We start from the raw sequence: 72,089 nt of genomic DNA, 5'->3' as shown, positions 1-72,089 counted from the left end.
CTCCTTGTTTCATAAATGTCTTAAAAACTTTTTCTCTTTTATTGTATTTGCTTTTAAAACATGAAAATATATACATACATATATATATATATATATATATGTATATATGACACATCGAAGGACTTTAAAACTCAAAGGCCCCCCGCCCAGAAGCTTGACTCGGGCCCGAAAATTACGGGGTTGGCCCTGCAAGTAATCAAGTGTTTAGATATTTTGATATTATTGAAAAATATGTTATGATTTTCAATTGTAATTATAATTTTTTAATATTGAATTATTTTGACATTTTTTATGGAATGCAAAACTGGGAAGGAGCAGTTCAGTTCAAACGATTTGTGCTGTTTGGCGTGTAGACTGCGGACTGGAACAGTTGAGGTTTTGTTGACGTGACAAGGCAACTGCTGATGGATTAATGCAATTAATGGATACAAAGAGATAATGGTGAATTTTTAAGAGGAGTAAGATTCTCTATCTCTTATTTTTATCATCTTCGCTCCTCTCCTCTCATGTATTATTTTTTTATCTTATTGTTTTTATAAAAAAATTAATATAAAATATTGATGTAACTTAACCATAACCGTTTAAATAGAAGAGAAAAAAAAAATTAAGAGAGGAAAAAATGAAACTGGTGATGGGAATTTGTCAGGATGCTTTTTGGGATAAATAGTAAAAAATGAGATGATGGCTTGGCAATTAGCAAGAGGTGCCGTAAGCCTTAAGCCAACATAGGCTTCGGTTTATTTGAAATGTCACGGACAGCCAGAACGTTCATTACTCACACTTTCATGAGTTTGAATTGCCCAACAGATCCTCTCCTGATTTTATTTGTGAGGATTTTAAAAATTTGTAAATTGTATTCGTTTATTGTATATTATGCATTCAGTTTTCGTCAAATACTGTTTGTGTTCAATTTTAAATAATTTTTTTAAATGATATTTGACCACACGATGCACGATGAACGAACACAATTCAAGAACCACTACGATCCTTACAAAAAGAATCCGGATTCTTGAATTGCAATGGATTCTGCAACGAATATCAGGCAGCAAGCAAATCCTTCTATTACGGGAGGCTCTGCAATCGAAGACGACCTTCAACAAATTTACCCTGGGCAATTTTTCAACTCAACACACAAAGTCAGTATAAAAATGTTGTCTGCAACACAAAGTTATTCATCTATTAGCGTTCCATGTTACGTTTTTTGTTGTCTTAAGAACACATTACAGTTAAGTAATAAAGTTATAATGCGCCTCTTTGGGGAAACAAAAACGGAGGAGGAATTAATCACTTGAAGCACATCTCTAATGCTGTCGTGCTCAAGTCTGCTGAAACGAGAATGGAAATTGTTTTTGCTTATGTTCATCAGGCCTACTTGAGATGTCGTTAGATTAAATATGAGGGAGTCTTCTACGTTCTTGCGTTCCTTATGCCATATTTTCTGTTTCTCTTGAGAACTGCAGCTTATTTGTATATTGAGATTAAACTTGAGAGAATTTCTCACTTCATGTCTTGAAAATTCCTAGTTTCTTAGATGAGCTTACATTGATCTATCTACTTGCTGAAGTCAGTTGTGCTCATAAAAAATCTTCCATATCTATATTCTAGATATACCCCATGTACTATTTGATGCATCCCACTATTTAAGACCGTTGAGCAGAACCCTTAACTTTTTGTAATGCATGTTCGGGGCTCATCTCATTTCTTATCATTCTTTCGACTTAGAAGTGCACTTTGATATCTTATTTTTCGTGTCACTATTGCAGTTGTCGTTTTCAACAGCGCTGGGCGGGAATTTCGACCTTACAAACCGGATCCAGCTCCACTACTGCATATATGTTCAGCTCATCCAGTTACCACCGATAACTCATAAGACTTAGAAATTACTTTGGGCGAGATTGATCAAATGCCCACCCAGTTTGTTGTGGTTAAGCCAATATGCCTAAAATTTTTATCCGCATGATTCAGGAAGTGCATACCAAGTCTGAGCCTTGGATGACCGGGGAAATATAGACACTGGGAAAGGAATTATGGGAGTCCGCCCGAGTAAAGGGAGCCATCCGTGAGAGGGCCTTAGAGGAGAATCGAAATAATGTGACCCCTCTAAATTGCAAGCAATTGTGGATTGGCCAATACACACTACTGTGAAGGGTCTGAGAGGGTTTTTGACTCTTTGGGTATTACAGGAAGTTTATTCTTGGATATGGCAAGATATGTTAGCCATTTTATCAACTCACAAAGAAAGAAGGGTTTCTTTGGTCACCTAGTGCCCAAGATGCTTTTAGTCAATTGAAACAAGTGATGAGATCTCCACAGGCCCCAGTCATGCCAAATAAGGTAAACCTATTGCCTTCTCCAGCCAATCATTAGGTCCTAGAAACGAAGCATTATCCACTTATGAGAGAGAGTTTATTGCAAATGTGCAGGCGGTGAAAAATGGTAGAATTATTTGCAACGGAAACATTTTGTGAAAAGAATAGACCACCACAACCTTATGTACTTTCTCAGTAATAGGGCTTATACTCCATTGACCCCCATAACAAAAAGGAGAGAGAAAGAACAAGAAAATTGAAATAAAAAACACCAAGATTTTAACCACAAAAATGCATATACATATATTTATATATATACACAAATGGATATGTATATGAATTAGAGTTTGCAAAAGCTATAGCAAAAGAAGCTGACACCCAAATTAATTTCCCTTTTACGCCTGGGGAGAGGGAGAGGGAGAAGAGTGGCAAAGCAAAAAAGCGAAAAAATTGAAAAAAAAAAGAAGAATGATGACTCAGACGTTGCTTAAACCTGTTTTATCCCACGTTGGAGTGTGAGAGTCTGTAATACCAAGCAACAACTCTTGATAGCAGTTACATAACTGAGGGGGAAATTAGAACATTTGAATTTGGATATGGGAAATGAGTAGAAACGGAAAATTTTACAAACTGGGAAGTTAGCGCTTGTAGTGGGCGAATTACACTCATTTTTGAAAACTCACGACAACCTCTACTCCTTTCTTTCTCCCACGTTGATTTCGTATGTATCTATATATAAATATATAATTTTGTGAGTTATTATTAAATTCTTTTTATCTCATTTTTAAATTTCTTAGATATTTTTTTAATATAATTTTGTTAGATTAATATTTTCTCCGAAAATGAAAGAGGAGTGGAGTTGGTCACGTCTCTTTCTTCTTTCTTTTTTTTTTTCCTTTTTTCTTTTTTTTTTTCATTTTTCAATAAAACAAATTTTAAGTTTCTGTTTTTTTAACAATATTTCTATGACATATTAGTAGGGGTGGTTCGGTATGGGATACCATACCGAAACTAGTATCCCGAATCCCAAACCAAAATTTTTCGGGACGGGAATTTGAAGACCAATCCCAAACCAAATTTTCGGGAATCCCAAATTTCAGGAATCCCGAAATATTTTCGGGATTTTGGGACAAATCGGGAATCCCAAATTGAAATATGAAATTATGAATTGTTCTTCAAATATATAATTCAAGAATACATTCATGAACTAGGAATTTCATTTCATTCACACTACCATTTAATTGAACACTGGCATGCCTGACTGTTTTTATCATAGTCAAAATTCAAATTAATTAAACCCTTTTTGCAATATGTTGAGAGACAAAAGAATCAAGCCTTCTAAAATCATCAGCCATGGCAGCAGCAATAATAAAATCCACATGAATATCAAACAAAACATGAAAAATATGCAAGGTGTAGGGCACTCCAGGTTGCAGAGCATGAATTAGAAACTACTAGCATCAATTATAAAAGAATAATATATATATAATAATTAATATTATATATTTTCGGTTCGGTATGGGATTCCCGAAATATCGAGAAGCCAATCCCGAATCCCATACCGAAATTTTGGGATCGGTTCGGGATAGCATCCCGAAAATTTTGGGAATTTCGGTTTGGGAAATTTTTGGTTTGGGATCGGGATTTTTTCGGTTCGGTTCGGGATTTTTGGGAATTTTTTCCACCCCTACATATTAGTCCCTTTCTCTCTTCGAAAATGGAGGAGTGGTGTTGGTCACGTCTTTTTTTTTTTTTTTCTTTTTTTTTTCAATAAAAACAATTTTAAGTTTGGTTTTTTGTTACAATACTATGGCTGTGTTTTATTTTGAATTTTCTTATTTTTATTTTTGTGAGATATTAAACACTCAGGCTCTTCTAAAATGGAGGAGTGGTGTGGGTTGGTTGGGTTAAATTCATTTTATCTCCTTTTTTTATAAGAAAATAAATCAGGGATTTCAACACGTCCCTTTTTTATCTCATTTTTAAATTTCTTAGATATTTTTTAAAAAAATATAATTTTGTTACAGTGGGAGACTACTACGGCAACTGCTTCAAATACAGTTTCTTTCTTTCTGCACGTCGTATTTTCTTTCCTCCACTTTCTCTCCTTGCCACGTTTTTATCATCATGTCCTTACTTTTTTACTTTTTATTATTTTTACAACCTGTAATAAAAGGGGCAATTTTGAGATATTAAATGTTTCACCGGTTCCAGCACTTCTTCCCCTTTTTATTTGTTTTCCTTTTTTTTTCTTCCAATAAAAAGAATTTTAGATTTATGTTTTTTTTACAAAATTGCCCTTGTTTTCATGTATCAAATTCAGTTTTAGTTTTAGAGTTTTTTTGTTTGAGGGGCTTTATAGTCCAATTATTTTTTGTGAAGCCTTGAGACACCAAACTCTCTTTCTGGCCTTCTAATATTAAAAATGAACTGTATTGTTGTTGACTAAAATAACTCGTAGGAAACTAAGTCTGTTTGATAGATTTGTGCTTGGTTAACTAACGAATCTATACTTAGTTGACTAATGAATTTGACTAGTCAATCCAGCCTACTTTAATTCATAATTGCTTTGTCATCGTTGTTTGCATAATGAACAGATATGTGAATGCGTTCCATTTTGTGATTTTTTGTTGTTAGACAGATCTAGGTAGACTCTAACTAGTTAGACGTATTAGTCAATTAAGTTTAGTTCTTGCAACTGTACTTTCTGTCACTGAAGAACTTGTAACTAATTAGCTAGCTCATTTAACTAGTTTACTGGGCAGCCTCGTGATTTTCATCTTGGAGTATACAATTTAGAAACTGAGTTTTGTAAATTAAGTCACTATAAATCTCGACTGGTTTCCAACACAAGTAAAAATTCAGCCCCGACTTGGACTGTTCCCAATCCACAGTGATTTTTTTTTCTTTATTTTCATCTTATAAATATGTTATTTTTTTTTCTTCTACAGCTAGTTTGGAATAGTTATAAGAAATGTATGAATGAATATTTGAAACATTTTTTTTACCACAAAACAGAAATGTTGTGACGCTTCCAATGAGAGAAATTAATTAAACCATTAATTTAAGAGATATGGATTAGTTATTTGCTTGATGGTCAGGTGAACATGGATTTGCTTTCCATTTTTGATAGTTTAGTTTCATCACCCGCAGAGGATTTGAATGAACTCACAAAGAAAACCCAATATTTAAACAATAATGAGGGCCAAACAAAACAAAACCCTTATAAATTCAAAAACATTTTCGAAATTCGAAGAAAACTCAATTTACTTCACACTGAATATTGTCGTAGGTTTCGTATGGAATCATCCCTTGATGGTTACGATGGTATACAAGTTTACAACTTAAAAAATAAACTTGTTAAGTCATGTTATAAAAACCAAGTCGTTTCTTGTACAAATGATGATACAACTAGATGATAAGTGTAATACTACTCGAATCTCATTAACATATATAATTTTGTGTATTGTATTTTCCATATAAGAATTTTCTGTATTATATTTGTGTTCAGGTTCTTTTCACTTTACTCTTGATCATGGAGGGAGAAACATCGTGGTTAGCCATTCCTTTAATGACATGGCAAGGCGGACTACAGTATAATTCATTCTCAGAGCTCAGTGAATTAACTTTGTTTCTTTCTGTTTTAGTTAACGTTTATTGCGACTCTTTTCCTTTAATTGGTTCAATACTTTTCTTTGACTGTGAGGCACGTTAAGCCTGTGATAATGCTGATTGAGTAATGCTCTGGTGGTGGTAATACCATCACTTTGTTTCTGATTATTCAATCTTAAGTTACAGGTTACGTTTAGCATGCACCAGTTTTTACCAAGGAGTTTGGGGCTGCACTAATAAGTTTAGTGAGAGAAACTCTACCTCTAGAATTCCTTAGGAAAACTGAGATATGAATCCAACCATTTAAGCTTCAATGTATTCATGCTTCTGGATCATTTGCTTTGTAAGCCAAGGTTGATCATCACCTTCATTGCTGATTGCATGCTGATTATCTGTGTGGTCTATTTTGGGGGATTTCCATCATTGAGTGACTTTGATTTCTATTATTTTCATTAAGGACTGAAAGTGGAGCTGCGTGCATTGGCTAAAAGGCAGAGATGAGAGTATATGATGCTTTCATTTCTTGTTCATGATCTCTAATCCTTTAAACTTGCTTAGTTCAATTTTCTTTGTATAAAAATTGAGAGATTATATAGTTGTAAATGATTGATTGGTGATATGACATTGGAGATTTGGAGTAAATTTTGTGATTTTGGATGAATTAGTGTTGCCGAAGTGATAAGTGGTTGTATAACGATTAGCATTTGGGAGGCGGCATAAAGCTGGTTCCAATTGGTAGTAAAAAAAAGCAAAGATAAAATGGTGTCTTAAAAACCTATCACGCAGCTACTATAGGACGAAGAATAAGCACCCTATATCGCTTATTCATCAAAAAGCTATAACCACGCATGTAAAAACAAATATAGGTGACCAAACACTAAAACATATGTACCCTTGCCACCTCCAGGTTCCATGCATTGCAACAATCAACATGCATTCACCACTTCAAGCCTCCACGTTGCAGCATTCTTCACCAATACAATTGACACCTAAAACTCTAAAATTTATTATATTATATATACTAAAGCCCTACGGCAAAAAACATTGTTCATAAGAACAATGTAAAGATGGAATTGCCCCTGTTTTACTGTTCGAATTGCCCCTTTTTTACTGTTCGAATTGCTCTTTGTTTTTCTCATGTGCACAGTAAAATTGCGAAATTGCCCCACGTTAACACGTGTCCTTATGCATGAGCTGTCGTTCCTCCTTCCTTTCTTCTTTCCCTCTCCCTCCTCGCCTCATCTGGCAAACCTTCATCCCTCTCCATCTCCTGTCGCTCACCGCTTCACCATTGAAAAACTTAAACCATATCCTTTCAAGTTTCAATCACCGCTGCCACCAGTTCATTTAGACCTCATCTCTCTCATTCTATTTTGTAAGAACCGTCTACCCTGTACATACACCAGATACTCCTGACAGTTCAAATAAACTAAACTTTCCCATACACTGATATTTAGGTTTCTTATTGGTATGTGTAATGCTACCGGTGAGTTCTATAACTTTACTAATATTTATTTGCAGTGCAAGTTAAATTGTTGGTTTTCTGTTTGACAATGCGTTTGCTTTTCTACTCTATACCTTGCATTAGAGGTTGCCAAGTCAAGTGAGTTCAAGTTCTGCTTAATACACAAGGGTTGTTTTTAAGCTTAGTCTCTAATTTGTATGCTCTTCATCATGTTTTTTATTTTGGTGGCAGTTAGGTGTCATTAATATATAGTGTGAACTGGTTGACCCAGATTGTCTACTAAAGCAGCTAAGGGTATTGAAATCAGTTAATGTAGATGGCTTTTATGGTTGATTGCTGGTGGGGAATAGTAGAGGGACATGCTCCACAGTAGAATAATTGGAATGGATACAAGAGGCTCTTTCAGATGGTGTGTGAGCTTAAGCTAAAGGGACATGTCTGTTATATACAAATAGGTTTTTTCAAATGCAGAAGCTTAATTTTGCCTCTGAGTGGGCATATAAACAACATATGTGGTTAATTGTTTTGCCATCTTTGTGGTCATTTTTATTCTTTTCATGTATGTTTTTGGTAGCAATTTAACAACTGATTGTAGAAACTTTTGTCTTTGTATGTTGATGCTTCTTAATAGTGGTGGTGCCGTACATGTTCTTGGTTAAATTAATAGAGTACATCCGTAATTTGGAATGGTTCTTTTCTAAATTGTCAGGAATTTTTTCAGTCGAGGAGATTGTTGGATACTTTGCTAATTGGATGATTTGAATCAATGGAAACGATAGCTAGTGATTAGGTTGGTAGGATTACAAGGACTTTGTTGCGGATGAGATTCAAATTGAACCTTTCAACTTGAACGGAGAGGGAAGAAGGTTATTTTGATGCAGATGGAAAGTTTATTGAATATGCAATAAAAAATGAAGTCAAGGTAAACATGTTTATCAGTTGGCGATGAGATTTAAATTGATGGGGTTTCGAAATTACTAATTTTGCTATAATAGGATTAATACAAATTAACTAAAAATGTGTCAACGTAATTTTGACCTCCAGGTCAAACGGTGCTAGAGCATATTATCGGTGCCTTAAGGAATGCATCGTGGGCGAACTAAGGTTGGGGATTCCAAATCTTTGTTTGCTTTTTACTATACAAGCCCCTTGGGGTAGATAATTACAGTACTTAGCAACAGTTGAAACAATTGCACTAGTTTGCTTCTTAAAAAATAAATTAAAAACTTTACGCAAGGGTGTAACTGGTGAGGCCAACAAAAGTTGAATAGATCAAGTGTTTGTGCTTTGCAAACAAATGTGAATAGACACATGATTTAAGTGGTCCACCCTTCAAAATTGGATTACATCCACTGAGTTTCTTTTATAAATTGAGAATCAGGTTACAAATAACGCTCGGCTAGAATAGTACAATTTTTATCTCAATTCGTCCGGCCCATTATAAAGAGTACTTGTCCTTCTCATATAAGCCTTCCCGGGAAACCTTTAGGTTCAAATGTCTCACTTCCTTTGCATTTAATGTGCCAAATCTACAAATTAGACCTGCTAGTTGTCCCTCCATTCTTTGGCCAACATGTGGCAATAAGGGGACATTGGAGCAAGTCCACTTGTGTCCTTTTTTGGGATAATGTGGTTGAACGGCTTGCTTAGCTTGGAGTTAGTGGGAACTTATACCCGAGTGTTCTACCTGTCAGCCTTTATGTCCATTCGTAGGCCTCTATTCTAGCTACCATGTTGTTTAAGGTTGACGTTTAACTAGGCTTACCCCTTTTATTCTTGGGACCTCATACCTTAAAGCTGTCAATGGTCAACTTGCCTTTTGGTGCTCGAAAGGCTCTTTACGAAGAAGCGCTCGACTTGATTGTTGACAAGACACTCAGAGACCAATCCATGGGCCCCCGTCAAGTACTCGGCTTCGCCTTTCTATACTCATTGGGCCTTAACTTTAGTGTTCCTTTAGGCATGTGTTCTTTCACCTTGACAGGGTCGGAAAAGGCCCTACATTAATAGAGGGGAAATATGAGGGTTTGAACACAAGACACAGTAAGTTGAAAATGAATTCCCAAACCACCAGGGGCAATCCACCATTGGATATTTCTTAAGAAAAACTAATGAAATGAGCTTGAAAACTTTGAGTTTTAATCAAAATGACAAAAAGGTGCTGTAAGTGAATAGTACTAGGAGTATTTCATTAAAACCTTAAGACTAAATAGAATATCATTATAAAGAGATTTTATCGTAATAGTAACTTGCTACAACTACCAAGGTATGCAAAAGTGATTCGTAAATGACATCTTTCAAGCAGTCTTGCAAATCTCTTTCATGTGTTTTTATAATCATTATATGGTGTATTTTTAATCTCTCGAATACCTAGTTTTGCAAATCTCTTTGAATGAAGGAAATAGTTTTGGACTTAGCAATCAAAAGATCCCTTCGCGTCAACCTACATATGATCGTAATCCTCCAGAGTAGGTGTCCTCTTGTCGCCATCAGTTAACCTGGTACTGGGCAGCATGTCCAATGAGACAATATCCTGTCTTCCATATCAAAGGCCTTGTCCTCTACCTCATCTGACCCCTGCAGCTGTCTTTTGCGTTTGGTTACTTTGTTTCTCCCTAAACCTAGATTTTTACCCATGAGAGGCAGGATAATATTAAACAAGGCCGGAATACTTAATCGAAAACATTGAATTCAATAGTAAGATTTGATATTGGACTAGATTAAGGAGGACACATTGGATCTCAAAGATGGAAAAACGTTCATAAACTAAAATTATAATATTGAGTAGCAGAGTAATAAACAATTTTGATCAATGTGATCGTTTGGGTTGGCTTTAAAGAGCATTGGCGTATTGAGTGGCTTGAAAAATCACTTGGAGTTTGAATCGTAGAGATTAAACTTTTGATGAAGGTCCTGAGCATAAATAGCAATTCTATTTATAGATGAAGGTAAATCGACCTATTGACTACGGCATTTCGTGGTCGGTTTTACCATGATGGTCTTGAACGAACATTTAATTAGATTTTTTTTTTTATACATAAAACCGAAAGAAAGAAAAAAAAAAGAATCACATACAATGTGCTTAGAGAAAGGATCTCTAACCGCCTACCAAGTAATTTATATAGCGCTAGTAAGTTGAGCAGAGAAAAGTGTTAAGATAGTGAGAGAAAAAAAAAAGAAACACAAAAACAAAGTTGATAGAAAGAATAAAGACAGATTAAAAATCTAGTAGTCATCATTCATCAAAATATTTCTTCTCACATGTTCTAACTCCTTTGCAAAACAAATTGACAACATTGTCTCACCCAGATTTTAAAGATTTTCCACCTTTTATCTACATGAGCAAGAAAAAATTAGCTCATAAAATAAAGAGTTAACTGTGCATGCAAGCTCAAGGCTGCAGATCTTCTCAGGTTCATTCGTTCTTTTCTCTGGTTGTTTATGTCTATCAGGTGTTTGATTAAATGCCTAAGTGAGAAGATTTATGGGTTTCACATATATTTTCTTGATGTATTAAAGGCCGATGCCATATGTGAGTAGATAAAGATCGAAAGAATATAAGGCCGAAGCCATTCTTTTTGTATCAAAGCTTGAAGATTGATTTTCTGCATTTCAAAGGCTGAAGTTGAAAGGAACATTTGTTGATCTTTCTACATTTCATAAGACCGAAGTCGAAGTGTAATGTCGTTCCGAAGTTTGTTTGAAGGAATTGTTGAGAAATTTCTTGATGTGTAAAACATTTTCTTGGTGTTTAATAATGTCTGAGTGAGAGTTCTAAACTATGGATATCGATCCCGGTTTCCTTTTGGCTTTGATTGCGTTCTTTTTCGCTATGACAATTGATCCAAAACATTTTGGTAGGAAGATCAATTCGTCAGATGACTCCTACGTGATAGAACTCGTGTCCTTCGTGTTGAAGTCAATAGGAGTAGAGTCTATGTTTTTCATGTTGCTCGTATTTGCGGTTCAAATGTAGTATTCACTCTTACTTGGTTTGACATTGTTCGTGGGCAAAGCCATGTACTGGGTGTCTCAATACAAGACATTACCCAAGTATCTATATTACATCGTGTTTGGCATTCTGCACTTCCTACTGTTTAGTTCTTTGGCTTTGAAAATAATCTTTGATTTTGGATAGGAGAACGTCGATGAGCAAGGTCGACATTCCCCCATCCAAAATCAAAGGTTATTTTCAAACCCAAAGAACCAAACAATAGGAAGATCAGAATGACAAACACGATTTAGTATTGATACTTGGGTAATGTCTCGTACTGAGACACCCAGTACATGGCTTTGCCCACGAACAATGCCAAACCAAGCAGGAGTGGATACTCCATCTGAACCGCAAATACGAGCAACATGAAGAACATAGACTCTACTCCTATTGGCTTCAGCAAGGACACAAGTTCTATCATGTAGAAGTCATCTGACGAATTGATCTTCCTACCAAAATGTTTTGGATCAATTGCCATAGAGAAAAAGAACGCAATCAAAGCCAAAAGGAAACCAGAATCGATATCCATAGTTTAGAACTCTCACTCAGACATTGTTAAACACCAAGAAAATATTTTACACAACAAGAAATTTCTCAACAATTCCTTCAAACAAACTTCGGAACGACACTACACTTCGACTTTGGTCTTATGAAATGTAGAAAAACCCAGAAAGATCAACAAATGTTCCTTGCAACTTCAACTTCGGCCTTTGAAATGCAGAAAATCAATCTTCAAGCTTTGATACAAAAAGAATGGCTTCGGCCTTATATTATTTCGATCTTTATCTACTCACATATGGCATCGGCCTTTAATACATTAAGAAAATATATGTGAAACCCATAAATCTTCTCACTTAGGCATTTAATCAAACACCTGATAGACATAAACAACCAGAGAAAAGAACGAATGAACCTGAGAAGATCTGCAGCCTTGAGCTTGCATGCACAGTTAACTCTTTATTTTATTTTATGAGCTAATTTTTTCTTGCTCATGTAGATAAAAGGTGGAAAATCTTTAAAACCTGGGTGAGACAATGTTTTGACTTTGTTGTCAATCTGTTCTGACTTGTTTTGCAAAGGAGTTAGAAGATGCGAGAAGAAATATTTTGATGAATGATGACTACTAGATTTTTAATCTGTCTTTATTCTTTCTATCAACTTTGTTTTTGTGTTTCTTTTTTCTCTCTCCATCTTAACACTTTTCTCTGCTTAACTTATTAGCGCTATATAAATTATTTGGCAGGCGGTTAGAGATCCTTTCTCTAAGCACGCTGTATGTGATTCTTTTTTTTCTTTTTTTTTCTTTCGATTTTATGTATAAAAAAAATTTAATTAAATATTCGTTCAAGACCATCATGGTAAGACCGACCACGAAACGTCGTAGTCAATAGGTCAATTTAACTTCATCTATAAATAGAATTGCCATTTATGCTCAGGACCTTCATCAAAAGTTTATCTCTACGATTCAAACTCCAAGTGATTTTTCAAGCCACTCAATACGCCAATGCTCTTCAAAGCCAACCCAAACAATCACATTGATCAAAATTGTTTATTACTCTGATACTCAATATTATGATTTTAGTTTATGAACATTTCTACCAAGTTTTTCCGTCTCTGAGATCCAATGTGTCCTCCTTAATCCAGTCCAATATCAAATCTTACTACTGAATCCAATGTTTTCGATTAAGTATTCCGGCCTTGTTTAATATTATCCTGCCTCTCATGGGTAAGAATCTAGGTTTAGGGAGAAACAAAGTAACCAAACGCACAAACGCAAAAGACAACTGTGCTGCAGGGGTTAGATGAGGTAGAGGACAAGGCCTCTGATATGGAAGACAAGATATTGTCCCATTGGACATGCTGCCCAGTACCAGGTTAACTGATGGCGACAAGAGGACACCTACTCTGGAGGATTACGGTCATATGTAGGTTGACGCGAAGGGATCTTTTGATTGCTAAGTCCAAAACTATTTCCCTCATTCAAAGAGATTTGCAAAACTAGGTATTCAAGAGATTAAAAATACACCATATAAGTTTTATAAAAACACATGAAAGAGATTTGCAAGACTGCTTGAAAGATGTCATTTACGAATCACTCTTGCATACCTTGATAGTTATAGCAAATTAATATTACGGTAAAATCTCTTTATAATGATATTCTATTTAGTCTTAAGGTTTTAATAAAATACTCCTAGTACTATTCACTTACGACACCTTTTTGTCATTTTGATTCAAACTCAAAGTTTTCAAGCTCCTTTCATTAGTTTTTCTTAAGAAAAATCCAATGGTGGATTTTGCCCCTGGTGGTTTGGGAATTCATTTTCAATCTTATGTTACAGGTTACGTTTAGCATGCACCAGTTTTTACTAAGGAGTTTGGGGCTGCACTAATAAGTTTAATGAGAGAAACTCTACCTCTAGAATTCCTTAGGAAAACTGAGATATGAATCCAACCATTTAAGCTTCAATGTATTCATGCTTCTGGATCATTTGCTTTGTAAGCCAAGGTTGATCATCACCTTCATTGCTGATTGCATGCTGATTATTTGTGTGGTCTATTTTGGGGGATTTCCATCATTGAGTGACTTTGATTTCTATTATTTTCATTAAGGACTGAAAGTGGAGCTGCGTGCATTGGTTAAAAGGCAAAGATGAGAGTATATGATGCTTTCATTTCTTGCTCATGATCTCTAATCCTTTAAAGTTGCTTAGTTCAATTTTCTTTGTATAAAAATTGAGAGATTATATAGTTGTAAATGATTGATTGGTGATATGACATTGGAGATTTGGAGTAAATTTTGTGATTTTGGATGAATTAGTGTTGCCGAAGTGATATGTGGTTGTATAACGATTAGCATTTGGGAGGCGGCATAAAGCTGGTTCCAATTGGCAGTAAAAAAAAAGCAAAGATGAAATGGTGTCTTTAAAACCTATCACGCAGCTACTATAGGACGAAGAATAAGCACCCTATATTGCTTATACATCAAAGCTATAACCACGCATGTAAAATTAATTTCATGGAATGGTTCACCTTTGAATCAAGAACTCCCTTGTTTTATGTATGGTACTGATAATCAACTCATAATATTGGATCTCAATTTATTTCAAACTTTTATGCATTTTTTACTATTCTAGGATCCATTTAGGCAATCTCTTAGACCATTAGTTTGTTCCATTTGACTAAAATTAAAAACAGCACATCCGCTTGCTGCTTAGTGACTTGATAAGCCAGTCACAACGATAACATGTAGAATGCAAATATGGATCAGGAAAAAACAACAGCTATAGAATTGATTATATAGAAGAAAAATACATACTTATTGTGAGGTTATCCTAGCTATCCACTATGACCCAATATATATAGCAAGTAAAAACTATGGCAGCAAAGATCTCACGTATATAAATCTTACATAAACTTTGTTTTTGTACAGTGTCTTCTCCCTTCAATGACAGTTTGTTTCTTATCCAGAAAGATAAAATGAGCAGGTTAATGATACTCACATGTGCAACAAAATGCTAATCCTATGGTCTAAAGCTAACTGAGTTTTTTAGTGTAAAATCCCTAATTTCACTGCATTTCAATTGATCACAGTTCGTGACTTGTTAAACTTGATATATCCTTAGACATTTTGGGAACTTGACAGCTTAAATTTTCTTTAGTCACAGATGTGCTCATAAAAGAAAATTACAGCGACCCAATCTATACTAAAAACTTGGAGAAGGGACTCAATTAGTCAACGAATAGGTGCCTCACCTTTCATGTTAAAGACCAAAGAGAGAAAACCAAGCTGAACTCTTCAAAATTCATTGGCACACATGCATCATCGGCTCAATTGAATGTATAATGCATACTTAGATACAACCATTCAAACAATTGTTATAGATTGAAATAAGCCTCCAAACTTCAAAAAAATTGAAACCTTAAAAAAGCAAAACCTTTTTTCCTTCATATTTGAACTGTTTCGATTAGCTTATCTCTCTATCACTTGATTCATTATTTCTAAAGGAAGTTATAATCACTACCAAAACAGCTTAATAACAGTTGATTATCTCTATAAAAAAAAAAGAGGGATACTAACTGTACTCAAAATCCCAAATGCGTAACACATGGTTCTAATCTAAACCCTGATTCTAAAATTTAGAATTGGACACAAAAATGAAAATTGGAATGATTAGCATGGAAATGAGAGAGGGAGAAGGTCTTCCTTACCTACGACGATGAAATCCAACTATTATTTCAAGCTCCCTCAATCACAACCTGTAGGAAAATATCAAGCCCAAACATAAGTTCACTAAAATCCGAATTCAATATAATCAAACACAAACAAAATACCAAAATTATAAATAAATAAATAAAAAACTAAACTAAACTATAAATTAAAACTTTCAACTAAATACCCCAAAATTTAAATTACTTACCAGTAACAGATTTCTGAGTAATCAACTTATCGATTATGGTCATCGAACACAACATTCTCCAAAACTGCAAAACACTTGCAACCATATTTGATAAGAATTTGAAATATCACTCCAATCATGACACAGAACATAAACATTTCGCGCTAACTGTCATTTTTAAAGTAGAATGTTCAATTAAATCATGATGTTAAGTACCAGTCCCAAATTTGATAGCATTCCAAATATCTGGTTCCCAGTTCTTTGACAAATCAATGCACTTGGCATAGCAACCACCTTCAATGTTTGACACACCATTGTTGCTCCAGCAGTGCTCATCAAATCCAATTAGATACCGATTATGATCCGTAGACAGAGTCGTCTTCCCAGTGCCTGCAACAAACATCCTAGGATCAGTTACACAAACACAAAAGAAACTGAAACACAAAAGATTGATGTATCATCGCCAATTGATCATTGCACACATAAAATTATCATGATTCATACCTCTGCGTCGATATGGAATTTTATAAACTGGACAAATGGAACCCGATTTCATTGACTTCACGATGCAAATGCTGTAAAAAATAAGCAAACACTGGCAATATGATCAAGCACATTCCAAGTATTAATACATCTAAATAAAACCTAACATTCATATGCGAATAATAATGAAGGTAGAGATTACTTGCAAAATAGATGATGGCAATTGAGTGAATCCGCAGAACTCAGTAGACTCAAACTGCAAAACAGATGGGGAAAAATCAAACCCATTAACAGAGTGAAGAGAAATTTTAAATCTTTAAATGAATTCTAGACAAAATCATGTAAAGGGTCTGTTTTGGCTACCGAGAAACTTAGTATACATTTGAATATTATAACATTTTAATACAAAAATTTAGCTTTATTCAGATGGGAGAGATCAAAGGTTGCATCATTTAGCTTCACACATGGCTACAACACAATTTCAAAAACTCTGTCATCTCAAAGTCACATTCTTTATCAAACTCCCAATCCGGAATCGAACAGAGGTTGATAACGGACAAAAAGAAATACAAAGTACGAAATATAATCAATATCATGAGTCGAAACTTGGTGCAAAGGGTGAGGGATCAACCATCTGACTTTTTTCCCCCTTAACCTCTGCTTGCATGGACAAACAACGGAAGAATTCATACCCAAATAACACAATAACATAAAATGCACAGTTGAAGATTTGATAAGCAGTGTACAATACATAACCAAACCTGATAATATATGCCTTTAACAGATACAAAGACTTTACGTAATTTATGAGTCCAAGATATGTAAGCTTGTCATTCATGACTCAACCTGGTACGAAAGCAACACCAATATTAAGGGAAGATTCCACGAAACGATTAACTCCTAGAAGTAACTAAGCATCATTTCATACTTCAGAACTCCTTTTTTTAGAAAAATTTAAATATACCTTTCGACAGTTATGAATGCGTTTGACATCAATTCTGTCCTCAATAGCTGAGGCAGTCGTCTATATCTCTAAGTGCTTCAACGAATTTTGGATATCTGCAATTCCAAACATACCAAACAACAACTGTCAGAGGCCCTACATACAATAACAGACATGCAACTAATTTTTTAACAGTAAGAAAAACCCAACAAACCTCTGCAAAATAATTCTATCTAATTTGTAAGTGGGTCTTCTTTCTTTTAGGAGAGCAGCTCGTTCCTTGTTCTTCTTCGCATCGGCTCTCTTTACTTTTCTTTCGTATGCTTTTATCTCTCTCAACTACTCGAGTAGCGGTTCATGCTGAATGAAAGAAACATCATTCAAGTAATAATAGGTATGGTGATTTCCTTTCACCTTTTTCTTCAGCTCCCAAGGGAACACGCCCTTTAGAATACACAATTTTCTATAATTTCCAACAACATGCACATATATTAAGCAATCATACAATAATTCAACCGATAAATCCGAATAATGCACAAACCCTAAACCCTAGATTAACATAAATTACATAAATCATGTGAAAATACAGAAATTACAACTTGAATACCAAAGACAGACCTGAAGAGGGGAAGACTGACTTGAAGCTGCTTGACAGCTTGTGACCTGGTGACGTACCTCGCGGCATTTCCTTCCTTCTTCTTTCCCTGCAAATTCGAGGGACAATCAACTGGAAGTGTGAGAAAATGGTGAAATTAAATATTGGAAATTGTTCTTTTAATACTTATGTATATAGGAGAGCTTATCGGAGACGGAGGAGGTGACCTAGAATTTACTGCAGGCCTGTAATGCTTATGCTTCACCGGGGCCTCGATTTGCAGATAGAGGCTTGGCCCAATTGAAACGAAGCACAGCCTCTCTCCCCCTTGAAATCTGAAATCCCCACCCAAAAAACCACGCACGGGCCTTCCTGACATGAACGGTGGAGTAAGACGACATAGGCGAGAGAAGAGATCGGCGAGGGATCTGAGGGAAATTACAGAGTGAGAAAATTTTTCTTGGGATTTTTATTGTGTCATTTGAGGACTACAACAGTCAAATATAGTGAAAGAATAATTAAGGGAAGCTGATTGTATGATTAAAGAAATCTCATACCTTCCATAAAAAAAATCAAAGTGAAAACCAGTAAGAGATTGATACCTTACCAAACGTTGGGGGTAGCCCAAGTTGACCGAAATCGACGAAACCTTGCTCGACCTCTCTCTCTGTCCACATGAGAAAACAACATCACCCAAAAGGTCAGAGATTTCCAAAACCAAAAGGAAATTAAGAGAGAGAAACGGAGGAGAGTGAGAGAGAGAGAGAGAGAGATCAGAGTACCGTTAGTTAAATCGTGGACGGCGTCGGTTCTCCGATCACTGTAATCCCTGAAGATCTTTTCGGCCGTTCGCCGACTCGAGCCCATCTCCCTGCTCCTCTCCTTCATCTCACCGAAGCTCTCGAGCTACAGAAATGAAGGCCAGACCCTGCCATTCGTCCCTGAGGCATCCCCTCATCACCGACTCTGTTCGTAACCTGTCAACCCTAAAGAATACACACACCCATGCTTTCCGCTCTGTATCTCTCTCCATGTCCATCTCTCTCTAAAATGGGAGAAAATCCCATAGATCCTGGCAGAGGAGCTAGCAAAATCTTTCTCTCACTCAGTCCAAATCCGTAGCTCCCATCCGTCTCCAATCTGTCAGGCCCTGTGTCTCCCTCCTCTGTAGTCTCTCTGTCCCCCTCTCTCCGCTCGCCACAGCGACACCCAGCTGTCTCCGAGTCAAAAATGGGAGCCATTATCTCTCTCAAATTCGTCAGCCATGATCTCCCCTTCCCCTCTCTCTCCCCAAGTCAAAGCTGAAATGCAGGCCCTGTGTCTCCCTGCTCTGTAGTCGCTCTGTCCCCCTCTCTCTGCTCGACACAGCGACACCCAGCTGTCTCCGAGTCAAAAATGGGAGTCATCGTCTCTCTCCAATCTGTCAGCCGTGATATCCCCCTCCCCTCTCTCCCCGAGTCAAAAGCTAAAATGCAGCGAACGGTTGAAAATCAGTTCTTAAGCCTGAGTGGCAATTTTGTAAATAAAACGAAAGTATGTTAAAAGCAACCGAGTGGCAATTCTGTAAATAAACTGAAATGTGGTCCAAAACACTGTTAATTTCTACAGTGCAATTTCGCCTCTTTCTTTAGACTAAAGTAATTTCTATTGCTCACTAGGGTTTGCTAGTGGGTTTGTGTTGTACTAAAGTAGTACATTAGCAGCAGGTTGTGATGAAGGCTAGGGGAGGGCTATGTGCAGCTACAGTCCTAGAGTTTGGGTATATTCTGTGGGAAATGAAGCATCGTGGGAAAAGAAATTGCATCAAAAACCGCATTTTTAGAAAGAAAAACATGATCAGTTAGGGATCGGGACAGCGATACCCAAGTTGAATAAGAGAGTAACCTAAAATTTGGATTAAAAAACGAAAAGTAACCTAAAAAAAATACATTTGCAAGAATGAAATTACAATTTATTAAATCATCTTCAACTTTTAGAATAAAATTTAAATTTTTTAACATAAAACGTTTAGGCTTTAATTCACGAACAGTTTTTCTGCTCTAACATTTCTGAGTTAAATTTTTTAGTTCAAAATTATTAAAAAAATAAATGTAGTTTCTTTTTTAAGTTTTTTTTTTTTTATATGTAGATTATCCTAATTTATTTTTATGAACACTTTTAACTTAAAAATATTTGAATTCCGATAATCATTAAAAAAATCACTAAATTAGGTGAATATTAAATTTAAATTTGAGCCGTTAAATTTTTTTTATACCCTTTGATTTGATCATAGAGATATCAACGATTGAATTTAATCCAAGGTTGTTAAGCTCGAGGATCCTTGCCGGATCCTCTTTGTGAGGATCCCGGGAATCCTCTCATCACAACCGTTCATCGTGCATCGTTCGGTCAGTTTTTGTCAGGTACTGTTTATATTCAATTTTAAACAAAAAAATTACAATGATTTCTGACTGCACGATTCACGATGAACGGTTATGGTGGGAGGATCCCCAGGATCCTCACAAAGAGGATCCACCAATCCGGCGAGGATCCTCTTCCGTTAAGCTCGTTAGTCTGGCTGACATGCCCACATGGGCGTGTTCCATCATCCATATGAGAATAGTAACGATAGAGATGACAAACCCTAACCCGGAATGTCCACTTGGACTCCGAATCGAATTGTGCTGACCGATACCTAGAGGGTGACGAAGCCATAAAGTGTAGTGTAGTGGAAAAATACGAATAAAGTTAAAACCTAAAAGTGCGTAATCAAAAGAGTGCGCGGGTGAGCGGGATTGAACTCATTTCACATGTTATGGCAGAGCATAAGAACAGTACAATAATTAGGGTGAAGGTTATACCACTAAAGATAACCATCTACTGAGGTCTTACTAGAGTCCTCGTTTACACGAAATCCCAGCTACTAAACCTGGAGGGGTGAAAAAAAAAGTTGAGTGGGTTAGAAAATAATGCTTTGTAAAAGATCTTTTTAAAACATTATAACCTCTCGCCGTAAAATCAAGTATAGTTTCCAAAATATATACGTACTATATATATAAGAAAATACTTACCGTAGCCTGCAAAGTCTCAAGAAATCAATAAGGCATATCTATCGCAAATAAGCTCAAGGGGACCAATTTCACATAACCTCGTAATAAGTAAACATAACATAACATAACAAATGCTCATCGACACATGCTAACACACGAGTTGGAGTTGCCTAATCCAACCTATACGACAAGACTGGGTGTAATAAATGCGCTCTAGTATTACAATCACGTGAAGTATGGTGCCGAAGCATGGTCATATACGAGCCGGAATTGCCTAATACAATATGTACAACAAGACTGGCACCTAACTTGGATCCAATGCGAGTGAACGGTGCGGATGTGAACATACACATGAAAGGATGGCTCTGACCTTGGGCGAATTACTAACATCGGGGTGCAGCAATGATGAGCAAATGACATAAGTAAAATCGTGCCACAAAGATTCGATAACTCTAATCAACATAGTAATTATCACAGCTGTAAATATAATATCATGGTATCTCGTGCATACCTGGGAACCTATAGGACGTAGAATAATTCTCTAGGTTCAGTCATTTCACTACTTCATGTAATTTTAGTCTAAGCAAGGCATACGTAGTAAATTCTTTTCAAGGTATAACTAGAAACTAGAGTGTATGCATATACTTGTAAAAAGAAATGACTAGCTCACAGTTATGCAGTCAAAATGAAGCCTCCGAGCCTTGCTTGACCCCGTACATCCTTGGGATACGTTTCCCCTATATGTGAAATTACTAATTAACTTAGTTTAATGACACATAAATGGAAACTTAAATAAAACCTCCATAGATTGCTCAAACATAGGGTTTGAATATAAGAAATCGATCTACTTGACGTCACAGACCTACACAAATTGACAGAAAGCTAATTGGAGGCCGGATGAGCCAACTAGGGCATGGCCATACACGCCACCATGCGCAGGCCAAACCTTGACGTTCATTAGGAATATTCCATTAGTCTGACGGAATATTCCGTTAAATAACTAATGGAAGTTAACGGTGTTACCTGACGCCATTAGAATATTGCATCAACTTTGACAGAATATTCCGTCGTCTTCTCCGACGAGTCTCGCTGGTTGCCGTCGTCTTGTTTCGCCTAAATTTGGAAATTTTTGCTGGTTTATGGGTAAAATTTCAAAGCTTCATAACTTACTCATTTCTCTACCATTTTTTATGAACACACCCCGACCTGAAATGTCCACTTGGACTTCGAATTGAGTTGTGTTGGCTGACACCTGGAGGGTGACGAAGCCATAAAGTGTAGTGTAGTGGAAAAAGAATGTGAATAAATTAAAACCTAAAAGTGTGCCTAATCATAAAAGTGTGCGGGTGAGCGGGATTTAACCCAATTCACACGTGATGTCAAAGCATAATAACAGTACAGTAAAGTAGGGTGAAGGTTATACCATTGAAGATAACCATCTACAACGATTTTTCCAAAGTCCTCGCTTACATGTAAGCATAGCTACTAAACCTGGAGGGGCGAAAAACAAAACTAAGTGGGTCAAAAAATAGTGTTTTGTAAAAACCTTTTCAAAAACGATATAACCCTTCGCCGTAAAATCAAGTATAGTTTCCAAAATATTCATACTACGTATAATAAGAAAATACTTACCGTAACCTGCAAAATCTCAAGAAAATCAATAAAATACAGCTATCGTAAGTAAGCACAAGGTGACCATAATCACATAATCTCGCAATATGTAAACATAACATAAAGAATGCTTAACAATCTACTAGCACACAAGTCGGAGTTGCCTAATGTTATTTGTACAATTGAACTGATTGCTCATCAATCTATGCTAGCACACGAGTCGGAGTTGCCTAATGCGACTTGTATGACAGAACTGGGTGTAATCAATACGCTCTAGTACTACGATCACGTGAAGGTTGACGCTGAAACACGGTCACATACAAGTCAAAATTTCCTAGTGCAATTTGTACGACAGGACTAGCACCTACTTGGATCCAAGGCGAGCGAATGGTGCGGATGTGAACATACACGTGAAGGATTGGCCCTGGCCTAGGGTGAGTATTAACACAGGGGTGCAACAATGATGAGCAGATAACATAAATATAATCATGCCACAAAGATTCGATAACTCTATCAACATAGTAATAATCACAGCTGTAAATATAATAGGGTAAAGTACAAAAAACTACCTCAACTATTGGTGTCACGACACTTTCATACCTCATCTTTTAAAATTGACAATGTCATACCTCATCTTTAGAATTTGGTCCAATGTTATACCTTCCGTTACTTGGCCATTTACTTTTCAGTTAAATGCTGACGTGGCCGTTTACTTTTCAGTTAAATGCTGACGTGGCTTGATTCAGGGTCTACTTTCTATTAAAAAAAACATTAAAATATTATTAAAAACTAAAAAAAAATAATTAATATTATTTAAATATTAAAATAATAATAAAAGGTAAAAAAAAAAACATCAGTTCATCCCTCCCCTGCCCCTCCCCCTCCTCTCTCTTCTCCTCATCTTCATTTTCTTCCCCCCACCTGCAAACCCAAAAAAAAAAAAAAAAAAAAAAATTAAAACCCAACAACCCCCCCCCTCGCGGAAAAACAAGAAGGAGAAGGAGGAGGAGGAGGAGGAAGAAGAAGAAGAGGAAAAAAAGGAGGAAGGAAAAAAAAAAATCCCCCCACGTTAGCACTTAACAGAAAAACTAATAGAAAAATTGACAGAGGTATGACATTGTCACAAATTCGTAAGATGCGGTATAACATTGTCAATTTTAAAAGATGAGGTATGAAACTGTAGTGACCCCAATAGTTGAGGTAGTTTTTTGTACTTTACCCAATATAATATCATGGTATCTCGTGCATACCTGTGAACCTATAGGGCGCAGAATAATACCCTAAGTTCAGTCAGTTCACTACTTCATGTAATTTTAGTATAAGCAGGCCATACGTAGTAAATTCTTTTTAAAGTATAACTGGAAACTAGCAAGTATGCGTATACTTATAAAAAGAAATGACCCACTCATAGTTACGCAGTCGAAACGAAGCCTCTGAGCCTTGCTTGACCCCGTATGTCCTCAGGATACGTTTCCCCTATATGTGAAATTACTAATTAACTTAGTTTAATAACACTTAAACAGAAACTTAAATAAAACCTCTGTAGTTTGCTCAAACATAGGGTTTAACGGAATATTCCATCAGTTTCACATAATATTCCGTTAAATAATTAACAGAGTTTAATGGCGTTACCAGACATCGTTAGAATATTCTGTCAACTTTGACAGAATATTCTGTTGTCTTCTCTAGCGAGCATCGCTGGTTGCCGTCAGGTTATGCTAGAATATGGAATTTTTCACCAATTTCTGGGTAAAATTTCAAAGCTTCATAACTTGTTCATTTCTCAACCATTTTTTATGAAATTTATATGGAAATGATGCTTATGAAGAATAGAACAAGATTGTACCTCTTGGAAGTCCAAAAAATGGATGGGAAGTGGCCTGAAAATGCCTCAAAAGGTTTTGCCAAAAACTCGACTCCTTGAAACCGGGTTGTTTCAAGTCAACTCTTCCTTAAACCTTGACCAGGACCCTTAGGGAATTGAGTAGGAGCTTTCTTGAGTCGTCAAACTTCATGACTCGGTCTGAAAATTGTCAACCCAAAACTCACCTAATCCACACTTCCGAGTTAGTGAGTCAAAACTCAACCATTCTTGAAACTGGTTGCATGGTTGTGTTCGTGGGGTTGAGATGAGTTCAATGGTATGATTTTTAGGTCACGCTCATAGGGTTTGGTGTTTGTTTGAGAAAGTTACAGAGTGAGAGAGTGAGAGAGTGCGTTCGGGGAGAATGAGATAAGAGAGAGGGTGTTAGTTTGATTTTTCTGAAATTTGATTGGGTGGGAAGTGTGAAAGTGAAGTCTGATTGGTTGGTTCCAAAAGGAAGGAAAGTAATTGATTGGGTGGTGAGGTGGAATTCAAGCAGATGATTGGTTGTTTGTGTGAGGGAGAGGGGACACGGATCCACCAATCAAGGGAAGAATTTGATTTCAAATTTTGTACAATTTTTAATGTACAAAATCTGCTTCCTTACAATGTTTCTAACATTGTTAATTTGTACACGTGTGTACAAAAGTTCTCGTGATCATGTACTTTAACAGAGCGTAACTTCTTCGTTACAGATCTGATTCAGGTCTAATTCGTGCTCACGTGTTCATAACGACGAGTACTACTTCAGTGAGAAACCAGGAAAAAGAATTAATAGTTGAAAACAACGTTCGCGTCAGATTCCACTTTTATCCAAAAAGGGTAAAATCGTCAAAACACACTAGTGGAAAAAGAATTCCAGTGAAAAGTAGGGACGGGTCGTCACAATCTACCCCTCTTTAGAAAATTTCGTACCCGAAATTTAAAATCATTTGTTACAAAAAATTCAAAGATAGGAATAATAAAATATATATGTACGTGACGAAGAAATCAAGTCAGATTGGTTGTACAAAAAGGGAAAATGCTGCTCCGTCGTGATCGGAGCGCATTAATTCCTTTTTCATGCCTCCAACTCATACTTTCCTTCTTCTTCAATACAATACTATAATATAATAGTTTTCGCAAAAACAAAATGTCAAAAATATTTATATGTACTAACGTCCCGTCGAAAATACATATATATAACAACATAAGGTTAAAGTAGTTGTACTGATAATAAAACTGAACATAGGATTTTTTTTAACTACACACTTGAGTGTTGCGTACTCCAAAGTAAGTATATAGTAACCTTGGGTAGGGCCCAAGTAATTTAATAGGTAAACGTGAAGGCTGGCGTCAAAGCGCAGTCACATATGAGTCGGAATTGCCTGATGCAATTTGTACGATAGGACTAGCACCTACTTAGATCCAAGGCAAGCGAACGTTGTGGATGTGAACATACACGTGACGGATTGGCCCTGGCCCTGGGGCGAGTACTATCACGGGGGTGCAGCAATGATGAGTAGATAACATAAATATAATCATACCATAACAACTCAATAATTCTAGTCAACAAAGTAACTTACCTTCGCATCCCGTAGGATTATTTTAGCATTTCACAATAGCACAACAATTCTCGTAACATTAATTAATCAAGGCTGTAAGTATAATCATGGTAACTCACGCATACCTGTGAACCTATAAAGTTCAAAATAATTTCCTAAATTTCGTCATTTCACTACTTCACGTAACTTTAGTCATTGATTGACTTAATAAGTTAATTCGCATTCCGTTGGTCCAAATGGACAACATTTTACACCTCTTGGTAAAATTGCTCAGTCTTGAAACCTATTGGGTCTTCTGACATTTTGATCAATACCTACTCTAACGGTAATCCCATTGTTACCTCTCTGTACTAAAAGGCATTCCAGTCAACCTTGGGTACGTGTCTACCCTACTGCATTTCGTATTGCCTTGAAAATGATGCATTGTCTAAGAGCACTGTTGACAATGGAAGTGCAGTCGTGACCATTAATTTCTCAATCACCTAACAAATACTTAATTGAATGAATCTTCCGTGGTGATTGAATATCTCGAAAACTATTGTTGTAGTTTGATGTTATGCATCCAATCCAGTTATCTAGTACTTTAGATTTGATGGACTTGTTTTGATCCTCAAATTCTCGAGCATTCTTCAAGCCTTCTCGACGTAGTTACTTTCTCACTAAGTTCGAGAAAGCTTTACTATGAAGTTGCTTACTAAGGAGTTGCGGACTACATGGTTTGTTTACGTGGCAGGTACGTCACTGTGGTATCTCATTGTGATGAGTGTTTTAATTCCAAGTTTTGGAGAAGTCTTCTTGAAGGCCACGTGTAGTAAGTTTCATCATCAACTACATTTCTCCCTCAGACTAACGGCCACTCTGAACGATTTACCTGGACCTTCGTGGCATATTGCGTTTATCTGCTCTTTAGTGGTAGCATTATCGTATTAGACACTTATTTCTGTTAGAACTGCTTGTAACTACGGCTACTATTTTTGGTCTTGGTTGTGACACTGTTGAGACGTAGTATGGAGATTCTTTACTTAACACTTGTTTGACATAGGAGTTTTACGAACAAGTGTTCAATTGTGAGAGTTCATAATATAGAATTGTTTTATTGCTGTTGTTGCCTAAGGGGGTAGTGCGTGAGCACGGTAGAGACTTGACCAGAAGTTGTTTGTGTAATTCCCAATGGGAGCATGATGGTAATATTGCTCCCTCGGGAGTTATTTACTTGCTTATCATGACAACAGTGAGTTGTCGATATTGCGGGTTGCAGACCGTAATATCAATGACTTATTCGTTGGATTAGTTAAGCAAGTAAATAGGTAGATTCTTTTACGTTAGTACTTATTTATGTATTTGTTGTATTTACCTATTAAATTACTTGGGCCCGACCCAAGGTTACTGTATACTTACTTCGTAATACGCAACACTCGAGTGCGTAGTTGAAAAATCCTGTGTTCAGTTTTAAAATCAGTATAACTACTTTAACCTTTTGTTGTTGTATATATATATTTTCGAAGGGACGTTAGTACATATAAATATTTTCGATGTTTTGTTTTGTGAAAACTATTATATTATAGTACTGTACTAAAGAAGAAGGAAAGAATGAATTAGAAGCATGAAAAAAGAATTAATGCACTCCGATCGTTACGGAGCGGCATTTTCCCTTTTTGTACAACCACTCTGACTTAATTTCTTTGTCACGTACATATATTTTATCCTCCCTATTTTCGAATTTTGTGTAACAAATGATTTTAAATTTTGGGGACGAAATTTTCTTAAAGGGGTAGGCTGTGACGACTCGTCCCTACTTTTCACTGGAATTTTTTTTTTCCGTTGGTGTGTTTTTACAATTTTACCATTTTTGGACAAAAGTGGAATTTGAAGTGGACGTTGTTTTCGACCGTTATTTCTTTTTCCTGGTTTCGTGTTTAAGTAGTACTCGTTGTTACGAACACATAAACACAAGTTAGACCCGAATCCGATCTGTAACGAAAAAGTTACACTCCGTTAAGAGCAGTTCCAGCCCTCACCATTTGGACCGGCACCAAGTGAAGAAAACAGCCCGGCACCCTGTTCATCACCTCCAGCTCGCAAAACAGCCTGGCACCCAGCCCAAGCCAGGCAGCAGCCCAGCCTATTTCGGACAGACCCAGAAGCCGGTCCAAAAGCATGGCGCGTGCACAACACTCGCGACTGGGCGCGAGTAGCCGACAGCCATTGCAGGCGGTGGAGCCCGCTTCTCAGGCCACTTGCATATACCCGGCTGAGGGCTACGTGGCCCTCCTCAGAGTCGTTGGATTTCCAACGGTAAAAAAAATTTTAAATTTGACTTTTAAATTGGACTGTCCGATCACAGATCAACGATCCACGTTTTTTTCACCAAAAAAAAAAAAAAAAAAAAAGGCCCAACGGTCATAAATTTGACTGTTGGCCACGCGGCAGCTGGTTGGTTGTTGGATTTGATTATTTTTCAAATCCAACGGTCCAGATTAATTACAACATTAAAATTTATTAAAAATTAATTAAAATTTGTGAAATTTTTTTAAAAAATACAGAAAAATTTTAAAAAATTAATTAATTTTTTCTATAAATACCTAACCCTCATCTTCCATCTTACACCACATTTCAATATTTTCTACACTTTCTACATTTGAATATTTTGTACACTTTGAGAGAAAGAAATGACTTCGTGGAAGCTCAGTAAAGATGTTACGTTGTGTGAATGTTGGGTTCGCACTACTCATGACCCGATTACGGGTAATGAGATGGATAAGCGATAAATGTGGAGTAAAATTACGAAATCGTTTTGCGATGTACATGGAAAAGATGCTAGATCTAGTCAAGGTCTTCAAGGTCGTTCGAAAAAAACTCAACGCATCCTTTACTTGTTGGAACAACGCCATCTCTCATGCTTCTGGTAATCTGCGTAGTGGGACAAGTTTAGCGGATGAGGTAACAATATTTTTATTTATTTATATGCATTCCACCCACATCAATATTTTAATTTATTTAATTTCTTATGTAATTTCTATGTAATATGCATTCCACGTCCATCAATATTTTAATTTATTTAATTTCTTATGTAATTTATATGCATTCCACGTCCATCAATATTTTTATTTATTTATTTGTGTTACACCCGTATTTTTTAATACTATCTTATCCCACATTTTTATAGACACTACAAGCATAAGCATTCTACAATGCAAAGAACCATAACAAATCATTCAACAAATGGGAATGTTCGCAAATTGTCAAAGATTGCCCTAGATACAAAATTGTGGCAACCGGTCCAGAAGTTGTCATGCACGGTATGGGTCTACACAGTTCGCCAGAAGCAAACACAGCCGAACAAGAAGCCAACACAGTTGAAGACACGGAAGGGACAATGCCACGTGGCACTACGTGATTGGTTGAAAATCTTATCGAAATCTTGGCTAAATTATTGTAAATAGGAAGTGACACGTGGCGTGTCGGGATTGGTTGAAAATCTTATCAGAAATCTATCTACAAAATAGTACGTTCGGATAATAACACGTGGCGTGACAAGATTGGTTAAAAATCTTATCGAAATCTTGCCTAAATTATTGTAAACAGGAAGTGACACATGGGTTGTCGGGATTGGTTGAAAATCTTAGCGGAAATCTATTCAAAAAATAGTACGTTCGGATAATGACACGTGGCGTGACGAGATTGGTTAAAAATCCTATCCGAAATTAAAACTATTTTTTTATTTATTATTTTATAAAAAAAATTATTTAATATTTTAAATGGACTGGGTGCCAGCGCATTTTGTAGGGGTGAAGATCGTTTGTGCCAGCGCATTTTTAGACTGGGTGCCAGCACATTTTTTTTGGGGTGGAGATGCTTTGGCCTATTACTGTTCATTGGGTCTATTACTGTTCATTGAAGTGGATAAATGGGCTGGGTGCTGGCGCAAAGTCTTTAGGGGTGGAGTTGCTCTAAAGTACATGACCACGAGTACTTTTGTACACGCACGTACAAATTAACAGTGTCAAAAACAATGTAAGGAAAAATATTTTGTAAATTAAAATTTGTACAAAATCTAAAATCAAATTCTTCCATGTCCCCTCTCCCTCACACAAATAACCAATCATCTCCTTGATTTCATTCTCACCACCCAATCAATTGCTTTCCGTCCTTTGAAAACAAACAATCAGATTTCATCACCATCATTTGCACCAACCAATCAAAAAACTCAACACTCTCTCTCTTTTTTCTCTCTCCCCGAAGGCACTTTCTCATTGTGCAACTCTCTCAAACAAACACCAAACACCAAACCCTACAAACGTGATCTAAAAACCATACCATTGAACTTATCTAGACCCCACAAACATAACCATGCAACCAGTTTCAAGAATGGTTAAGTTTTGACTCACCAACTTGGAAGCTCCAACTCGGTGAGTTTTGGGTTGACGATTTTCAGACCGAGTCACGGCGTTTTAGGACTCGGGGAAGCTCCTACTCAACTCCCTAAGGGTCCTAGTCAAGGTTTGAGGAAGAGTTGACGTGAAACAACCCGGTTTCAAGGAGTCAAGCTTTTGGCCGAACCTTTCGAGGCATTTTCAGGCCACTTCCCGTCCATTTTTTGGACTTCCAAGAGCTACAATCTTGTTCTACTCTTCATAAGCTTCATAACTTACTCATTTCTCAACCATTTTTATGAAATTTATATGGAACTCATTTCTCAACCATTTTTTATGAAATTTATATGAAAATGAAGCTTATGAAGAGTAGAACAAGATTGTACCTCTTGGAAGTCCAAAAATGGATGGGAAGTGGCCTAAAAATTCCTCGAAAGGTTCGGCAAAAAACTTGACTCCTTGAAACCGAGTTGTTTCATGCCAACTCTTCCTCAAATCTTGACTAGGACCCTTAGGGAGTTGAGTATGAGCCTTCCCGAGTCCTAAAACACCGTGACTTGATCTGAAAATCGTCGACTCAAAACTTACCGAGTTGGAGCTTTCGAGTTAGTGAGTCAAAACTCAACCATTCTTGAAATTGGTTGCATGGTTGTGCTCGTGGGGTCGGGATGAGTTCAATGGTATGGTTTTCAGGTTACGTTTGTAGGGTTTAATGTTCGTTTGAGAGAGTTGCAGAGTGAGAGGGTGAGAAAGTGCTTCAGGGAGAGAGAAAAGAGAGAGAATGCTGAGAGTTCTGATTGGTTGGTGCAAATGATGGTAATAAAGTCTGATTGGTTGCTTTCAAATAAGGGAAAGCAACTGATTGGGTGGTGAGGAGGAAATCAAGGAGATGATTGGTTGTTTGTGTGGGGGAGAGGGGACACAGATCCACTAATTAAAGGAAGAATTTGATTTCAGATTTTGTACAATTTTTAATGTACAAAATCTACTTCCTTACAGTGTTTCTGACACTGTTAATTTGTACGCGCGTGTACAAAAGTACTCGTGGTCATGTACTTTAACAAAGTGTAGCTTTTTTGCTACAAATCCGATTTGGGTCTAACTCATGCTCATGCATTCGTAACGACGAATACTACTTAAGTACGAAACCAGGAAAAAGAAATAACAGTCGAAAACAATGTCCACGTCAGATTCCACTTTTGTCCAAAAAGGGTAAAATTGTCAAAACACACCAACGGAAAAAGAAATTCCAGTGAAAAGTAGGGATAGGTCGTCACAAGAGAGATTAAATTTGTAAACTAAATTATAGACTAAATATGTCACCAATAGGAAATGAGCACATTCATCAATGTTTAAGTAATAATTCAATCATCAACTTCCATATTATTTAGTTTACAAAATTTAGTCTACAAATTTAATCTCTCTAGCATTAATATTTTGGTGTACCTGGTACCATAGCTAGTGTTCCCAACATATGAACACCTAACATGTAGCTTATATTAGACACCTAGCCTCTGTTTTGACACGTTGCAAACAATCTTCCCATTTAATTCTAATTTTTAGAAAATAAATTTGAACAAAAAGTTAATTAAATAAACTGACTCAAATTCCCATCAAAGTCTCTGACCTCCGCCCCATGCCCACCCATCTCTCCCTTCCCCTCTCGTTTTTCTTTCTCTCTCCTTCTACCTTCCTATTTTTCGTTCTAACCTCCCTTACATGAGAGAAAGGCACTATAAATTGTCATCGGCCACCCCTTCATTTTGATCAGAGGTTGTAATTATGGCCATCAATGGAGGGGTAGTTGTCTTGCCATGAGTTCGTGGCGGCTGGGTGATTGGTTGCTGTCAGTTCTTGGTGGGGGATGGTTTTTTCCAAATTCTCTTTCACTTTTAGGGAAAATTATGAATTGCCTTGATAAAATAAGTTAGCTTGCATTTTTTTGTTATGTTTCATGCATTTATTTGCCGGGAACACCAGCTCAACTAGTGTACTGGCCTGTAAACGGAATTATTTATTAGGGTAAAGTACAAAAAACTACCTCAACTATTGGGGTCACGACAGTTTCATACCTCATCTTTTAAAATTGACAATGTCATACCGCATCTTACGAATTTGTGACAATGTCATACCTCTATCAATTTTTCTGTTAAATGCTGACGTGGCAAGAGATGGGGACCACTTTCTATTAAAAAATTAATAAAATATTATTAAAAACTAAAAAAATATTTAATATTTTTTAAATATTAAAATAATAAATAAAAGTAAAATTTAAAAAAAAAAAGGGTAAAGTACAAAAAACTACCTCAACTATTGGGGTCACGATAGTTTCATACCTCATCTTTTAAAATTGACAATGTCATACCGCATCTTACGAATTTGTGACAATGTCATATCTCCATCAATTTTTCTGTTAAGTGCTGACGTGGCTTGATTTGAGACCTACTTTCTATTAAAAAATTATTAAAAACTAAAAAATAATTATTTAATATTTTTTAAATATTAAAATAATAATAAAAAGCAGAAGAAAAAAAAACCCCCTCATTTCGTCCCTCCCCTCCCCCCTTCTCCTTCCTCTCCCCATCTTCATCTTCTTCCCCCACCTGCAAATCCCAACAAAAAAAAAACCCCAGATCCCATCGGCGGGAAGATGGGTGAGCAAAGAAGATGGAGGATGGGTGCGGAAGAGGATGTGGAGAATGGATGAAAGTGGTGGATTTGGGGTTTGATGGGTTTTCAAATTTTTTTTTTTCCTTCTTCTTCTTCTTCTTCTTCTTCTTCTTCTTCTGCAGGGGAGTTGATGGTTTAAAAAAAAAAAAAAAAAAATTCCTTCCTCCTTTTTTACCTCTTCTCCTTCTTCTTCCTCCTTCTCCTTCTCCTTCTCCTTCTTCTTCTTCCGCAGGGGGTGTTGATGGGTTTTCAAATTTTTTATTTATTTTTTCTTCCTCTTCTTCTTCTTCCTCCTTCTCCTTCTCCCTTCTTCTTCTCCCGCGCCGATAGGGGGAATTTTTTTTTTCCTTCCTCCTTTTTTTTCCTCTTCTTCTTCTTCTTCTTCCTCCTCCTCCTCCTTCTCCTTCTTGTTCTTCCGCAGGGGGTTGTTGGGTTTTCAAATTTTTTTTATTTTTTTTATTTTTTTGGGTTTGCAAGTGGAGGGAAGAAAATGAAGATGGGGAGAAGAGAGAGGAGGGGGAGGGGGAGGGGAGGGACGAACTGATGGTTTTTTTTTTTCTCTGCTTTTTATTATTATTTTAATATTTTAAAAATATTAGATAATTGTTTTTTAGTTTTTAATAATTTTTTAATAGAAAGTATGTCCCGAATCAAGCCACGTCAGCACTTAACAGAAAAACTAATAGAAAAATTGACGGAAGTATGACATTGTCACAAATTTGTAAGATATGGTATGACATTGTCAATTTTAAAAGATGAGGTATGAAACTGTCGTGACCCCAATAGTTGAGGTAGTTTTTTGTACTTTACCTTTTTTTTTTTAATTTTACTTTTATTTATTATTAATATTTTTTTAGTTTTTAATATTTTTTTAATAGAAAGTGGTCCCCATCTCTTGCCACATCAGCATTTAACAGAAAAATTGACGGAGGTATGACATTGTCACAAATTTGTAAGATGCGGTATGTCATTGTCAATTTTTAAAGATGAGGTATGAAACTGTCGTGACCCCAATAGTTGAGGTAGTTTTTTGTACTTTACCCTATTTATTAGGTTTGGATCAGATTTCACTGTAAGAATCCTATGTGGACTCAACTAGTATATAAAGGAGAAGTAATATGTTGGTAATGCAAATCATTAGAGTTTGAATACGTGTACAACCAACATCCTATAATTGAGGAAATACATCCAACGTGTTTTGAATACAAACCGTTCCTCCACTACTCAATAACTTCCAGGTTGTGATGATATGAGACGATAACCAACTCACCCATGATAAGATGGAAGTTGGATGCTAGTCATCAATAAATAAAAGGGATTCCCTACTCACAAAGCATCGGTTCTAAGTCTAGGGTTCTCTCACCATAAGAGCATAAAGGGCTTGAGTGAGTAGAAGAGTTCTTTTGACAACCACGATGGCTTAGATGGGTAAGTCTTCTTGTTCTATATATCATATTGTGATTTAGGGTTAAAATCTTAATTCTTAGGTTATTTCCAACATTCACTCGACTCGTTAAGCTAACGAGTCACCTTAATCCTAACCGTTAAGTTAACAAGTCACTCAAATTCAACACATTAAGTTAGTGAGTTACCCGTTTCACCACTTAGTAACACTTTTTTTTTCTTTTTTTGGGCTTTTGCATTCCAATACAAATTATACATATTTTAATCAAGATTTCAAGCATGAGGGTCCAACACATTTTAGAAGTACCTAAATGCATTAACCATATAAATATAATCAAACCTTACAGAGGGTAGTCACTACAAATATTATAAACCCTTAGAGCAACTCCAGCAGGAGCTCATGCTCAAGGGACGGGCTCCGGAACAGGGTTGGATTGCCTGAGGGAGGAAGTCCAGCGTTGGCTGGCGAGGGAGCCCGAGCAGGCTCAAGCATCGGCCCGTCGATTTGTGCTGGCCCGAGGGCCCGAAGGCACTGACTTGGGCTGACGTTAGGACGACATCTCCACGCTTTTTGAGGGCCACGGAGATGTGGGTTCCGACGAAATCGAATTTGACGGCTAATAGAGGTTGCTGCTGCTGTTTGGGCCAGCCGCGGTGCTGGTGAGCCTGAGCTCGCTTCAAGGCGGCCATGAGAGCATTAGAGATGGGGGGCTCCATGCCGAGACTCATGTTTTGGGCAGTGGGCAACCGCTCCAGAGCCACACTAAAGCAGAGCTCCAAAGCTCGGCACTGCAGAGGATAGGAGGAATTGGGGTGAGATTTGATGCATGCTTGGCGGAGGAAGACGGTGGTGGAAGACAAAAAAATACTATTATTTTATAAATAAAAAAATACTATTATTGTCACATCCCGGCCTGGGGCGGATCACTTCCCGGACCCGCTCCACCACCTAGCATGATATTGTCCGCTTTGGGCTTACCATTCCCTCACGGTTTTGATTTTGGGAACTCACGAGCAACTTCCCAGTGGGTCACCCATCATGGGATTGCTCTCGCGCACTACTCGCTTAACTTCGGAGTTCCCATGGAACCCGAAGCCAGTGAGCTCCCAAAAGACCTCGTGCTAGGTAAGGATGGGAATATACATTTAAGGATCACTCCCCTAGGCGATGTGGGATGTCACAATCCACCCCCCTTAGGGGCCCGACGTCCTCGTCGGCACACACGCGGCCAGGGTTAGGCTCTGATACCAAATTGTCACATCCCGGCCCGGGGCGGATCACTTCCCGGGCCCGCTCCACCACCTAGCATGATATTGTCCACTTTGGGCTTACCATTCCCTCACGGTTTTGATTTTGGGAACTCACGAGCAACTTCCCAGTGGGTCACCCATCATGGGATTGCTCTCGCGCACTACTCGCTTAACTTCGGAGTTCCCATGGAACCCGAAGCCAGTGAGCTCCCAAAAGGCCTCGTGCTAGGTAAGGATGTGAATATACATTTAAGGATCACTCCCCTAGGCGATGTGGGTTGTCACAATTATTTTATAAATAAATAAAATACTATTATTTTTTAAATAAAAAAAATACTATTATTTTATTTCCTATTGCCAGGGCTATTCAAGTGCAACGGTGGAGATGCAAAAGGCAGTTATTGTTCATTAAGGGTAGTTACTGTTCACTAGGTGGATTGAATAGTGAATAGCCTGGGGGGAGGGCTTCCACGCTGGAGTTGCTCTTACAAAAGGAACTCATGAGATGAACTATATAGGTGGAATGCAGGATTTTGGTTTGGGAAGATGGATTCTGCAACTTTGGTGTCTTCTCAACAACTTATGAGATCAACTCTAGTTCTGATCAGTGCCTTTCAGGATTCAATACCCACCTGGTCAGATCACAAATTCACATGTAGATGAAAATCATATCAGTTAACATACAAGTAATAAAAATAATAAATAAATAAATAAAATGAAAAAATTTAAACAGAGGACTTTCAATCCCAAGAAGCAACTTTTAAGAACCAAAGCAACTAACCAAGATTAAAATTTCACATACAGGATTAAACCCAATTCATAAAAACACAAAATATGATCAAAAGTCATGACATTCAAAGAACAAGAGCCTGCCATAGTAAACCCTTATTAACTATTAGCTAAGCATCAATATATTAATCAATACACATAATTTTGCATGGAAAAATCAATCATCATACCTAAAAATAGTAAAAAAATACCCATATTTTTATCAAAACAGTGGTCACGTGAACAATTGAAAGACAACCAGACAATTAAATTACACATTTTTATTCAAAAAATCAAAATTATTAATGCCCGAAAAGCCAATCAAACCATCTTTATGTAAGAAAAAATATGAAGAAATAAGAGCAGAAAAAGTACAGTAAAAAGGCAGAGCTCACGACATAACTTAAAATGGCAGAAAAACAGAAGAAACTAGAAGAAGCCATGAGTCATACAAGATTGAAGAGAAAATAGAAAGCGAGAGTGCGAGAGGAGCCAAAAGCAAGGAGAACCAGAGAATGGCTGGAGAGCGTGCGAGAGTGTGAGACGACGAGAGTCAGCGAGGGTTTTTTTGGTTATGTTTATTGAATTTACTCAAAAGCCGTTAATAACAGGTGTTAACAGGTGGCTAACAGGTTTGGCGGGTTGACTGAAAATGACACGTTATTTAACGGGTGATTAAGGAGCTCACCCGTTAACAACATGACCCACTAAGCACTCACCCAAATACTAGTTTTAATGAGTGGGTCGAGTCAGGTTAACGGGTCAGGTCTATAATGGCAAGTCTAGTATCGGGTACCTTGAAAAATTTCTCCATTTGTCGAAGCATAAAGCAAGCTCACGCGTTGAAGCGTGGCTGCATGAAGGGCATGCGCGTCGAGTCCACGCGCACAAGTGGGTCAACTTAGTAACCCAAACTCAAATTCTGGTCCGAATTTGTCAAAATTTGAGTTTTAACCCAAAACTAAATTTTGAGCCAAGGGTTGGAGTGAAATGGGGTATAGAAGGCAAATTTTGAGACTTATTCCAAGAGTTAGAGATGGTCTTATAACGACGAAGATAAGAAAAGCAAGCACAACCAAAAATTTTGGAAAATTAATATAAGATCCCATTGAAATAATTTTGTCTATGTATCTGTACTCGATTTGCGCCATCGGCCTGAGTAATTAGGGCAGACCCTAAGGTCAGCCGAGAGTGGCGACTGCCTAACCCTGAAATTCGTTTACCTTAGGTTGTAGGTTAATAAATAATAGAAAATAGAAAATATTTCAAAATTGAACTGTTACTGTGTTGGTGAAATGAATTTAAAATTGGTTTGACTACTTGGCAGGAATTCAATCCAAGCAAATGCCTTTCTTTCTCTTTAATTTCTTTTTCTTTTTCCTATCCGTTTTAGTCCTTCATCATTTAACAAAAATAAAAATTACACAAAATTTTTAAGAAAGCAAGCTATAAACTATCTCATACAGTTTAGAAGAATACAACTTCAGATAATCTAATTTTCAAACTATGAAATTAATTTTATTTGAAATTGGTCAAATAGTATACTGTCTTCGGTAGAGATTGAGTGACTTAGTTATGTTATCTATTGAAAAAGGATAGGAAGAAAACTTGATTGTGGGATGTTTTGATGCAATTATAAGTTTACATGTTGATTAAATTTTTGTTTGGTGTTTTATTTTTTTTATACGGCCAACTTGTCCTCATCAAATTATTTTATTTGACACAGGACTCCTTGTTTCATAAATGTCTTAAAAGTTTTTCTCTTTTATTGTATTTGCTTTTAAAACATGAAAAAAAATATATATATATATATGTATATATATGTATATGTATATGTATATATGACACATCGAAGGACTTAAAAACTCAAAGACCCCCGCCCAGAAGCTTGACTCGGGCCCGAAAATTACAGGGTTGGCCCTGCGAGTAATCAAGTGTTTAGATATTTTGATATTATTGAAAAATATGTTATGATTTTTAATTGTAATTATAATTTTTTAATATTCAATTATTTTGACATTTTCTATGGAATGCAAAACTGGGAAGGAGCAGTTCAGTTCAAATGATTTGTGCTGTTTGGCGTGTAGACTGCGGACTGGAACAGTTGAGGTTTTGTTGACGTGACAAGGCAACTGCTGACGGATTAATGCAATTAATGGATACAATGAGATAATGGTGAATTTTTAAGAGGAGTAAGATTCTCTATCTCATATTTTCATTATCTTCTCTTCTCTTCTCTCATACATTATTTTTTATCTTATTATTTTTATAAAAAAATTAATATAAAATATTGATATCATTTAATCATAATCGTTCAAATAGAAGAGAAAGAAAGAAGAAAAATATTAAGAGAGGAGAAAATGAAAATGGTGCTGGGGATTTGTGAGGATGCTTTTTGGGATAAATAGTAAAAAATGAGATGATGGTTTGGCAATTAGCAAGAGGTGCCGTAAACCTTAAGCCAACACAGGCTTCGGTTTATTTGAAAAGTCACGGACAGCCAGAACATTAATTACTCACACTTTCATGGGTTTGAATTGCCCAACAGATTCTTTCCTGATTTTATTTGTGAGGATTCTAAAAATTTGTAAATTATATCTGTTTGTTATATATTATGTAATTAGTTTTCGTCAAATACTGTTTGTATTCAATTTTAAATAATTTTTTTAAATAATGTTTGATCACACGATATACAATGAACGAACATAATTTACAAATATCAGGCAGCAAGCAAATATTTCCTTCTATTACGGGAGGCTCCGCAACCGAAGACGACCTTCAACAAATTTACCCTGGGCAATTTTTCAACTCAGCACACAAAGTTAGTATAAAAATGTTGACTGCAGCACAAAGTCATTCATCTATTAGCGTTCCATGCTACTTTTTTTTTGTTGTCTTAAGAACACATTACAGTTAAGTAATAAAGTTATAATGTGCCTCTTTGGGGAAACAAAAGCGGAGGAGGAATTAATCACTTGAAGCACATCTCTAATGTTGTCGTGCTCAAGTCTCTGTTGAAACGAGATTTTCTGTTTCTCTTAAGAACTGCAACTTATTTGTATATTGAGATTAAACTTGAGAGAATTTCTCACTTCATGTCTTGAAAATTCCCAGTTTCTTAGATGAGCTTACACTGATCTGGCTACTTGCTGAAGTCAGTTGTGCTCATGAAAAATCTTTCATATCTATATTCTAGATATACCCCGTGTACTATTTGATGCATCCCACTATTTAAGACCGTTGAGCAGAACCCCTAACTTTTTGTAATGCATGTTCGGGGCTCATCTCATTTCTTATCATTCTTTCGACTTAGAAGTGCACTTCGATATCTTATTTTTCGTGTCACTATTGCAGTTGTCGTTTTCTCCAGCGCTGAGCAGGGAATTTCGACCTTACAAACCGGATCCAGCTCCACTACTGCATATATGTTCAGCTTGGGAAGTTAAACCTACTGAAGTAATGATGGCGGAGATTACCTTAAAGATGGTTTGAGTACCTGTGTTTTTGTTTAGTGTCCTTTTGAAGAATTTATTCTGCGCTGTTCTTGTTACATCATTAGTTGTAATTTTTGGATCGTCATCCTCAAAGTGCGTCGTATGGTGCGGCAGGCATACGATACTGTTATTCAGCATAATGGTTTGGCATGTGAACGGACGAAGAAGCAATAAATGGGTTGTGGAAAGGAATAGAATGATTTTATAATTGAAGGAATGAACCGATAATCAAAGGGACCTGAACTTCTGCATTGAAACTGCACAATGTTTGACAGTTCTGAGCTTCTGTCTAATCTTGTTTGATGTGACATAAATAGTAATTGAACAAGCCATGAGCAATTGATTGCCTGACTTTGCAGGTGGTTTGTGGGAAGCTAGCAGGAGCTGTTGCGTGCTTGCTTGATGAAAGTGGGAGGTTCAAAAAGAGAACTAAATTTTGATGTGAAGATATTAAGGCCTGCAAATGTGCATGAGGCTATAGCCCTTGCAGTTCAGCTTGAAAATAAGTTCAGTGAGCTCAAATTAGGTAACTAGAGAATTATAGCGCAAGCAAGACCCCAAACAGTTGTGCCTTACATTACTACTCCACCAGCCAATAGATTTGGTAACTTATCAGTGAAGAAACTTAGTCCAGAAGAAATTGTTATAAAGAGGGAATGAGGTGACTGTTGGTTTTATATGGAAAAATGTAGGGGTCACAAATGTGGTTAGAAGCAATTACTAATGCTTGATTTAGTTGACAATGATGAAGAGTCTGGAGAGGTAGCTACTGAATTGTAGCCTGAACTCCAAACCATGGAGCTTAAAGAATGTGCATTCTATTGCACCAACTCAAAACAACAATCTCAAACAATGAAGGTTGAGGGGTTAATTGGTAAACACACAGTGAGAATTTTGTTGGATTCAGGGAGCATTCACGGCTTCATTTATTCTAGGTTGACAAAACAAATGGGATGACACTTGCAGCATACTCAACCATTCAATGTGATGATTGCTGATAGAGGCAAATTGAGAAGTCAAGGGTGTCTCAAGAGGGCAGCTCTAGAAATTGGAGGGTTACCATTGTGCACATGATCTCTATGCATTGCCTCTTGGGGATTGGGACGTGGCCATAGGGGTTGATTGGTCATCTACTGTCAATCCAGTCCTCTGGAATTTCCAACTTTTGACCATGAAATTCCAGAAAGACAGTGTCACTTACAAGCTTTCTAACAAACCTTCAACTCCATCACCCCTCCAAGAAGTGTTATCTCAGCAGTTAGACAAGGAATTACGTACTTCTAACTTAAGAATGTTTCTGTATTCTTTGGAGAATAAGAAATTTGAAGCATTTGAGTTAGCTCCAATACAACTTCAAGAACTGCAGAAAGTGGGGGGAAATTTTGAGGAGTTGTTTGTGTTGCCTACTGCACTATCTCAATTGAGATCTCAAGACCACAAAATACCATTGATTGATGATTTGTTAGACCAAGTCATAGCCCTTTCTCCTTCCTTGTGCTATTGGTGAAGAAGAAAGAGGGCACTTAGAGACTCTGCATGGATTACATGGAGCTAAGTTCTATCACCATCAAAGATACGTTTCCCATACCTTTGATTGATGATTTGTTAGATGAACTTTTTGGAGCTCAGTATTTCCCTAAATTGGATTTAAGATCAGGATATCATCAAATTAGGATATTCTAATGACATTGAGAAAACTGCTTTTGGAATGCATGAGGGTCATTATGAGTTTTTGGTTATGCCATTTGGGTTAACCAACCATTTCGGTTAACCAATGCACCAGCTACATTTCAAAACCTCATGAATGACATATTTAAGCCTTACCTCATACAACTCATTTTGGTGTTCTTTGGTGATATTAATCGACAACAAATCATGGGCAAACCACTTGGTTCATCTAGGCATTAAGATTCTGAAGAATCATCAATTGTTCATCAAGAAACAAAAATGCTCATTTAGTCAGAGCTAGGTAGAATACCTTGGTCATATTGTTTCTAGAGTGGGTGTAGCTGCTGACCCCTCTAAATTGCAAGCAATTGTGGATTGGCCAATACACACTACTGTGAAGGGTCTGAGAGGGTTTTTGACTCTCTGGGTATTACAGGAAGTTTATTCGTGGGTATGGCAAGATATGTTAGCCATTTTATCAACTCACAAAGAAAGAAGGGTTTCTTTGGTCACCTAGTGCCCAAGATGCTTTTAGTCAATTGTAACAAGTGATGAGATCTCCACAGGCCCCAGTCATGCCAAATAAGGTAAACCTATTGCCTTCTCCAGCCAATCATTAGGTCCTAGAAACGAAGCATTATCCACTTATGAGAGAGAGTTTATTGCAAATGTGCAGGCAGTGAAAAATGGTAGAATTATTTGCAACGGAAACATTTTGTGAAAGGAATAGACCACCACAACCTTATGTACTTTCTCAGTAATAGGGCTTATACTCCATTGGCCCCATAACAAAAAGGAGAGAGAAAGAACAAGAAAATTGAAATAAAAAGCACCAAGATTTTAACCACAAAAATGCATATACATATATTTATATATATACACAAATGAATATGTATATGAATTAGAGTTTGCAAAAGCTATAGCAAAAGAAGCTGACACCCAAATTAATTTCCCTTTTACGCCTGGGGAGAGGGAGAGAGAGGAGTGGCAAAGCAAAAAAGCGAAAAAAATTGAAAAAAAAAAAAAAAAAAAAGAATGATGACTCGGATGTTGCTTAAACCCGTTTTATCCCACGTTGGAGTGTGAAAGTCTGTAATACCAAGCAACAACTGTTGATGGCAGTTACATAACTGAGGGGAAAATTAGAACATTTGAATTTGGATATGGGAAAATGAGTAGAAACGGAAAAAATGGGATTTTACAAACTGGGAAGTTAGCGCTTGTAGTGGGCGAATTACACTCCTTTTTGAAAACTCACAGCAACCTCTACTCCTTTCTTTCTCCCACGTTGATTTCGTATATATCTATATATAAATATATAATTTTGTGAGTTATTAAATTCTTTTTATCTCATTTTTAAATTTCTTAGATATTTTTTTAAATATAATTTTGTTAGATTAATATTTTCTCCGAAAATGAAAGAGGAGTGGAGTTGGTCACGTCTCTTTCATTTATTTTTTTTCCTTTTTTCTTTATTTTTTTTCATTTTTCAATAAAACAAATTTTAAGTTTCTGTTTTTTTAACAATATTTCTATGACATATTAGTCCCCTTCTCTCTCTGAAAATGGAGGAGTGGAGTTGGTCATATCTTTTTTTTTTTTTTTTTTTCAATAGAAACAATTTTAAGTTTCTGTTTTTTGTTACAATACTATGGCTGTGTTTTATTTTGTATTTTCTTATTTTTATTTTTGTGAGATATTAAACACTCAGGCTCTTCTAAAATGGAGGAGGAGTGGTGTTGGTTGGTTGGGTTAAATTCATTTTATCTCGTTTTTATAAGAAAATAAATCAGGGATTTCAGCACATCCCCTTTTTTTAATCTCATTTTTTAAATTTCTTAGATATTTTTTTAAAATATAATTTTGTTACAGTGGGAGACTACTACGGCAACTGCTTAAAATACAGGTTCTTTCTTTCTACACGTTCTATTTTCTTTCCTCCACTTTCTCTCCTTGCCATGTTTTTATCATCATGTCCTTACATTTTTACTTTTTATTATTTTTACAACCTGTAATAAAAGGGGCAATTTTGAGATATTAAATGTTTCACCGGTTCCAGCACTTCTTACCCTTTTTATTTTTTTTTTCTTTTTTTTCCTTCTAATAAAAAGAATTTTAGATTTATGTTTTTTATCAAAAAATTGCCCTTGTTTTCATGCATCAAATTCAGTTTTAGTTTTAGTTTTTTTTTTGTGAAGCCTTGAGACACTAAACTCTCTTTCTGACTTTCTAATATTAAAAATGAATTGTATTGTTGTTGACTATAATAACTTGTAGGAAACTAAGTCTGTTAGATAGATTTGTGCTTGGTTAACTAACGAATTTGTACTTAGTTGACTAGTGAATTTGACTAGTCATCGTTGCTTTGTCATTGTTGTTTGCATAATGGAAAGATATGTGAATGCGTTCCATTTTGTGATTTTTTGTTGTTAAGACAGATCTAGGTAGACTCTAACTAGTTAGATGTACTAGTCAATTAAGTTTAGTTCTTGCAACTGTACTTTCTGTCACTGAAAAACTTGTAACTAGTTATCTAGCTCATTTGACTAGTTTACTGTGCAAAGTTAAAAATTTTATTAGCAGGATAATCCGCCTAATACCAATTTCAATTGGTATCAGAGCTCTGCTCTTGTTGTACAGAGAGTAATCTCTGAGAGTTACTGATATTGAGCAGCATCTCACTGTGATCGTGTTACTGGCTCTTATAACTCACATCCGTTCTGTGTTGGAACAGACAATGCTGCATAGAGTGAGAAGTTCACCGACAAGCCCTCTTTATTCCATCGTTTCATAAATACATTCTAACATGCTCAAACGATTACACATACAATATGGCAGCTACCCGACAATCACAAGACATAAAACCTTGCAGGATGGATGTTATACCCATTATTCCGTAATCTCTGCTATCTAACAGCATTTAGTTGCAGAATATAAAGATGACATACACTGATCAGATTGTAATGATAAAACTGCCTACTGCAAAAACTCTCTCGGGTCGGTGACGTAACCAGTCAAAGCTGACGCAGCAGCCGTATAGGGGGAAGCGAGATATATCTGGCCTTCCTTGTGACCCATTCGGCCTGGGAAGTTCCTGTTTGTTGTCGAGACGCATACCTGCAAAGACAAGATGGTTAATAATCTACCAGTATTTATTTTCAATACAACTGAAACTAAAACCAAGATGTTCTCCTTGCAACAAGGTTATCTGCAAATTGGGTTATGAACCCCAAAGGCAGGGAAGTCAGTCCCAATTCTATCGAAGACGACATAGTGAAATGCAACAATGCGTGACGTCCAGCTGCCCCAAGACAGGAGAGCACATTAGATCCTTATGAATGTGTTGCAGAAGGGATGCACTCGCCTGAGGTTCATTTAAGCGTGCATGCGTGTCTTTCGGACCACCCATGCAAGCACCGCAAGTGGGACTTGCAGGTGCGTCACATCCAGCTTCCTCAAATATCTGGGAGCAAGTCTTGCCACCAGACCCTGGAACTGGCAGACTATACACGTCCATCCAAACCTGCAGATTTCAGAATATACAATAAACAAGATTTCATTTATCATGCCTTTCATAAAATTTCTTGATAAATTTATATATACAGATGTTGTCACCGAAGCACTTAATTCTGTAGCTTGACAAACCTTTTGGGTAGCAGGCACAAGAAATGTGGGAACTTTGACCTTTTTCCCCTGCAGCAAAGGAATTAAATCTTTAAGCTTAAACCAAGAAAAGAGAATTTCCAAAAAAAAACATTCAGATGTCAATTGAAGTCAGCATTACAGAATATGTAAACAATATCCGAAGTCAGCATATGTAAACAATATCTCAATACTCATGTGACAAAGATTTGACTCCTTACAGATGCTAGAAAAACTCTGGCTGCAGCCATAAAATCCTCTGTTTTTCCACCAGTACAAGAACCGATATATACTCTGTCAATTTTCACATCTTTGCATTCTCTTGCTAAAGCACGATTATCTGGAGAATGAGGCTGGAAAACAATTCTTTTTATGAATTAACCATGGAAGAGAGGCAAAATTACAAATCATTGAATATCTACTAGGGAGATTAAACTATAAGAGACCAATCTATGTGCTGCTCACCTTTGCCACCAATGGCTCCAATTTTGAGATATCAAATCTGTACTCTTTAAGAAATCTAAATGCACACAAAACAAACTCATTAATACAAACGAATTCCAACAGGCCAAATCTCACAAATCTTAAGTTAGTCAACAGAAGGAATAAAAGAATTTGCATATTATAAAAAGGAATATAAAAGAATATGCGTATTCGAATCCTAGGTATGCTTAACATCCAATTCTCTTACATCTGCTGTAGATTTACAAATGATGATAAGGTAGTCCGTGACAACCTGAACTAAAATACATAAGATGATGACCACATAGTATTTTAAAAAAGATGAATATAGAATGATGTCTCATCCACTAACATAACATTGTCAAAATTCAAATGCACCATCAGTGCGTCAAAAGTCCCTCAAAACCATAGGAAATACTATTTTAAATATCTGACATTAAAACGTTACTAAATCTAAAAAGTTTGTATAAAAGCATCAACCATAAAAACTAAACATAAGATTCTAGAGTGCATGTCCACGTTGAAAGCAAAAAACATGCTTCAGAGTTCGAACATTATAAACTGGATCATGAAATGGTCTAACAAAATGTGGATAATCAGTAGCATAAATTACCTTGCTTTAGCATCACTGTAAACAGGTTCGTAGGGAACAGACGTCTTATCCTGCAATTCAACATTAAACATTATATAGCCTGTGCTACACAACACAAATGTATGTGACATTCAAAAAAGAACAAATTTGTGACAGCCACCCACACAAAAAATAAATAAAATAAAATAAAAAAATAAATCCCCTAACTGTAACAAGAAAATGTTGTGCTCCCAACCCCATTTTACTGACTCTAAAGGAGCAGGGGAAAGAGAGGGAGAGAGAGCCATCATAGCATTTGAAGATTTGTAGCACTAACCTCAAGGTACTTAAATGTAGTGCTATCAGCAGGAACAATACCATTTTTACCTCCAGCCTCAACAACCATGTTGCATAATGTCATTCTTTCTTCCATCTGTCCAGCACAAGTTTGTGAAAGAGTAATTAACAGATACAACCAGATGAATGGTATGATCAGACATGCAGTAAAATTCACTTACAGATAAGCTTTCAACAGTGCTGCCAACAAACTCCATAGCTTTATATGTTCCACCAGCAACAGATATTTCACCAATAATCTGCCAGATGAAATTCATTTATCAAGGAAACAACAAGGCTGGATGTGTTATATATCAAGCAAATAAAATCATATGATCTGTCTAACTCTTATAATTTTAACTTCTTTGTATGCTATGCAGACTGAGTAAAAAAAAATGCCTTGAGACCTGATTAAACTTACTTGCAGAATCAAATCTTTGGCAAGCAAATAGTCGGGCATTTCACCATCCATCACAAATCTCAACGTTGGTGGCACCTGCAATTTGAGAAGGAAATCAGAGAAGTATGAAAATACAATAAAATTCAAAGAAATTACTGCAAACAACTATAACATTAAAGTATGAGATATAGAAATACAGCAGAAATTGTGAATCTACAGATACAACCTCAATCACTCATAGCTCATACTGGAAAGAGACACATTTAGCTTATCAAAAAGCATAATTCTCCCTTTTCGGCCCACTATATGATGTACTTTCCTGTTTTCCAAGTTTTTAACAATGTCCAATGATTTCTTTTGAGACATTCAAACCTCAGGTTGAGTGAGTCTGCAATATGTACCCTTCCTGATATTGCCTTCAATACAGTCAAGTCTAATGGCTTTTATAAAGTCTAACCCATAGCTTCAAAAATCAAATGAAAACCCCACTTCCTTATAGCAGGACATAATATAAGATGAAAACATCTCAACTTGGGCTTGCAGACGTGGTACTTGTGCTTAATAAAACTTGAGTATCACATGCAAATGCTACTAGAGCCTGTTGTTTCATATGGCATGTATCTAAACACCTCAAGCAACACTTGCTTCCAGGACATGTACAACAATCTAAAACTGTATAAATCAATCTAAATCAACCATTTACTAAAATCCCTTCATGTGCACAATATCAAAGTTTCACAAACTCATCATCCCTGCCAGTGCACTTTCAAAAACCATCACCACCTTCATGACCACACTTAAATAAGACTAATGAAGGCAGAAAAGTTCTGCAACAAGCATTTAAATCGTATTGGTTGTCACTACCTAATATTCAAAGTCATTTCATATTGTTTTCCCATGACTTATTGCAACGTAAATACTACTACTTTCTACAACTAAATACATAGTTCTTGATGTTTGAAGTTGAATACTCTGCCAAAAATCAATGATTCTATCAGTCAGTAGACATAACATACTGGTGGAAGATCATGATACAAATGACGATGGTTCATTGACCCTTCATTTATTACAAAGGACTTAGAAATTCATTATCACCATCATAATTTAAATAAAACAAAAGAAAAGGTAAGAAACAACTCCAAAACCATTGAAGCACTACAGTATTACAATGGCTCAAATTTTTAATACGTGTAAAGCACAGTATGAAACCTAAACAGGGTGAAAGGGGCCAATATTCACCAATATTATATTAGTGGAAGCTAAACTATCCGTGGAATTAAACCATTCGCATGAAATCCGCCAGAGAGTGACAATTATATGTGATCAGAAAGGCAGAAATGAAAACATATTTAAAATCTCCAAACCTTGAGGAGAAGCTTCCCAGTGCCCAATACAAATCCTGCATCAGTGTTCCCGATTCCAGTAGCAAATTGTCCAAAAGCTCCAGCAGTACATGTATGAGAATCTGTACCCAGCAGAACCTGAAGACCAAATCAGGTGTTTGGTTGCTACTTTGGACTGAAAAAACCATAAAATAATGTTGAACTCTTCAAAGGAAAGTACCTCCCCCGGCCTGCAATGACCTTCTTGAGCAAGAGCAACATGGCATACGCCCTTATAATCTGGGTTGGCCTGCCAAATTGTCAACTAAACTCAATATCTGATGATTAAACCAATTAAAACATGGTGAAAACATAACACTAAAATCCACACCTTGAAATTACTTAGATCCTTGATATCATAGAAATACTTGATGTTTTGCTCGGTGCACAAATCCCTCAAGATATCCACATTTCGGTTCGCACGTTCATCAGTGGTAAATATATAATGGTCAGGTATGATAACAACCTTTTCACGGTTCCAAACCTGCAATATCGAAACAATGAAGCACTATTTATACCCCATGACAACAAAAACTGCTGTGATTACAAAATCTCAGATATGAAAAATAGGCCTTTTCAATAATAATCAACACATATACAGAGATGATGAATAGTGAGCTAAACAAAGAAAATATGTCATCAAGCAATGAGTTAAATGCAAATGAATTCCTTCTTTCCTTTATTTCTGTGATTGGTTATGGTTATTCATAAACAAAGCAGTAAGAGAGGACTTGTATGTTGATATGTTGTATTGGCCTCGCAGACAACAAGATGTTTACCCACAGAAATGGGCATGTGAACTAGGACAAGGAGAAACAAACACAACCTTCTCATTGCAGCCATCCAATGTTGGGTTGGGTCAAGCTACACTATGATGCTATTGTTCCTTGACTCCTGCAGTGATGCGCAGAAACCATTTGGGACACATTGATGCACAATGTTTCTTGTACCCGATTCATAGAAGTAGATTCTCTAATGTAATCATTACCATTGCTAGAAGAGTCACTCAACGATAACCCGACTTGATCAATGAACCTATTGCTTCTGACAAAATATTTATGCCCACCCCTTCTCATTATTGGTTTGTAAAGCATGTCTAGATCAGTAAACTAAGCTATTCAAAACGGAAAAATATGGCTTCCGATTACACTGCTAGTCTTTTGGGTGTTTAATACAGTAATGCATTTAGAAAAACAAAAACAAAAAGAAGAAAAGGAAGTACCTTTGCGTTCTGGCCGAACTCTTTCTTGAAGACTCCAAATGAACCGGGTCCACAGACGTCATGGGTCATCAAAACATCGACATCAACCCAAACATTCTCACCCGGACTCAGCTGGGTTCTCTCAGAGGCTCGAGCAAATATCTTCTCAGTCATCGTCATCCCGGTCTTAACCTGAAAATTAACCAAAACCCAATTCAAAAAACCCGCCAAATGGGGATTCTCATCAATCCTAATTGCACAAGACCAATGGAAAAAAGTTCATCCTAACCGAGCCGGTGGTGGCGGGCTGGCGCTCCGATTGCTGCGGAGCTATGACGGAGCAAATTTTCTTGGATTTTCTCTTGCATTTCTGACTAGAAATCAGCGTTGCGGAGGAGAAAGCAGAGAGATTCAGATCCTTCTGAGGTTCAATCAAATTCAGCAATGGTTAGTGAAAACCCAACAAAAAAATAAATTGGAAGAAAAAAAAGTTGGAGCCAGAAAAACCAAAAGGGACCTTGTTGCTGATGAAGGAGGTGGACGGCGGAGCAGCGGTGGAGCAAGCCATGGGTGTCAGAATGCGAGTTTATGCGGCGTAACTCTGATGTCTCTGCAGAAGAAGAAGAAAGTGACGAAGAGGAAGAAGTGGAAGAGTGGTGTTTTGGTTTTGCTACTTGTGGGAAGCGGCGGCTGAGTGGCGTGTGTTTTGGAGTGGCTGTGACTGGACATGGGGAGGTGGGTAGTTGATGTTGCTTTATTTTATGTTGTCCAGAGGGGAAGCTCCATCATATGCGACAATGCAGCGGTCGACCAAATTACGTAGCGGCAAAATGACACACGCTTCCCGGAACTTGTTACGTTTTATATTTAAAATGTATAACATATATTAGCGTAGAATACTATTTATTTAAAAAAAAAAATGAAAAGTACAATTTGTACTTTAGAATGATGTATTTTAATTCTTTTAGAAATCGTTTTTTGACATTGGACTATCACGGATTAGACAAGCTTGAGGGTCTAAGTTGGACTAGTTTGGCTTGGACTAAGCAGGATAAAGTGTTTAGTGCATTGTCGGACTAATTATGTGTTTAGTTCTGTGTCGGACTAAATATGACAAATTTCCTAAACATGATTATGGAATATATAGAGCTATTCTACACATCAATATTATATAATTACATAATAGGAAAACTAATGAAAATAGTTTTAAATCTTTGCATTTTAATAAAATAAAATAAAAAATCTACTAACTTTATTTAATGATATGAACAAAAAAAAATGTAAAAAACATCACTTGCACTAGGTGCGCATAACCCCCACCCCACCCCCACCTTTCCACACTCTTTTTTTCTCCCATTGTTAGCTATCATTAAGAGAGAGAGAGAGAGAGAGAGAGAGAGAGAGAGAGAGAGAGAGAGAGAGAGAGAGAGAGAGAGAGAGAGAGAGAGAGAGAGAGAGAGAGAGAGAGAGAGAGAGATATATATATATATATATATATATATAGAAAAACTAATGAAAAGAGTTTGAAAATTTTGAGTTTTAATGATAAGAACAAAATAAAGGGTAAAGTGAATAGTACTATGATTGACTTTTTAGTGTAAAAATGTGATTTTTCGTTAAAATGAACAGTATCATGAGTTTTTCGTTAAAACTCCCTATATAAATTAGCTTAGAATAAGAGAAAGACTTTAAATTGAATTACATTTTTCAGTTTTATTTTTTTAGTATTGTTTCCCAATAGTAGTCAAGATGACAATAGATTTTTCAATTTGTCCGGAACAACGGGTGATGAGATTCTTGTGTTAAAAAAATTAATAACATAAAAAATAAAATTTCCCCCCACTTACAAAATAACAACGGTGTACCACTTGACACACCCCAACCCAGAATGTCTACTAGAATTCCAAATCGAGCTGTGTTGGCCAACACCTGAAAGATGACAAAGCCATAAAGTGTAGTGATGTAGAAAAATGTGAATAAATTTAAACCTAAAAGTGTCTAAGTATAAGAGTGTGTTGGTGAGCTATAATGAATTCATTTCACACGTGATAACAGAGCATAAGTACAGTACATTAAATAGGGTAAGGAATTATACTATTGAAGGTAATCATCTACACCAAGACTTGCCAAGAATCATCATCGACACGAGAGCACATCTACTAAACCTGGAGGGGCAAAAAACAAAGGTAAGTGGGTCTGAAAATAAAGTTTTAATAAAAACCTTTGAAAACGTTATAACCCCTCGCCATAAAATATATATAGTTCCCAAAATATACATATTATGTATAGTATGAAAATACTTACCGTAGCCTGCAAAACGTAAATAAGGCATAACATTCCAAAATCACAAAATCTCAACAGTAATATAAGTAAAATCAGGTGCTCAACAACCTATGCTAGCACACCAGTAGAAGTCGCCTAATGCGACCTGTACGACTGACCTATTGCTCATCAATCTATGCTAGCACATGAGTCAGAGTCGCCTAATACGACTTGTACGACAGGACTGGGTGTAATCATAATATACGCTCTAGTGCTACGATCACGTGAAGACTAGCAATAATCGCGGTTACCTACAAGTCGGAGTCGCCTAATGCGACTTGTACAACAGGACTGGCACCTACTTGGATCCAAGGGGAGTGTGCGATGCGGGAGGTGAACATACACGTGATGGACTAGCCCTGGCCCGGGGCAAGCACTAACACAGGGGTGCGACAATGATAAGCAGACTACATGAGTATAAGCATGCCATAATGATGCAATAATTCTAGTCAACCTAATAACCTTACCTGAACTTACATGCGCATCCCATAGGATTATTTTAGCATTTCACAATAGTGCAACATATCTTATAACATTATTTAATCATGGCATGATATGTATAAATCAATTCAAAAGCATTGTGGAATCATTACGATTAGTAGAGTACTCAAGGGAGATAATAAATAGGAACTTGCCTGCAATTGTCAAAGAAGCTTCAACCAAAACAGGACCTTGAAGCATATGCATATCCCCTTTGAGAGTATGAAGCAAAGCAAAAGCTGGAATCCAATTCTGAATGCAATTAGATTTCAACCCCTAAACCCTCAGTATACAGTATACTTTGTCTTCCAATTGCTAAATTTCACAAACCCTAATCTAGAATTCCAACCCTAAATTAAATTTCAAACCCTAAATTAATTCCAAAATTTACCTGATTTGGGGGAGAATCGGTGCACACTGAGGTGAGGGATGAGAAGGAAGTGAGGGATGAGGGGTGAGTCACTTGTCTGATGTGTGAGAAGGAGAGAAATCAACGAGGAGGTCGAGAGAGAGAGAGTGACTGAGTGAGGGTGAGATCGAGGAGGGTGAGGTGAGGTCGAGAGAGAGTGCCTGAGTGAGGGTGAGGACACTGAGGAGTGAGGTCTAGGAGAGGTCGAGAGAGAGTATGAGATTAGCGAGAGGGAAGAGAGAGGTCGAGGAGGGTGAGGTGAGGTCGAGAGAGAGTCTGAGATTAGCGAGAGGGAATAGAGAGGTCCAAACTTGGAAAATTGAAAGAAAAAAAAGCCTATTTTTCACTATTGCACCGCCAAAATTATCACAACTGGCATGACATAGGTATACAATTTGACATCGCGCAAAGTGATTTTGCACGACAACCACATTAAGGTGTTGAGCAAGTTTTTTTTAAAAAAAAATATTATAAAAAGTACTCAAAGTGTATATTTTTCTAACAAAAACCCTTTCAAATTCAAATTTTTTTTACATAAACCCAAAATAAATGAATTAAAATCTACTTAGTAAATATATATACCATTGAACTTGATGGGAAACGCATTGTATGAAACTAGTTTCAAAGATCCAACCGTCAAACTTGTTTGTATATGCTTCGAGATCGCATACGCCAAAAATCAACAAAAAAAAACATGCAGAGATCAATTAACGGTACAAAACTTTTCAACGGTTATAAACAAAAAATCACCATTTAACGGTAGTTTTAACTACGATTTTGATGATTTATTACAGCTACACTCCTGGATCCTATATGAATATAGTGAACTCGATCCTCAATTTAAAATATTTACACAAGTGGATACCACAAAATCTTATGTTATACTTAATGAAAGTACAAATAAACTCCAAGTGTTAGTGAATCTATTGTTTTGATGGGATATGCATTGTACGAAACTAGTTTCAACGATCCAACCATCAAACTTGTTTGTATATGCTTCGAGATCACATATACCAAAAATTGCAAAAAACAAACATTCAGAGATTATGTAAAGGGACAAACCTTTTCGACGGTTACAAACGAAAAATCACGATTTAACGGTAGTTTTAACTCTGATTATGATGATTTTTTACAGCTACACTCCTTGATCCTATATGAATACAATAAACTAATTTGATCGTCAATTTAAAATATATACACTAGTGGATACCACAAAATCTTATGTTATACTTAATGAAAGTATAAATAAACTCAAAGTATCAGTGAATCTATTATTTTGATGTGATACGCATTGTACGAAACTAGTTTCAACGATCCAACCGTCAAACTTGTTTGAATATGCTTCAAGATTGTATACACCAAAAATCGACAAAAACAAACATTCAGAGATTATGTAACGGGACAAACCTTTTAAACAGTTATAAACCAAAAATCACCATTTAACGGTAGTTTTAACTCTGATTTTGATGATTTTTTACAGCTACTGTCACATCTTGGCCCGAGGAAGACCACTTCCCGGGCCCGCTTCACCACCGTAGCACGATATTGTCCGTTTTGGGCTTACCATTCCCTCACGGTTTTATTTTTGGGAACTCACGAGCAACTTCCCAGTGGGTCACCACTCATGGGATTGCTCTAGCCCCCTTCTCGCTTAACTTCGGAGTTCCTACGGAACCCAAAACCAGTGAGCTCCCAAAAGGTCTCGTGCTAGGTAAGGATAGGAATATACATTTAAAGATCACTCCCCTAGACGATGTGGGATGTCACAATCCACCCCCCTTAGGGGCCCGACATCCTCGTCGGCACACACGCAGCCAGGGTTAGGCTGTATATTATGGAATGGTAAGCCTAAAATGGACAATATCGTGCTACGGTGGTGGAGTGGGCCTAGGAAGTGATCCGTCCCGGGCCGGGATGTGACAAATTGGTATCAGAGCCTAACCCTGGTCGCGTGTGTGCCGACGAGGACGTCGGGCCCCTAAGATGGGTGGATTGTGACATCCAACATCGCCAGGGGAGTGATCCTTGAATGTATATTCCCATCTCTACCTAGCACGAGGCATTTTGGGAGCTCACTGGCTTCGGGTTCCATAGGAACTCCAAAGTTAAGCGAGAAGGGGGCTAGAGTAATCCCATGATGGGTGACCCACTGGGAAGTTGCTCGTGAGTTCCCAAAAACAAAACCGTGAGGGAATGATAAGCCCAAAGCGGACAATATCGCGTTATGGTGGTGAAGTGGGCCCAGGAAGTGATCCACCCCAGGCCGGGATGTGACAGCTACGCTCCTTGATCCTATATGAATAAAATGAACTAATTCAATTGTCAATTTAAAATATTTACACTAGTGGATATCACAAAATCTTATGTTTTACTTAATGAAAGTATAAATAAACTCACAGTATTGGTGAATATATAGTTTTGATGGGATACGCATTGTACGAAACTAGTTTCAATGATCCTTTTTGAGATCACATACACCAAAAATCGAAAGAAAAAAAAAACATTAAGAGATTATGTAACAGGACAAACCTTTTCGACAATTATAAATGAAAAATCACCATTTAACGGTAGTTTTAACTCTGATTTTGATGATTTTTGTACACCTACACTCCTTGATCCTATATGAATACAATGAACAAATTTGATCCTCAATTTAAAACATTTACAAAAGTGTATACAAGAAAATCTTATATTATACTTAATGAAAGTACAAATAATCTCCAACTGATAGTGAATCTATTGTTTTGATGGGATACGTATTGTATGAAACTAGTTTCAAGGATCCAACTATCAAACTTGTTTGTATATGCTTCGAGATCGAATACGCCAAAAATCACAAAAAACAAACATTCCTATATCAAGTAACGGGACAAACCTTTTCGCCAGCGATAAACGAAAAATCACAATTTAACGGTTATTTTAACTTTAATTTTGATGATTTTTTTTTACAATAAACTAATTTGATTATCAATTTAAAATATTTACATAGGTGGATACCACAAAAGAAAACGGCATTTCAAGAACACCAAAATAAAAGCAAAAGGGGGAGAAAAAAACTTTGCGCGACGTTGGTACGCTTGCGTCGCGCAAAACAGCTTTGTGCAACGAAGATCTACAGCGTGCAAAACATATTTATGCGACGCTGGCGTACCTACGTCGTGCAAAGTGTTTCTTTTTTCCATTTTGCTTATGAACTAATTCGATCATCGATTTAAAATATTTACACAAGTGGATACCACAAAATCTTATGTTATACTTAATGAAAGTATAAATAAACTCCAAGTGTTAGTGAATCTATTGCTTTGATGAGATATGCATTGTATGAAACTAGTCTAGACGATCCAACCATCAAACTTGTTTGTACATAATTCGAGATCGCATACGCCAAAAATCGCAACAAACAAACATTAAGAGATTATGTAATGGGACAAACCTTTTCGATAATCATAAACGAAAAATCACCATTTAACGGTAGTTTTAACTCTTATTTTGTTGATTTTTTTACAGCTACACTCCCTGATCCTATATGAATAAAATGAACTAATTCGATTGTCAATTTAAGATATTTACACAAGTGGATATCACAAAATCTTATGTTATACTTAATGAAAGTATAAATAAACTCCAAGTGTTAGTGAATCTATTGTTTTGATGAGATATGCATTGTATGAAACTAGTCTAGACGATCCAACCATCAAACTTGTTTGTACATAATTCGAGATCGCATACGCCAAAAATCGCAACAAACAAACATTAAGAGATTATGTAATGGGACAAACCTTTTCGATGATTATAAACGAAAAATCACCATTTAACGGTAGTTTTAACTCTTATTTTGTTGATTTTTTTACAGCTACACTCCTTGATCCTATATGAATAAAATGAACTAATTCGATTGTCAATTTAAAATATTTACACAAGTGGATACCATAAAATCTTATGTTATACTTAATGAAAGTATAAATAAACTCAAACTATTAGTGAATCTATTGTTTTCATGTAATACGCATTGTACGAAACTAGTTTCAACGATCCAACCGTCAAACTTGTTTGTATATGCTTTAAGATTGTATACGCTAAAAATCGACGAAAACAAACATTTAGATATTATGTAACGGGACAAACCCCTTCGATGGTTATAAACGAAAAATCATCATTTAACAGTAGTTTTAACTCCAATTTTGATAATTTTTTGCAGCTACACTCCTTCATCCGATATGAATACAATGAACTAATTCAATCATCAATTTAAAATATTTACACTAGTGGATAGCACAAAATCTTATATTACACTTAATGAAAGTATAAATAAACTCAAAGTATTAGTGAATCTAGTGTTTTGATGGGATACGCATTGTACGAAACTAATATCAAAGATCCAACCGCCAAATTTGTTTGTATATGCTTCGAGATCGCATACGCCAAAAATCGAAAAAAATAAACATTCAAAGATTATGTAACGGGACAAACCTTTTCTATGGTTATAAACGAAAAATCACCATCTAACGGTAGTTTTAACTCCGATTTTGATGATTTTTTTACAGCTACACTCATTAATCCTATATGAATACAATGAACTAATTTGATCCTCAATTTAAAATATTTACACAAGTGGATACAACAAAATCTTATATTATACTTAATGAAAGTATAAATAAACTCCAAGTGTTAATAAATCTTTTGTTTTGATGGGATACGCATTGTACGAAACTAGTTTCAACGATCAACCCGTCAAACTTGTTTGTATATGCTTCAAGATCGCATACACCAAAAATCGCAAAAAATAAACATTCAGATATCAAGTAAAATGACAAACATTTTCGCCAGCAATAAACGAAAAATCACAATTTAACGGTTATTTTAACTCTGATTTTGATATTTTTTTTTACAGCTGCACTACTTAACCCTATATGAATACAATGAACTAATTCGATCGTCAATTTAAAACATTTACACAAGTGGATGCCACAAAAGAAAAAGGCAATGCAAGAACCCCAAAATGAAAGTATAAATAAACTTCAAGTGTTAATGAATCTATTGTTTTGATGGGATACGCATTGTACGAAACTAGTTTCAACGATCCAACCGTCAAACTTGTTTGTATATGCTTTGAGATCGTATACACCAAAAATCGACAAAAACAAACATTTAGATATTATGTAACGGGACAAACCTTTTCGACGGTTATAAACGAAAAATCACGATTTAACGGTAGTTTTAACTCTAATTTTGATGATTTTTTTTACAGCTACACTCCTGGATCCTATATTAATACAATGAACTAATTCAATCGTCAATTTAAAATATTTACACTAGTGGATATCACAAAATCTTATGTTATACTTAATGAAAATATAAATAACCTCAACGTATTAATGAATCTATTGTTTTGATGGGATACACATTGTACGAAACTATTTTCAATGATCCAACAGTCAAACTTGTTTGTATATGCCTCGAGATCGCATACGCCAAAAATAAAAAAAAACAAATATTAAGAGATTATGTAAATGGACAAACATTTTCAACGGTTATAAATGAAAAATCACCATTTAACGGTAGTTTTAACTCCGATTTTGATGATTTTTTTATAGCTACACTCCTTGATCCTATATGAATACAATGAACTAATTTGATCCTCAATTTAAAATATTTACACAAGTGGATTCCACAAAATCTTATGTTATACTTAATAAAAGTATAAATAAACTCCAAGTGTTAGTGAATCTATTGTTTTGATAGGATATGCATTGTATGAAACTAGTTTCAATGATCCAACCGTCAAACTTGTTTGTATATGCTTCGAGATTGTATACGCCAAAAATCGTAAAAAACAAATATTCAGATATCAAGTAACGGGACAAACCTTTTTGACGGCAATAAACGAAAAATCATAATTTAACGGTTATTTTAACTCAGATTTTGATTATTTTTTTACAGCTACACTCCTTAACCCTATGTGAATACAATGAACTAATTTGATCGTGAATTTAAAACATTTACATAAGTGGATACAACAATAGAAAAAGGCAATGCAAGAACCCCAAAATAAAAGCAAAAGGCCAAAAAAAAAAAAAAAAAAAAAAAAAAAAACTTTGCGCGACGTTGGTACGCTTGCTTTGAGCAAAACATCTTTGCGCGACGCTGGCGTACCTACATCGTGCAAAGTGTTTTTTTTTTCCCCTTTTGCTTAAGAACTAATTTGATTGTCGATTTAAAATATTTACAGAAGTGGATACCCCAAAATCTTATGTTATACTTTATGAAAGTATAAATAAACTCCACGTGTTAGTGAATCTATTGTTTTGATGAGATATGTATTGTATGAAACTAGTCTAGACGATGGAACCGTCAAACTTGTTTGTACATAATTCGAGATCGCATACGCCAAAAATCGCAACAAACAAACATTCAGAGATTATGTAACGGGACAAACCTTTTCGACGGTTATAAACAAAAAATACCATATAACGGTAGTTTTAACTCTGATTTTGATGATTTTTTTAAAGCTACACTCCTTAATCCTATATGAATACAATGAACTAATTCGATCGTCAATTTAAAATATTTACACAAGTGGATACCACAAAATCTTATGTTATACTTAATGAAAGTATAAATAAACTCCAAGTGTTAGTGAATCTATTGTTTTGATGGGATAAGCATTGTATGAAACTAGTTTCAACGATCCAATCGTCAAACTTGTTTGTATATGCTTCGAGATCGCATACACCAAAAATTGCAAAATACAAACATTCAGAGATTATGTAACGGGACAAACCTTTTCAATAGTTATAAATCAAAAATCACCATTTAATGCTTATTTTACCTTCGATTTTGATGATTTTTTGTGGCTACACTCCTTGATCCTATATGAATAAAATGAACTAATTCGATCGTTAATTTAAAATATTTACACTAGTGGATATCACAAAATCTTATGTTATACTTTGTGAAAGTATAAATAAACTCAAAGTATTAGTGAATCTATTGTTTTGATGGGATAAGCATTGTACAAAACTAGTTTCAACGATCCAACCATCAAACTTGTTTGTATATGTTTCGAGATCGCATACGCCAAAAATCGAAAAAAAACAAACATTTAGAGATTATGTAACCGGGATAAACCTTTTCGACGGTTATAAACGAAAAATCACCATTTAACAGTAGTTTTAACTCAGATTTTGATGATTTTTTTACAGCTATTCTCCTTGATCCTATATGAATACAATGAACTAATTTGATCCTCAATTTAAAATATTTACACAAGTGGATACTATAAAATCTTATGTTGTACTTAATGAAAGTATAAATAAACTCCAAGTGTTAGTGAATCTATTGTTTTGATGAGATACGCATTGTACGAAATTAGTTTCAATGATCCAACCTTCAAACTTGTTTGTATATGCTTCAAGATCGCATACACCAGAAATCGCAAAAAACAAACATTCAGATATCAAGTAATGGGACAAACCTTTTTGGCGGCGATAAACGAAAAATCACGATTTAACAGTTATTTTAACTCCGATTTTGATGATTATTTTACAGCTACACTCCTAACCCTATATGAGTACAATGAACTAATTTGATCGTCAATTTAAAACATTCACACAAGTGGATACCACAAAAGAAAAAGGCAATGCAAGAATCCCAAAATAAAAGCAAAAAGGAAAAAAAAAAAAACACTTTGCACGACGTTGGTATGCTTGTGTCGAGCAAAACATCTTTACGCGACGCTGGCTTACCTACGTTGTGTAAAGTGTTTTTTTCCCCTTTTGCTTATGAACTGATTCGATCATCGATTTAAAATATTTATAAAAGTAGATACTACAAAATCTTATGTTATACTTAATAAAAGTATAAATAAACTCCAAGTGTTAGTGAATCTATTGTTTTGATGGGATATGCATTATACGAAACTAGTTTCAACGATCAACCATCAAACTTGTTTGTCTATGCTTCGAGATCGCATACGCCAAAAATCGAAAAAAACAAACATTCAAAGATTATGTAACGGGACAAACCTTTTCGATAGTTATAAACGAAAAATCACCATTTAACGGTAGTTTTAACTCTGATTTTGATGATTTTTATACAATGAACTAATTCATTGTACTAATTCAATCGTATATGAATACAATCAATTAATTCGATCGTCAATTTAAAATATTTACACAAGTGGATACCACAAAATCTTATGTTATACTTAATGAAAGTATAAATAAACTCCAAGTGTTAGTGAATCTATTGTTTTGATGGGATACGCATTTTACGAAACTAGTTTCAACGATCCAACCGTCAAACCTTTTTGTATATGCTTCGAGATCGCATACACCAAAAATCGTAAAATACAAACATTCAGAGATTATGTAACGGGACAAACCTTTTTGACAGTTATAAATGAAAAATCACCATTTAACGTTTATTTTAACTCTAATTTTGATGATTTTTTTTTTCAGCTACATTCCTTAACCCTATATGAATACAATGAACTAATTCGATCGTCAATTTAAAACATTTACATATGTACCTACGTCGTGCAAAATAACTTTGCGCAACGTAAGTGCACCTGCGTCGCGCAAAGTTGGTAAAAAAGCGCTAAAGCATCTTGGTTTGGCGCCAAAATCTTGCGCGACGCAGAAAATGTCGCGCAAACGGCCTTTGCACGACGTAGGTGCGCCTTCATCGAGCAAAACAGCTTTGCGCGATGCCAGTCTTCGTCACACAAAGTGTTGTTGTGGAAAGGCCATTTGTGTGACCTTGTCTGTTTAGTGTCGCGCAAACATACTTTGCGCGACGAAATTTGCTGAGTCACGTAAACATGTTTTTGTACTAGTGCTTTCATATGTGCTTGTGTTCGAATTTTTACTTGTTACTTGTTAGTGATGTTAAAGTTTAAATATTGATTTGAAGGTGATTATATTACTTACCTATGTGTTCTATTATGTTTGAGATTTTTTTTTATTTATTTTTTATTTAGTTTGAGACCTTTTTTTTTTCCAATTGTTGAGATTTGTTTCGAACTTTCACAGAATATTATCAACAACAACAACAAAATCTTTTCCTATTAAATGGGGTCAGCTGTATGAATCCTAAAACGTTATTACGTTCGGTTCTGTGCCACGTCTTCCTTTAAATCCAAGTACTCTAAGTCTTTTCTTAGAGTCTTTTCCAAATTCTTCCTCTACCCTTTTGACCCTGAACCTTTGTCCCATAATCGCATCTTCCAACTGAAGCGTCAGTAGGCCTTAGTTTCACACGTCCAAAACTACCGTAATCGATTTTCTCTCATTTTTTCTTCAATTTCGGCTACTCCTACTTTACCTTGGATATCCTTATTCATAATCTTAACCTTTCTCATGTGCCCACACAGCAATGAAGCATTCTCATCTCTACTACACCTATTTTATGTACATGTTTATACTTCACCGCCCAACATTATGTGCCATAAAGCATTGTTGACCTTATTGATGTCCTATAAAATTTTTCCTTGAGCTTCAGTGGCATACGCCGGATGCACTTTTGCACTTCATCCATCCAGCTTGTATTCTATGGTTGAGGTCTCCATCCAACTCTCCGTTCTTTTGCAAGATAGATCCTAGGTAGCGAAAGCGGTCGCTCTTTGGTACTTCCAGATCTTCAATCCTCACCCCTAACTCATTTGAGCCTCCGTTTGCACTGAACTTACACTCCATATACTCTATCTACTAAAATAATTATTAATTGGAGACAAATTTGTTTTAATATAAAAACTATATCTAAACTAAAGAAGTGATTTTATGCACACGGGTTTTAATATTCGATGTATAACCTCTAATTCTACTTTATTTTGTTCATTCCAATAGCAAATAAAAGAAGGGGTGTGATATCTACACACCCCTTTTTACTTCTCACACTTTTTTTTTTTTAAATTTTTTGTCGTAAGATGGGTTGAATTGAAGAAGATTAAAGGACAAAAATTAACAAGAAGTTTGTGAGAAGTAAAAAAATGTTGTTTGAATAGCACAACCCATTAAAAGGTATGTCAAAAGTAAAATAGATGTGCACAAGTTTTTTATATGCCTCGAAAATCGATGACTTTAGGTTTTCAGTGTGATGTTCACTTATTTTTGTCTTGAACTAAAATGAACAAAAGAAAAAGAAGATAAATGTTTTTAATCATCTCATTTCTGAATTAAAGTGAAATACACTTAAAATATGAAGAAATAGTAAACTAGGTAGTAAGATTTTTAACCATGAGAGGCAAGACAATGCTAAACAAGGCCGGAAAACTTAGTGGAAAACATTGGATTCACTAGTAAGATTTGATATTGGACTGGATGAAGTAGGACAAATTGGACCTTGGAGACAAAAAAACTTGGTGGAAATTATACTACGGAGTAGCAGAGTAGTAAACAATTTTGATCAGTGTGATCGTTTTGGAGTTGACTTTGGATAGCATTTGAGAATTGGATGGATTAAAAAATCATTGGAAGTTTTGAATCATAGAGTTTAAACTTTGATAAAGGTCCTGAGCATGAATGGCTTTGCTTCTATTTATAGATGAAGGTAAATCGACCCATTAGCTATGGCATTTCATGCTCGATCTTACAATGACGGTCTTGAACTAACATTTAATTAGATTTCTTTTATACATAAAAAACAGAAAAAAGAGAATTACATAGATAAAAGGATCTCTAACTACCTGCCAATGAATTTATACAGCGTCAGCAAGTAAAGCAGTGAAGGGTGTTAAGATAGAGGGAGAGAATAATAATGACACTAAACCAAAGATTTGAGATGCTCTTTCGGATAAATAGTAAAAAATGAGATGATGGCTAGGCAATTAACATGAGGTGCCGTGAGCTTTTGAAATATTAAGTGATGGAATGGAGAATGTGGTGTTTGACTTTTGGTGGTGACAAGCCTTTTAGCCTAGGTAGGCTTTGGTTTATTTGAAAAGTTACGGGTAGCTAGAATGTTATACAATTCATGAAATTGGGCCAATTTGTAATAGCTTTTAGTTATTGGGCTAGATTTAAATAAGTCTGTTCTGTATTGCGAGCTGGCATTCACACATTTGAGGCTTGAGGTGTGGTATTCGGCTTTAAAAGGATTGGCCTTTCAGTTGTAACGGTAACAAAAGAAAGAAATAATTTGTACTTTCTTCTTCTCTCTACTGTTTATCCTTTCTTCTTCGTGCTTCCATGTCCAACGGTCAAGGTAGAGCCGATCCTTGGCTGGGTTTTATCAATCTGCATCTCCAAAACTTCAAGTTTGATTCCACAATTTGCATCTCCGATTTACGCAGCCGTAGTCGTCATTGGAAGCAAGGTATTATAATGTTGGTAAATTAATTTTCAATTTTTGTTAGGGTTAGTTTTTTTGACGTTTAATTGCATGGCTGAAGGTCAGATGAGAATTATCAAATCGCTTTTAAATGCAAGATAGTAATATGCTACGGCTGTAGTTAGAAAGGAAAGTAAGCGAAAATCTTTGCGTTATTTTGATTTTTAAGATTAGAATAAAAACATGAGATCTAATGCTTTTCGTTAACTCTTACTGTTGAATTTTCTATCAGGCCAATGCATTGCTTCTTGTCAATCTTTTTAAGTTTTGTTAGACTAGCTAATCTTGAAAATGTCGCACGATGAGCTCATCTAATTTTCATTTTAAGTAATGATAGGATGATGTTCTGCAGGTATTACTACAAGTTCATTGTTAATGGGGATTGGCAGCTTTCAACATCGTCCCCATCTGAAAGGGATGGAAGTGGGAATGTCAACAGTATAATCATCCTTGGCGAAACTGCCGGTGTGAGACCTTCTGTTTAACAACCGCAAAATGTCAGTGGACTAATATGCATTTCTTTTTCGTCGATTGTTTTCTTTTCCAGTAAGCAAAAAATAGGACTTCTCCAATGTCAGCTTTAGTTTCTTGTGTGGTGATTGAATTCTGCAGATGGAATTAGTTCTACAGATTGAATTGAAATTTTAATCACCCTTCTCTAGTAGTATGTAATGTACAATAAATGAATTGAAGTCACAAATCTCAATGCATACAACAGCGCATACGCCATTTTAGTATAAGAAAGATGAAAAAATAACCCTTCTCAAGTGGAACTAATAGCTTTTCATCTAACTTTATTGAATATATTTGAAGTCGCAAATCTCTCTTAGGGTTTGATTTCATTGAAAAAGCACAAGTTTTTACTTTCAAATCTAATTATAAAGGCACCTTTTTTATTTTGTTGCTCTTGTTTTGGATGTGGGTTGTAAACTTCTGCAATTAGTATTGGCCATATGCTGCTGAGAAGTGTTATTTTGATATCATTTCTCTTCTGGGTTTGCATCATTGCATGCAATCTTACATGTGGTTCACTAGTTGTGTGTTTGATTTTTCTGTTTTGGTACGAGATAGAATTTCTGTGAGATATAATTTGGTTATGCTGCGTTCTCTGTCACATCCATAATTTTGAAGATATGGGATTTTCCTGTATCGAATTTCCGGTATTCAATTACCTAGACTGTATGTACTTTCTGGCTGCATCTACAGTCCTTTCTTTTGTTTTGCTTTTCAATTGGAGTGTCTGAAGGTTTACCAAGTCGTTTATTTTAGAATGAATATTGATTTGGATTCTGGATAATGAATCTTTGCTGTGGGAATAACGAATAAAAATCTTGGAAGGTGGATAGATTTCTGCTTATGTGTAGCCTTTGGATTAATCGGAATCATGTTTCATTCCCCTTATGTAATTATTAAAGGTAGAAGTGAGCCGTATTGTCTGATGATTATTGTGTCGTGAATCAGTCAATCATATTAGATGAGAGAGTAAATGTAGCTGTCATCTGGAATTGATATGCCATCGTTAATTTGTCAATTTTGAATTGGTCTGAGTCTCCGACTCGTATTGGTTTGGACCATGGGTTTCAAAACAAATATATTGTTAGTGATGCTAATCTCGCGATCACTAATGTGTAATGGCAAGAGAATGTCATTAACATAATTTTGTGTATTGTTTTTTCTAGATAAGAATTTTTGTGTGTTATATTCGTGTTCAGGTTCTTTCCACTTTACTCCTCTTGATCATGGAGGGAGAAACATCGTGGTTTAGCCATTCCTTTGACAACATGGCAAGGCAGACTCCAGAGTATGATTCATTCTCAGAACTCAGAAGGTAAGTATGATTCATTCTCAGAGATCATTGATGGAGGAAATAGGGAAGGGTAATTAAATTTTTTCTGGCCTTCGTACTTTAGGTTTATGTCCCATGCAATTGTGCGTTATCACTTGCCTCTTGCAATATTAGCTAGGTTGATCTCGTAGGTGAATTAATTCCGTTTCTTTCTGTTTCAGTTTACATTGTTGCGATTCTTTTCTTTTAATTGGAGAAAATTCTATGAAATATTTTTTATGGTCTAATATTTGCAACACATTACATAAACCACTCACCTTGATAATCATAAGCTTGGCAAAACAATTCACATCTAACTAAACTCCACACATCAACACTAACTACTCTTTCTCCGTCTCTCTTTATACTTATATATATAGAACTTAGCACTTTTTTTTTGCATGCACTGCATACAAACTAGTTATATTAAACAGGAGCATTTAGGAGCATTTGGTTCCAATTGGCATTTAGGGGCATTAAACAGGAGCATCTGGTTCCAATTGGCATAAAAAAGCAAAGGTAAAAAAACCTTCCACGCAACTATACGATGAAGAATAAGCACCCTATATTGCTTATTCATATAAATGTGATCTAATATATATGAGTACAAAGATCGAAAGAAAAAGTTGGTTTTTGCGTTCCGTAGGATAATATATTGGGGTTAATTTGGAGAGAGAGTAATTAACAGGACATATTGCATATTGTTAAGATGAGTTGTCAGGGTAAAATAATAAAAGACTTGAATCAAAGTTTTCAAACTAACAAATACGCTGATAAGGGACCGGAATTAAGCTAAATAAGCAAAGGAGAGAGAACAATAAGTTCACAAAAAGAATAAAGGCGAATCACTAAAAATCATTATTCATCAAAACCATCATTTTTACATCTCCAAAATATTATTTGCATCCTAAACTGACATAGGTATAACTGGAAATTAAACAATACAAAGTTAAGTAGAATAGTAAAAATGTGCCAGATTGGTTTGGTTAAAAAGATAAGTATTACCTCCAAAACCAGTCAGATACAAATGAAAACAGTTATAACAGTTTATCATCCATTTTCGAATGATTTTATATCAAGCAACCATTCGAGTAGTGAGAGATTAGTGCCCTTAAAATAAAATATAAAATTCAAACACTAAGACCCAAAAACTTTAAGCTTTACCCAAAACTTCAAAGCTTTTTATACAAATGCCTAAATTTGCGCCCATGAACTTACGCGTCTCACTTCATCCAACATCGAATCAGACCTTCAAAGCTAAAGATTCAAACAGAAGAATGTTGAGACTAGTGAAGATGATGTAGTATAGGTATTTCGGCAAATATGAGAGTCAAAATATAGTTTTCCCTACACAGTCTCAGCTACTGTAAAAGAAGATACTCTAGGGTGTCCGTTATAACTAGCAAAATGTAAATGTGGATTCCATGCCAATCAATATCAAATAGAGGCAAAGAACTCTGCAGTGAAGATGTCCTTGTGTGGGAAAAGTTATGTTTTGACTCTCACAATATGGTAATCTACTGAAACACCTCGACTGCATCATCTACACTAGTCTCACCATTATTTTGTTCGGATCTTTAGCTCTAAAGATCTCATTCAACGTTGAATGAAGTGAGGGGCATAAGTTGGTGGTTGCAAATTTTGACATTTGTAGAAATTTTTGTGAAGCTTTGGGTAAAGCTTAAAGGTTTTAGTTATTAGTGTTTGAATTCTATATTTTATTTTAAGCGGTGCTAATTTCTCCCTACTTGCGTAGTTGCTTGACATAAAATCGTTTGAAAATAGATGATAAGCTGTTATAATTAAACAAACGAGAATGTCATATTATTAAACAAACAAGAATGTCGGAACGACTACAAAACCGCAAGAGATTACATCGTGACTAACTTAACTTCATACTAAACTATAAGATATATTTATAGAGAGCAAAACTTATAAACTTTAATTCGGATGAACTAAACTCATATACTAAACTAACAACCAATCTCAAATAATCAAATAACCATAATACTAATATTTTTCAACGAGGAAAACATAGAGGGCGACATTGATCCATTTGAAACATTATATGTGGACGAAAATGAGTTTCCCACGTGGCCGGGATTATTTGTGATCAAACCTTCATTTTATCGAGTTTACTACCAGAAAACTTGGTTTGGTTACAACTGCCAGGTTGATTGAAGGTTGATTGAACTTGGTATGATTGGTAGAAGATCTTCACATAATGGTGCACTGAGTGGCAGCAAAGATATTTCCCAGGGCCAGTAGCATTTCTATCGTCTTCAATGCTTTCCTCCCGGCACTCTGAAAATTAAGACGCGCACCCAAAAATGGTTACTGAGTCAGCAATTAAGAAGTCTAATATGTTAAGAATTTATATGCACGTACATACGTATGTACGTATGTATGTATGCATGAGAATGCTAGGCTGTCCATAATAATAAGAAAGAGGAGAATGGCATCTAATTACATTTTTAGGCCTTGGATTAACGGGAACCATTGCATTGGATGCATGAGGTGTGAGTGGACGAGGAGGAGCTGGAGAAGACGAATTGCTTGTCTCCGATGTACTTCCATACTCGGGTGCCTTTGACTAGCATTACATAAAAATTGTTCAAGCAAATGGAAAACGAAGGAATTAGATATTGCTCATATGTAATATAGAACAATAGATGTAATATGATAAAACAAATGGAAACAAAAAGATGTAAAATAGAACGATATTATTCATGTGTACCTCATTAGTGACTGACACTGCTTGCTGGTTCAAAGTTGTCATCCTCTTGCTTTGAAGAAGCAGGAAGCTATCAAGGAATTTGTCGTGGCCATGGACATATTTGCCATCAGCATAACAAGCAGGGCAAACATTGAACGTGTTAGTAGCATCAGTGGCACAATCGTCAAAGCATTTGACACAAGCGAAATAAACTCCCTTGATAAATTTTTTGCACTGCCCGTTACAAAAAGGTTTTCCACTATAAATAATGTACAAGAGAGTCATCACGTCCATGAAATCAAGCTCTTCACGTCCTTCCTTCTTTAGTTCGTCGAAAAAAAGGGAGTTACACAGATGCTTGTAATCTCCATGCCTCTCCATGTATTCCGTGAACTCTTGCAAGCTCACTAGGTCGTTCTTGTCTAGATCCATTTCGTAGAAAGACTCATCTGCCAACCGTTGAACATCCGTCGACGCATACTTGTAGTATGCAAATGCTGTTTGGCGCAAATCCTCCATTTTAAAACGATCTTCTTGATTCTTAGATGTGGATTTGAGTTGCACTCAGGGAAGTCAGAATGTGGTATTATATAGACACACTATGGATTAGGGCTTTAGGTAGCTTAAATATTACGTGCAACTTGCATTCAGAATGAGGTTAGGTTCAAGGAACTTTCGCATGTGATGTGACTCATAAGTAGCTTAAATATAACGTGCAACTTTTCATTGAAAACAAACAAAAAAGCCAGTTACTTTTAGGTTCAGGCTAATTGTTTATACAACGCGTTTTGATTGTAATGTAATTTTTTTCTTCAATTTGTAATTGTAGATGATTTCTCTATTTATTTTTATTTGGTGTCGCATGTTATTCATTTCATTAAAATTATTGATTTGATTGGTGTAACGTTTTTTTCGAAATTCGAAGTTTTCTTTGTTTTGACTCTAGTTTCACAATAATTAAATTAACGATTTTCTTGACTAACTAATTGTGTTGACTCTAGTTTCACCCGGTCATTCCCGTCAAGATCCATCTCGTAGAAAAAACTCATCTACCAACCGTTGAATATCCGTCGACGCATCCTTGTAGCATGCAAATGCTGTTTGGCGCAAATCCACCATTTTAAAACTATCTTCTTGATTCTTATATATGGATTTGAGTTGCACTCAGGGAAGTCAGAAAGTGGTGTGTGTGTGTGTGTGTAATATTATGGATTAGGGTTTTGTGACTAATTACGTCACTCATTACGTGCTATATATGAGGTCAGTGGCATTAGCCATGTGACTTGTGAGTCGCCACTAATGACGTCACTGGTTACGTGCTAAACAAGGTCGGTAGCATTAGTCATCGGTAGTGGGTTCTTCAAACTTGAAGCTTCCAAACAATAAGGAGCTTTATTACTTGTTATTCATTTCATTAAAATTATTCTTTGTAATATAATTTTTTGCTTCAATTTGTAACGTGGATGATCTCTTTCTTTATTTTTATTTGGTGTCACATGTTATTCATTTCATTAAAATTATTGATTTGATTGGTGTAATGTTTTTTTTCGAAATTCGAAGTTTTCTTTGTTTTGACTCTAGTTTCACAATAGTCAAATTAACGATTTTCTTGACTAACTAATTGAGTTGAGACACCAAATCAAACTACAGAAAAAAAAGTAACAATTTGCAAGTTCAAAAAGAAAAATAAAAGATTAATATGACATATAAACGAAAAGGCTTTTCAAGTAATTCGTAATCCAATCTAATGCCGATATATATCACTAGGACCGCCATTGTATAAGTTAACGGAAAATACCAATATGTAACAAATTATTTATTAGTATAAAGTGAGAGTTTTGCTTTTAAATTTTCTATGGGGTTTGGTTGTACTCTGAACTTGCAGGACAAGTACGCGCTCATCATCAACCGACTTCAATAATTGAGGGATGCCGACAAGATCCAATTGAGAATAAATTTTTTATTTGTCCACGAAAATGGTAAATATGGACTGACAGTCTGGCAGAAATTATGCTTTCCCGACGACCAACACACTATAGCCTATAGGTTGGTATCAGAAACGACCTAGACACCAAACAAAGCCTTGTATGCGATTAGCAATTTTATGTAGAGTAGTGTTACACTTACCATCTATTTGTATCATTTTTTTAATAGAGATAGAGCCACCAAACATGTGGATACTATCTCTATTAAAAAGATGATACATATAAATAGTAAGAATAACATCTTTTATTCCTATAATCAAATTGTATCAGCCGTCGTAGATTCTTAATTAATATGTTAATGTTTGAGCCTAAAATAGTGGGTCTAGGTCGAAGGTGGATGGTTCGAGTTGGAAAAAAGATGTAAAATAGAATGATACTATTCATAAGTACCTCATCAGTGACTGACGCTGCTCGCTGGTTCAAAGCTATCATCCTCTTGCTTTGAAGAAGCAGGAAGCCATCTAGGAGTTTGCCGTGGCCATGGACATATTTGCCATCAACATAACAAGCAGTGCAAACATTGAATGTGTTGATGGCATCAGTGGCATAATCGTCAAAGCATTTGACACAAGCGAAATAAACTCCCTTGATAAATTTTTTGCACTGCCCGTTACAAAAAGGTTGGAGAGTCATCACGTCCATGAAATCAAGCTCTTCATGTCCTTCCTTCTTTAGTTCGTCGAAAAAAAGGGAGTTACACAGATGCTTGCAATCTTCATCCCTCTCCATGTATTCCGTGAACTCTTGCAAGCTCACTCGGTCATTCCCGTCAACATCCATTTCGGAGAAAAACTCATCTACCAACTGTTGAATTTGCTTCGACGCATCCTTGAAGTATGCAAATGCTATTTGGCGCAAATCCTCCATTTTAAAACTATGTTCTTGATTCTTAGATATGGAATTGAGTTGCACTCAGGGAAGTCAGAATGTGGTATATATACTATGGATGAGGTTAGGTTTCAAGGAACTTTCGCTTGTGATGTGCCTAATTACGTGCTATATATGGTCGGTAGCATTAGTCTTCGGTGGTGGGGTTTCGTCTTCAAACTTGAAGCTTCCAAACAATAAGAAGCTGAATTACGTGCTACTTTCATTGAAAACTTAAAAAAAAAAAAAAAACGTATTACTTTTAGTAAGGCTAATAATTTATACAATGCGTTTTGATTGTAATGTAATTTTTTGCTTCAATTTGTAATTGTGGGTGATTTCTCTCTTTATTTTTATTTGGTGTCACATGTTATTCATTTTATCAAAATTATTGATTTGATTGGTGTACGTTTTCTTCGAAATTCGAAGTTTTTTTTTGTTTTGACTCTAGTTTCACAATAGTTAAACTAACAATTTTCTTGAATAACTAATTAAGTTGAGACACCAAATCAAAGTACAGGAAAAAAAAAGTCACAATTTGCAAGTTCAGAAAAAAAAGAAAAAGAAAAAAGATTAATGAGGCATATAAATGAAAAAGCCTTTCAAGTAATTCGTAATCCAATCTAATGCAGATATATTAAAAATATATTTCTCATTGATTAAAAGATTTACATTTGGGTATTTATACA

At 35.9% G+C, this 72,089-nt stretch overlaps 4 protein-coding genes across 5 annotated transcripts; all 4 read right to left on the bottom strand.

Moving 5' to 3' along the window:
• Positions 1–15,810: 15,810 nt before the first annotated feature.
• Positions 15,811–19,242, bottom strand: LOC137737094 (phosphoenolpyruvate carboxykinase (ATP)-like). 2 transcript variants are annotated; one of them, XM_068476458.1, is made up of 10 exons: positions 18,581–19,242; positions 18,401–18,465; positions 18,026–18,226; positions 17,822–17,907; positions 17,418–17,666; positions 17,225–17,319; positions 16,463–17,106; positions 16,282–16,352; positions 15,994–16,167; positions 15,811–15,862 (listed from the first exon to the last, which is right to left on the bottom strand). In XM_068476458.1, the coding sequence occupies exons 7-10, from the start codon at positions 16,546–16,548 to the stop codon at positions 15,825–15,827; spliced, it is 369 nt and encodes a 122-aa protein (XP_068332559.1). In that variant the 5' UTR covers positions 16,549–17,106; positions 17,225–17,319; positions 17,418–17,666; positions 17,822–17,907; positions 18,026–18,226; positions 18,401–18,465; positions 18,581–19,242; the 3' UTR covers positions 15,811–15,824. The 2 variants fall into 2 exon arrangements, with proteins under 2 accessions (XP_068332559.1, XP_068332561.1); XM_068476460.1 differs by having other exon boundaries at positions 18,406–18,465.
• A 24,982-nt stretch (positions 19,243–44,224) lies between these two features.
• Positions 44,225–50,290, bottom strand: LOC137737090 (3-isopropylmalate dehydratase large subunit, chloroplastic-like). The gene is made up of 15 exons (XM_068476454.1): positions 49,986–50,290; positions 49,758–49,889; positions 49,490–49,660; positions 48,599–48,751; positions 48,449–48,517; positions 48,250–48,366; positions 46,907–46,981; positions 46,668–46,745; positions 46,487–46,582; positions 46,192–46,241; positions 45,582–45,636; positions 45,338–45,469; positions 45,120–45,167; positions 44,839–44,997; positions 44,225–44,591 (listed from the first exon to the last, which is right to left on the bottom strand). The coding sequence occupies exons 1-15, from the start codon at positions 50,034–50,036 to the stop codon at positions 44,451–44,453; spliced, it is 1,527 nt and encodes a 508-aa protein (XP_068332555.1). The 5' UTR covers positions 50,037–50,290; the 3' UTR covers positions 44,225–44,450.
• A 17,202-nt stretch (positions 50,291–67,492) lies between these two features.
• LOC137738447 (uncharacterized) lies at positions 67,493–69,353 on the bottom strand. Its single transcript, XM_068478080.1, has 3 exons — positions 68,570–69,353; positions 68,303–68,425; positions 67,493–68,136 (listed from the first exon to the last, which is right to left on the bottom strand). Exons 1-3 carry the CDS (start codon positions 69,065–69,067, stop codon positions 68,050–68,052), a joined length of 708 nt encoding a protein of 235 aa, XP_068334181.1. The 5' UTR covers positions 69,068–69,353; the 3' UTR covers positions 67,493–68,049.
• Positions 69,354–70,165: 812 nt separating this feature from the next.
• On the bottom strand, positions 70,166–71,400 carry LOC137736092 (uncharacterized). Its single transcript, XM_068475428.1, has 2 exons — positions 70,924–71,400; positions 70,166–70,192 (listed from the first exon to the last, which is right to left on the bottom strand). The coding sequence occupies exons 1-2, from the start codon at positions 71,398–71,400 to the stop codon at positions 70,166–70,168; spliced, it is 504 nt and encodes a 167-aa protein (XP_068331529.1).
• Positions 71,401–72,089: the final 689 nt, after the last annotated feature.

Source organism: Pyrus communis, chromosome 6, assembly GCF_963583255.1.
Source record: "Pyrus communis chromosome 6, drPyrComm1.1, whole genome shotgun sequence".
Classification (NCBI taxonomy): Eukaryota; Viridiplantae; Streptophyta; class Magnoliopsida; order Rosales; family Rosaceae; genus Pyrus; species Pyrus communis.
The sequence above is the reverse complement of the archived record's forward strand: the minus strand, read 5'-3'. Positions and strand labels throughout refer to the sequence as shown.

Excerpts from the sequence above, each read along its gene's own strand:
- LOC137736092 (XM_068475428.1), bottom strand. The coding sequence starts at position 71,400 with ATGGAGGATTTGCGCCAAATAGCATTTGCATACTTCAAGGATGCGTCG. Across the intron at positions 70,193-70,923 it reads CAGCGTCAGTCACTGATGAG|TTTGATTTGGTGTCTCAACT; the intron begins GTACTTATGAAT and ends TTTTTTCTGTAG.
- LOC137737094 (XM_068476458.1), bottom strand. The coding sequence starts at position 16,548 with ATGGGTTTGATTTTTCCCCATCTGTTTTGCAGTTTGAGTCTACTGAGT. Across the intron at positions 16,353-16,462 it reads TGCCATCATCTATTTTGCAA|CATTTGCATCGTGAAGTCAA; the intron begins GTAATCTCTACC and ends TATTTTTTACAG. Across the intron at positions 16,168-16,281 it reads AATTCCATATCGACGCAGAG|GCACTGGGAAGACGACTCTG; the intron begins GTATGAATCATG and ends TGTTTGTTGCAG.
- LOC137738447 (XM_068478080.1), bottom strand. The coding sequence starts at position 69,067 with ATGGAGGATTTGCGCCAAACAGCATTTGCATACTACAAGTATGCGTCG. Across the intron at positions 68,426-68,569 it reads CAGTGTCAGTCACTAATGAG|TCAAAGGCACCCGAGTATGG; the intron begins GTACACATGAAT and ends ATGTAATGCTAG. Across the intron at positions 68,137-68,302 it reads TTAATCCAAGGCCTAAAAAT|AGTGCCGGGAGGAAAGCATT; the intron begins GTAATTAGATGC and ends CTTAATTTTCAG.
- LOC137737090 (XM_068476454.1), bottom strand. The coding sequence starts at position 50,036 with ATGGCTTGCTCCACCGCTGCTCCGCCGTCCACCTCCTTCATCAGCAAC. Across the intron at positions 48,518-48,598 it reads AGGATCTAAGTAATTTCAAG|GCCAACCCAGATTATAAGGG; the intron begins GTGTGGATTTTA and ends ACAATTTGGCAG. Across the intron at positions 46,242-46,486 it reads CTACATTTAAGTACCTTGAG|GATAAGACGTCTGTTCCCTA; the intron begins GTTAGTGCTACA and ends GTTGAATTGCAG.